At 32.2% G+C, this 59,145-nt stretch overlaps 3 protein-coding genes and 1 non-coding gene across 5 annotated transcripts; 3 read left to right on the forward strand and 1 right to left on the reverse strand.

The window, feature by feature from the left end:
- Positions 1-25,145: 25,145 nt before the first annotated feature.
- On the forward strand, positions 25,146-32,048 carry LOC103496897 (uncharacterized). The gene is made up of 9 exons (XM_008458937.3): positions 25,146-25,673; positions 25,768-25,860; positions 25,974-26,078; positions 26,620-26,763; positions 27,949-28,047; positions 28,144-28,272; positions 29,145-29,324; positions 31,051-31,167; positions 31,550-32,048. Exons 1-9 carry the CDS (start codon positions 25,368-25,370, stop codon positions 31,712-31,714), a joined length of 1,338 nt encoding a protein of 445 aa, XP_008457159.2. The 5' UTR covers positions 25,146-25,367; the 3' UTR covers positions 31,715-32,048.
- A 1,271-nt stretch (positions 32,049-33,319) lies between these two features.
- TRNAY-GUA (transfer RNA tyrosine (anticodon GUA)) lies at positions 33,320-33,408 on the forward strand. Its single transcript is given in 2 exon segments — positions 33,320-33,356; positions 33,373-33,408. It is a non-coding gene; the product is annotated as a tRNA-Tyr (tRNA).
- Positions 33,409-33,445: 37 nt separating this feature from the next.
- Positions 33,446-39,908, forward strand: LOC103496896 (actin-related protein 2/3 complex subunit 4). Of its 2 annotated transcripts, XM_051084563.1 has the most exons (10): positions 33,446-33,686; positions 34,072-34,137; positions 34,711-34,854; positions 34,997-35,049; positions 36,948-36,975; positions 37,331-37,405; positions 37,567-37,671; positions 38,465-38,554; positions 38,929-39,038; positions 39,677-39,908. In XM_051084563.1, exons 3-9 carry the CDS (start codon positions 34,837-34,839, stop codon positions 39,016-39,018), a joined length of 459 nt encoding a protein of 152 aa, XP_050940520.1. In that variant the 5' UTR covers positions 33,446-33,686; positions 34,072-34,137; positions 34,711-34,836; the 3' UTR covers positions 39,019-39,038; positions 39,677-39,908. The 2 variants fall into 2 exon arrangements, with proteins under 2 accessions (XP_050940520.1, XP_008457157.1); XM_008458935.3 differs by lacking the exon at positions 34,711-34,854 and having other exon boundaries at positions 33,451-33,686.
- Positions 39,909-41,870: 1,962 nt separating this feature from the next.
- LOC103496895 (methionine--tRNA ligase, cytoplasmic) lies at positions 41,871-49,030 on the reverse strand. Its single transcript, XM_008458934.3, has 17 exons — positions 48,644-49,030; positions 48,168-48,312; positions 47,493-47,646; positions 47,201-47,356; positions 46,120-46,350; positions 45,889-46,032; positions 45,642-45,732; positions 45,419-45,525; positions 45,219-45,333; positions 44,716-44,834; positions 44,511-44,576; positions 44,261-44,389; positions 43,753-43,896; positions 43,496-43,616; positions 42,742-42,968; positions 42,535-42,636; positions 41,871-42,384 (listed from the first exon to the last, which is right to left on the reverse strand). The coding sequence occupies exons 1-17, from the start codon at positions 48,774-48,776 to the stop codon at positions 42,154-42,156; spliced, it is 2,415 nt and encodes an 804-aa protein (XP_008457156.1). The 5' UTR covers positions 48,777-49,030; the 3' UTR covers positions 41,871-42,153.
- Between the last annotated feature and the right edge of the window lie 10,115 nt (positions 49,031-59,145).

Genomic DNA, 59,145 nt, shown 5'->3' on the forward strand with positions numbered 1-59,145 from the left:
GATCAAGAGAAAGATTACACTTGCTAGTATTTCCATAATGGTTTGACTTAGTTTCGTTTTCAATATGTTTAGCAACAACCTCGTTCTCATCAATCTTGCTCTCTGTCAATAACGACCCCATCAATACTGTCCTGCTCACCCATATCTTCCAAAATAGTTGTCTCAGACCTATCATTCTCACCTACCTTACTGTTAGTATGTGAGTCAGTTGAATTCGTCTCAGACCTGTCATTCTCACTTACTCGGTTATTATAGTGAGTTAATGGAATTAGTCATACCTTGATCTCTTATAGGTTTAGAATCCTTGGCTGAAGTCGTCTGAACAATAGAGACTCAACTCCCTTTCTGAGATTCTTTCTATTGTAGATTTTCCAAGGAACTTAATTTGTGAGTATGAATGTACTGTGAGGGCTAGGGTCAGGTAAGGTAACCACAGTAGGACAAGTAGACTCTAAGGGAAGCATATAGTTAGAATCTTCACTCATACTCTCCCCTTGAAGTTAGCTAACGGGAAAAAGGACGATCTTCAATAAAGCTAACATCCATGGTAACGAAGTACTTACACAAAGATGGGCGGAAGCATTTGTAGCCTCATTGGTGCAAAGGATACCCAGAAAACATGCAAGCTTGAGTCTTAATGAGTGAATTTAGTTTGGTTAGGACCATAGTTATGAACACAGGCAGTGCATCCGAACACCCAAAGAAGAACATTAGGGATGAGACGCATGGAGGGATAGGATTCTTTTAGGAAATCTAACAGTGTCTGGAAGTGAAGGACACGAGAGGGCATGCAGTTGATGAGATGAGCGACAGTGAGAATGGCATCACCCTAGAGATAGGAAGGGAGAGAAGTTGACAACATAAGGGAACAGGCAACTTCCAAAAGGTGACGATTTTTTCGTTAGGCAATCCCATCTTATTGAGGGGTGTAAGCATAAGAAATTTGGTGAAGAATTCCTTTAGAGGATAAGAACTCATTAAGAGAATGGTTTTGAAACTCACGACCATTATCACTCCGCAAAATTGTAATCATTGTATTGAATTGTGTTTCTATTGTGTGATAGAAGTCCCAGAATGTGGAGGTAACTTCAGATTTGTCGGAGATCAGGAAAACCCAAGTAAGACGAGTATGGTCATCAATAAAGGTCAGAAACCATAGTTTTTCGGAGGAGGTAGTGACCTTGGATGATCTCCAAACATCACTATGGATAAGAGTAAAAGGTCGGGTTGGTTTATAGGGTTGCAAGGGAAACGAGACTCAATGTTGTTTAGCTTTTATACACACATCACAAGCTAAAGGAAGAAACATCAACTTTAGTAAAAAGATGAGGAAATAGGTATTTCATATATTTAAAGTTGGCCTGACCCAAACAGAAATGCTACAGCATAAGATCTTTTTCAGAAGTGGAAAAGTAGGAAGATAAAAGGCTCATCCTAGAAATGCTACTAAATGAGGCATCATCATTAAGCAAGGAAAGACCTCTATTGTGTCGGGCAGTGACAATCATCCTTTTCGAGCTCAGGTCCTGAAAAGAAACAAAATCAGATAAGAAGTTGCTTTGCAGTTTAATTGACGAGTAATCTTGCTAATCCACAGAAGATTATATAAAATTTGTGGCACATGCAACACATTGTGTAATGAGATCTCGTTAAAAAGAGAAATCTACCATTTCCCAGCAATGGGAACTAAGAAGCCATCAACAATTCTTATCTTCTCATTCCCAGCACACGGAATGTAGGACACAAAGTGTTTAGACACAAAGTGTTTAGAGGAACCGGTTAAATGATCTATGGCACTAGAGTCCTAGATCCAATAAATCTTACCATCAATACTAATGAGACTAAAGGGCTGAGGTATACCTGACTGGACAATAGCTCCAAGTCTGATTGGACTAGCATTCACATAGGAAGAGGATAAAGTAGGGAAATAGGTTACCGAATTCTTAGAATGCTACAGTGTTGAATGTCATCCCTAGGGTAGCCTCAATTATTGTAATTTGTTGTCGAAGCCCTTTCAGTTGCTATTGAGCTATTCCCAAAGAAGAGAAAACTTGCACATTATGGTTGGAATGTGCTTAAGCTTTACCAACTTCAAATATTGAGGGAATTTGAGGGTTCCTAACATTGAGATGATAACTCAGGTCAGTGGATAGCAGGACATATGGATTTGACTGTAGAAGCGATGGTGGCCAGATGGAACTAGGTGGGAGCACATTAGCTACGAATGAAGAGAAGGGTGGCATAGGTAGGTCGGTCGGCAACGTTTGAATAGGATGGACCAGGGCGTATAGCTCCAGTGGCGGCACGTGGACTTCCAATGGTAGTACGTGGCTGGTTTTGGCAGCGCAGACGATGAGAAATTGTGTGCAATTATGATTCCTAGCATTTTTTTAAATGCGGCGGAACCATTCTTCCATTGCAGCGTTGATCCAAGCATTAACGGCGGCAGTGACGACGGTGCTAAAACGGGTGGTTGTTCTTTTTGTTTGATTTTCATCACTAGTTGTGTTGTTTAGGGTTTTTTCAATGTCCCACTATGATATCATATTGAAAGTAGAGACAAAGAAAACACAAATCTATGTGGAAACTCGAGTACTAAGAGAAAAACCACGATATTTTTCTTTTCATTATTTTTTATAAGAATACAATAGATATAAGAGGGAATAAATAGAAAAGTACAAAGAGATAAAAAAAATAAAGAATATTTAGGGCAAAACTCCTAATAGGCTAAGCTCACTTATTCTAACAACAACACGTAATATTAAGGTCAAACTCAAACCAGATCAGTTAGCCTTATTTAGGAAAAGAAAGTTCGGCAAATTTTTCGAAACCTAAATATTGTCTTTAATGAGCTACTCGTCCACTACTTATTGTTAAGGGAGGTGGAAAATGAAGGGAATGATCATATAATTTTCTTGCTAGAGGTGTTGTGTGTACTTTTGGTAGGAGGAAGTTTAACATCGTAACGAGTCTATGGGGTCCTAAAAAGGAGTCTATTCAGTTGGTTGAGAATAGTAGATTGTTGGAGAAGTTCTTCAAAGACAAATAGTTTATTTATGTAAACAACCTAGAACACATATTTTTGGAATACGAGGTAATGACGATGATATGGTCAAATTAGCTTTGGTGTACTTTATAGAGCTATCCTTGTTAGGAAAAGATAAGCGAAACAAAGTGGACCAAAATTTTTTAAAGATTGCTGATGATTGAAATACATTAGACAATTATGATTGGGACGGGATTGTTTTTGGACGTATGCTTAGTGCCTTAAAAAGAGCCTTGGACATTCAACATGCCAAGGGAAAGAAGAAGTTAACTAAGACGAAATATACTATCATGGGATTTCTGCATGCCTTACAGGTATGTTACTTCCTACTTCAAACTTATGGATACGTTTATATATCTATACATATCCTAGGGCACTTCCTAAACTTCTTTGTCAAATGTGGAATAGGTTTGGGCATATGAGTCTATATCAACCAGCATCAGATGTGTTGTAGATAAAGTAAATGATGATGCAATACCACAAATGTTGAGGTGGGTATGCCAACAATCACCAAAGTCCCAATGGTAAGTAGCAAACAATAGTAACTAACTTAAGCATCGCATGATTTTCCTTTTCCTGTTATTGAGATGACACCTGAAGAGAGGCAGTTGAGAAGTACTTCAGGTGAACTTTTTGAAAACCCCCGCCCATCTAACATTGTTCATATGAAGAATGGTGGTTCAAAAAGGGCAAGAGAAGTTAGTAATGACGAAAGTGACTTCAAAAAAAAGTATAAAACAAAAGTCGAAGTCTATGATGAAAGAGGCTATTCAGAAACTCCAAGATCGAGTAGAACTTGTTGAAAACCAACTTACAAGTATAAAATCAGATATTGAAAAATTGAAGGGCATGATGTCAACCATATTGAAACACATTGAACTTCAAAAAAAGGTTAGGAATCAAAGTCTTGTTTTTAGAAAGTGTTAATGCTCCTTTAATCTTTGTATCGAGTTTAATTGTTTGATACTTAGTAATTGCTCATATGTTAAATTATATGTTCTCGCTAATCTTAATGTTTCGTTTATATCATTATCCATATTAATGCATCTTAAGCTTCCATAGGGTGACGAAGGAGATTGCAAGGGGTTTGAAGGCTTGGTAGATCATACATTAGAAAGTGAAGAAGTGGATGTCGAGACCCAAGATGTTGACATAGTCGGTACCCCTCCTTGGTTGAGGATGCCAAAGAAGGATGACAGAAGTAATAGAGTGAAACACATCGAACTTAAAAGAAAGGTTAGAAATCAAAGTCTTGCATTTACAAACTGTTAATGCTCTTTGATCTTTGTATCGAGTTTAGTTGTTTGATACTTGATAATTACTCATACATTAGGTTCCACATTCTCGCTAATCTTGATGTTTACTTTCTATCATGATCGACATTAATGCATTTTGAGCTTCTATAGGATGACGAAGATGTTGACACCGTCCGTACCCCTCCTTGGTTGAGGATGGCAAAGGATGATGAATTATGATCACGGTCAAGAATAAAAGAGTAGAGAAAGTTAATAAAGCATTAATAAGGCAGAACTCAAACATCACTGACAATGATGAGAGTATGGGGAGTGAAAGCCATTTGTAATAAACTTAGTGCATTCAATCTAACTGTTGTCCAAATATTTTTGGAATTCCATTCAATCTAACAAAAAGTTTGAACGTTACTTAAAAGTTTAATGTTAATAACCATATGAAATAACAAACTAAAGCATGTTTTAGTCGGAAAAGACAGAACAATTTCTAGTCTTTAGATTCACACAATGGACAAAGAAATAAAGAAGAAACCAACATTGACAGAGAAATTTCTAATCTTGTATGCTCAATTTCTCGGTGTATGAAATTGGATTGGTACACATTAATCTGTTGTGACCTATTTCTTTTCATCGATCACACTTATGCAAATATGAAGCTTCCCCGACACTTGAAATCCTCTTTTTCTTCAGTCGACCAACTCTTTTGACTACTTTTAGAGGTAAGACAGTCATCTGCATGTAGTCTTCACTTGTCTTTCAATTTGACTGATTCCCAATTGGGTAGAAGACCTTCGAATATACTGCCAACAAACATTCATTAGTGTAATAATTAGCACATAAACTATAAATATTTATATTGTGATCTCGTGCTGCAGCAATGGCATGTGGGCATGGTAGTTACTCAGCTTGAAACTCCTTCCAAGTGCACTCTTGAGTGTAAAGATTTATGACCTTCTCCTTATCTAAATCTTTAACATGAAATTGGTGATAGTCAATTGGGTTGACCTTCAATGTCAAAGCTCGTTCTTGTTTCTTTTGTAGAACTAACTTTGCCTATTTAGTCAATGTAGATGTAACTTTAATGCTTCTTCTCGACGCTCCCAAAACCAACATTGTAGCAAAGCTGGAACATGTTCAAGGAATGAAGCAATAGGCAAATCTCTAGGTTCTTTCAGTATAGAATTCATGGACTCTACTATATTTAGAGTCATCATGTTATATCGTCTTCCTAGACAGTGAACACGAGACGACCATGTTATTCCAACATCGTTTAAATATTTTTCTAAACCATTAGGAAATGCAAGAATACTTCTCAACACTTCTAAAAATATTAATTCACGATATGTTCTTGATGCATTGTAAAACATAGTAGCAATTGTGTCATTCTTATATTTATCATGCAAATTTTGAGTCAATTGTTAGACACAAAGGCCGTGGAATGCGGAGGGAAAAACTGAAGAAATACCCTTGGAGAAGTATGTTTTCTCAATCTGCATGAAGCCTAGATTAGACACCTACCCTATTGTACCTTTCAAGAGGATATATCTGATTATTACCATCTAAGCAAACAAAAACTATCAACTAACCCCGATATTTGTTCTTAAGAAATGTTCCATCCATGACTATGACCGATCTAATGCAATTCAAGAATCCTCAGACACTTGGACCAACAACCATAAAAAGATATTTGAAGAAAATATCATCTTCGAGTTCCATGTGAAATATTGTTACTAGATTTGTAAGTTTGAGTGCTTCACCATATCTACACAATAGATTATATGACTCTTCAGGAGACCCTATGCATTTTCTCTATCACACCATGCTTTTTCATAACTCATATTTATGTCATAGTCTTGCCTTATGTCTTCTATGATATCACGTGGTTTGTATAGGTGATCGGGTCCCTTGAATTTAGACTTTATTAATTCTCCAACAACTCAAGATTTTGCTTACCTATGGTCACAATTCAAAAAACTCAAGAGAACACAAATGAACTTTGATATACATTTTAATCTTGAATATATATGAATCCTTCAATCTCACCAATCACGATCTCCAACCACACTTGTTGTCAATGCATCTAACAAAAAGAATCTCTTTTGTAGACTTTTTTACTACAAACTGAAAGAAAATCATTTCCAAGACACTTAGGGTGTGTTTGGTTGGGATTATGAAGTGTTTAATTTTACAAAAAAAAAAAACTATTTTCAAACAAATTGTATTGTCTGACCAATTAAAATAATGCATCTTTTACAAATTGACTTATAGAATAAATCATTTTAAAGAAATCCTTAAAAACCATCTTCTTACAATTTTAGAGTGATTGACTGGGAAATTGAATTTTTTTTCCATCTTATATGAAAATTACAAAAATACCCTCCATATTACCCCTCTCCTCTCATCTTCCTCCCCATCTTTGACTTAACTGCCGACATCTCCTCCACCTAAGCTACCGAAAACATCTTCTCCATCATTCTCCTTTTGCTATCACTTCTCACCTATTATATAATTGAAACCCACTAATTTCTCATCCATCTTGATGATTACAAATCATACTTTCTAGTTCATTTTAATTCAGTGATTTTTCTATTCGACCATGTCATTTTTTTCATGGTTCAGCATTGATTCTTGGTGGGTTACTCTCATTTTCGAGTGGAGTGAGTGAACTGCTTGAGGTTAGTGTATGCTATTTTGATTTTGTTCTCGTTTTTTTTTTTTTTTTTTTTTTTTTTTTTGCGTAGTATGATCTGCTTCGATTTTTTTATTATTGGGAAAATGGATTAGGAATTTCATTATTACCAATATTCCTTTAATTGTTCTATTTAATGTTGTTCATATGGGTTGGTTATCTTGTTTTTCCTTTTCTGCTCCGTTTTATGGGTATCGAAAACTCGGTTATGTGCAAAAAGTTTAGTGTAAGCTCAAGATGAATGTTGTTATTAGGCTTAGAATAATGCAAAACTGTGGTTTGAAAGTCTAGATAAAAATAAGATTATACTGAGGATAACACAACAAATGGATATTTCTATTTATGTTTCTTCTCTACTTTTATGTTTATATATATATTTGACGTTCTTGTTGTGATGAATAATTTGTTTCCCAACGGCTTTTTCTTCTTCACAACAATCATTAACAATCATTGTTTTTATTGGCGGAGCCACTACAAATATTTCGGGTATGTTTTTCGTTCTTAATGTAAAGATGTTATGTATTATATGTGTGGTGTATAATAAAGATTAAGAGGTTTTGTATGATCTTTACTATTTTTCATAAGATCGGTATAGGTTAGTTCCCCTTAGCACCTTATTCGTCATGTTCCTAGCTTCATTCATATAACAAGAAGTTATAGAATATGAAATCGAATACAAAAGAGGCAGAAAATAGGAAGGGAAAAGGAAGGTTACATGAAAGTATTGAGTTTTAAGGAAATCTAGATAGGACTATGGCTCCAGAAGAGAGCTTTGATCTCATACACTTGAAATCAACTAAAAATCTTTGAATTAAAATGATATGAAGTATCAAGATATTAACCATAAAATGAAATTTGGAAGTCTTGGAGTCTATATTAGCAAATAATCTTAATGATTGACATTCTATCTAAGTTTTTATAAGGGTTAAAATACCATATTTTAATCTCTATATTTTTGCTTTCATATTATTTTAGCCTATTCTCCCATTTTAGTTTATGTATTTGTCATTAAATTTCAAATTCATGTATATACTTTGTATACAACTTGAAGTATGTTTAGGTTGGACAAATTTTATGGAAGTTTAATTTATATATATAGTTTGCACGTAAGCACTATAAAGTTGGGGGAAAGGGAGAGGTCGCCATTGTCCCAGGGTTGATTCTCTCCGGTGAAAGGGAGAGAGAGAGAGAGAGTAGTAATGGTGAAAGTGAGAGAAAGAGAGAGAGTTTTTTGTTGGATAAAGTTTCTTTAATTTCCTTGATAATGGACCTCAGCAACTTGTGCTTCTATTTGTATTTGAAAATTAATAGGAATGTAACTAATGTAATGTCTAAAGTTATTTATTTATTTAGTTAAAAAATTTATGGAAGTGAGAGGATTAGAACTTTTAACATTTTGGTTTGTTAATTTATGGTCATGTTTGTTAACCGCCTTTGAATGCACATGCAAATGCACAACGTGAAGTTATATATTGTTTATTCATCTGAGTCAAACTTTGATCCATCTCTCATATCTCCTTGAGCTGAACATGTGTATATTTTTCTTCTTAATCAGAATCCTACTTTTAAAACTTGATTGACCTTTTAGGTTGTGTCTTCTCTGCTTTATTTCTATTGAAGTTCTAATAAATAGAAAAACATGTTACTTAACCACCTTTTTGTTTCAGTAGATGTCCAAAAATATAACTACAAATAGAGATGAAAAAGAAAAACAATTCAAGGAAATTTGGGATGATACTACAACCAATGCATTTATCCATGCTTGTGTTGATGAAACTTTGAAAGGGAATAGATCAAATGGACATTTAAGTAAAGAAGGATGAAAAATGTTATTAGAATATTCAGAGAGAAAACTGAAAAAAAAATTATGATTAAAGACAAATAAAAAATAAATGGATTGTATCTAAAAAAGATTGGCAAATATGAACATATTTGGTTGGAAACAATAAAGGCTTGGGTTGGGATTCACTAAGACAAACTATTGATTCACCAACTGAGTGGTGGGAAGAGAATTTAAAGGTATATCATTTATTTATTTTGTTTATTTATTATGAATGAAAATTATAATTAAATACTTCTTAAATCAATATCTTGTATGTTATGCCTGAGGTAGCAAAATTTCGACAAAGAGGTTGCAAAATGCAGACCAATTAAATATTCTTTTTAAAGATATTGCAATTACGGGAGATGAAGCATGGGTACCATCTCAAGGATTTGTACCTCAAAGTACTGAAGGTAATTCATCTAGACATGTAGGAAAAATTATGATACATTTGAGGATATGGAGCATAATGATACTAATGATACGGAATATTCAATACATGCTGCTAAGGATTACACTCAAGGGAAAGGGAAAAAAAAAAGAAAAAGAATAGGATCAAAAGGTAATGTTGCAAATAAACTTTTGTGATCAGTTGGAACATGTGTGTGGATCAATAAATAATAGGAGAAGAGATTTTCCAGGTTGCAATATTTTTAAAGTGATGAATGTCTTACGAGACATACCTGGAATTATAAAAAGTGATGAACTTTTCATGAAAGCTGCAGATATCTTTACAAAATGGGAAAATAGAGAAATGTTTGTAGCGCTACAAGAGCCTGAGATTCAAGTTGCATGGTTGAAGCAAAAGAAAGTTTGACAACTTTAGATATATAGGAAATGTTTGCTTGTAGACAATTACCATTTTGGAGTGTTATTTTTGTTATGAATGTTTTTTCATTAAAAAATTGTTAGGATATTTGATTTCTAATTGTTTTTTTAACTCCTTTATGTTTTTCAGATGTCATCTAATTATTACAATACTGATAGTAATGATAACAAGATATTATATTGTTAGGATCTTTGGTATCTAATTTTATTTTTAAATTTCTTTATATTTTTTAGATGTCATCTGATAATTATAATATTGATAGTAATTATCATTCTAATGAAAGCGTTGTTGAATATGAACTCGATCAATTAGTAAAATTGGGATGTGATGTTGTAATGCATCATTTTGTGATGCATGTTTGCAAAGAGCATTGTAGGACATCTTCTCGCACTAGTTACAAATTTGTAATGAAGATCTTGAATGGTCACGAGGATAGATGTGACCAACAATTTAGAATGGAAAAACATATATTTCAGAAATTATTAGTAGTACTTGAACAACAATATAACTTTAGTAAAGCCAAACATATGCCTTTGGAATAGGTGACAAATAACTTGCTGACATGCTTTGAAACAACTCTGCAACAACCCCAAAATCAACGTAAAAAAATTAAAATTATATTATGTTTGTACATTTAAAATTTAAATGTTCCACAAAGAGAAGAGGAAAAAAACTATATATAACACAGCACAGTTCGGTAGGAAAAAATAACAAAAAAAAATCTAAAAACTTACGAGACAGCACGAGAACTTGATGGAGCGACCAACGACACTGGAGTAGCATGATATGCACCGGAGTAGAAGCGGGGATAGTTTAGAGAAGAATGTGAATGGGTTTGGTGTTTGATTTTTGTTTTACGCGAATGAATGAGATATTACATAAATGGGTTTAGGTTTTTTTTTTTATACGTGAATGGGATTTTTTTTAGGATTTTTTTTCTTTAGGAAGGTAAAATTTAATGAAGGGTATTTTTGGCAATTCACCCTCAAATTGTCCTAAAATTCTTTTAACCCTCAATGTTTGGCCTATTTTTGGCAATTTCTCAAGATTTGGCTAATTTCAGTGAAGTTGATACTAAATTAGAGTTAGAAATTGAAGGGATAAACCTAAATGTTTTGTTTAATGAAGAGAGCTTCTCTCCAAATAAATTTCCATTGGATTTGCCTAAAGATTTGCTATCAATAGTTAGTGAGTGTGGAATTTTTCTTGCTTAATTTAAAAATGCAACCATAATTTTCTTTCTCTTAGCCATAATGAAGATTGTCTCATAGAACACTAGGAGTTTGAATGACTCCAAACATGCAGAACTAAAAAAATTCATCAAAAACTGCAGCCCAGATGTGGTCATGATTCAAGAGTTCAAGAAAGATAATTTGAATGCAGTTTTCATAAAATCACTATGAAGCTCCAAGGATAATGGCTGAGAATTTGTGGCATTTGTCAAGTCTTCTGGGGGAATTCTTACCTTATAGGACAGCAGCAAGATCTCAGTAACAGAAGTTGTTAAAAGACGTTTCTCTTTGTTTATCAAATGCCCCATCTTGTGTAAAAAGGTATGTTGGATTGCAAATGTCTATAATCCTTGTGGATATAGAGAAAGGAATTTGGTTTAGCCAGAATTGTCTTCCTTAGATGTTTGTTCGGTTGAGGCTTAACTAGTGTATAGATGGGGATTTTAATATTACTTGTTGGGCCCATGAAATATTTAACATGAAAGTTCATTGTTCAATAAGTTCATTGACTCGGTTAATCTCATGGAACTATTGCAAAATGGAAGGTTCACTTAGTCTAGAGAAGGCAATTCTCCGTCCAGATCATTATTAGACAAATTCTTCATAAATCAGGAATGGAAAATTATTGGGTTTTACCCAAAGCACGTATTTTCTCAAACCCATCTCCTTTAATGTTGGAGGCTGAAGCTTTCCTTTGGGGCCCTTCTTCTTTTCAATTTTGTAACAGTCGGTCGTTGTCCATTGAACATAATCAGATTATTGTTGAAACAGTTAATAAATGAATTAAAATGGCAGTAAAAGCATGGAATACTGAAGCACAAGCCAAGGTAAAAGAAAGAGAAAAATTCTTGTTGCTGGAACTAGAAAAATATAATTTTGTGGCTGAATTGATTTGGCTAAATGAAGAGGAATTGGGTTCTTAATCAGCTCTACGAGCTGAATTGCTTAGTATTTACTAAAGTGAAGAGTGCAACTACATCAAAAAAGTAAACTTAACTGGTTGTGTTTGGGTGATGAGAATACGGTTTTCTTCCACCGCTTTTTAAATGTAAAGAAAAGAAGGAATCTCATAATAGAACTAAAAGATGTAAATGAGGTTGTATCATCTTCGTTCTGCGACATTGAAAGGCTTGTGCTAGTTTTCTTTGAGACACTTTATACAAAAATTTCGGGGGACAGATTCATTCCTATGAACAGTGGTTGGTTTTGTGTCTCCTCAATTCAGAATGTGGCTCTTATTGCTCAATTTTCAGTGGAGGAAATTTTTAAAGCTGTAAAGGCACTTGGCAACAATAAAGCTCCGAGCTCGGATGGATTCATAGCGGAGTTCTTACTTAGACACCGGTTTGTTTTCAAGGATATTTTAAAATCCTTAATGGACGATTTTTATAGAAATGGAAGATTAAATGCTTGCATTCAAGAAAAAGTCATTTGTTTAGTGCAGAAAAAAGAGAACACGACTCTAGTCAAGGATTTTTGTCCAATTAGCCTTACTACCTTAACATACAAGGTAGTTGCAAAGGTTCTCTCCAAATGTCTGAAACAAGTTATGGATGCAATTATAAATTCTTACCAAAGTTCTTTTATTGAAGGTAGAATCTGTTGGGGTTGATGCCCTAAATCTCGTGGTCTTGTAGTTTGTAATTGTATATATTATACAAACTTTTTATTTATCTAATAAAATAAAGTGTTTTATTTTATTTGACATTTAGTTGCATTAACTCACAAAACCAATAAACTAACATCCAAGGTTATCTTCTGTAACCTAAACATGTATGTGAAGACATACAAGTGGATCATGTTTAAGTGATAACCTAAATGGTCTGTAGTAAATGGATAAGGTCGGATACCTTATCCTGGTGACACTACGAATACGGCCTGCTTTGTAATTGTTACAATTGTTCTAAAGTGCTACAAATGATTTGATCCTAATCATTCATGTCGAGACATTAGAACGAGGGTATTCTATATAAAGAGTTTGTATAAGACCGGACCATGAAATGAATAGTCTCTCTTATTAACACCGTTACTAGTTGAGACTACATTTCACCAGGATGACTATAGGTGACTTGACCTGAATCCTGAGTGAGTTGTGAACTCCTGCCTGTGAAGGCGATCATTTGATTTGTATGGGTGAGAGTGACCTATGTAGCCGACTCAATATGCCTACCATTTTGGGGATTCGTCTGATTGGGGAGCTGGGAACACAGCTACACAAGAAGGAATTCACTTCTTCTCTATAGATAGAGTAAGTAGAGAAATGCTCTCTTAAGGGTTGATTTCAGGGCTTGAACAATGTGGCGCCACACCCTCTCTTGGCCTGAGAGGAGTTCAGTTATAGTAGGACTATAATTATTGTTCATTAAAGGAATCAGTGGTACTTAAGGAGTTAGATGTAACTACAGGGGCAAAACGGTATTTTTTTTGGCCTAGTTGTACTTACGAGCAATTTGTGAAGGGTCATTGCACTGTTGATTGGTTATATCTAATGAACACAAAAATATATCTACAGTAAGAAGAGTGCAACTATTAGTCTTTAGTGGAATGACTAATAGTTAATGAATAGAGATTAATTTAATTAAAGAGTTTAATTAATTAATCTCATTTCATTGGAGCTTCAATCTGTAGGTCCATAAGGTCCCCTTGTTAGCTCAATAAGGATAAATGAGAATCAAATTTATTTTGGTTTAGTTTGAATTGTTCAAATTGATTAAAGGGAATAAATTGTATATGATACAATTAATATAATGTATTTGATACATTATAATGTAAAGTTTTTAGAAGTTAATATTTGAATATGATTCAAATAATAATAATAATATGAATAAGATTCATAAATAAACTATAGGTTAAAATTGAATTCGATTCATATTAGAACTATAAATTATATGAGAGATCTAAACCATTGGTTATATTATATATGATATAATATAAAGTTTATATTATATGAGATATAATTAAATTTATATTGATTTTATATTATATGAGATATAATATATATTAATTAAATTTATATTGCTTTTATTTTATTTAATATATATATATATATATATATATATTTAAATAGAATGAATAACTCCCTTGGGAGTTATTCTATGTGGGAAAGAAGGGGAAGTTATTTATAACTTCCCCTTCCATGGTTAAGATTTGTTTTTAGAAAGAAAAAGAAAAAATACAATCTTATGATCTCTCTGTATTTCAAAAAAAAGGAAACAAAAATTCTCTCAAAAGCTTCTTCCCTCACCAAAATTACAGAAGCCCACAACTCTCTGTGATTCTTTACTTGGAGAATAACGAGGAAGATTTTGTGGTGTCTCGAAGCTTGGAAGAAGAATTGGTTCTACAAAGGTTAGTTTATTTTCACTTTTTCCTCCATGAGAAGCATGTTTATTATTTTTCTTTGAATTTATTGGTTTCATAAATTGAATTTCACTTGCACGGCGTTCATATGCTTTCGCTTTAGGAATTTCATTCCTTCAGACACTATATTAATTGCTAACGAGGCAGTGGAAGATTATAGGATAAATCGGAAAAAAGGCTGGATTTTAACACTTGATCTTGAAAAAACCTTTGATAGGGTGGATTGGATCTTTTTAGAAAAGATATTATCTTTTAAAAGATTTAGCTCAACGTGGATTTCAAGGATATTAGGCTTAATAAGAAGTCCAAAATTTTCAATATTCATTAATGGTAAGCCAAGAGGCCGAATTCAACATCTCGAGGTATCCGCCAAGGGGACCCATTCTCCCCTTTCTTATCTCTTAGTGAGTGAGGTTCTAGGAGAAATCATAAGCAAGCTTCATAGTAACGGCAAGTTTGAAGGTTTCCTTGTTGGCAAAGACACGATCCACCTCCCTTTACTTTAATTTGTCTATCGCACTCTTCTATTTTGTAAATATAATGTAAAGATGCTTTGTAAATTTAAGTAAGCCATCAGGTCATTCGAATGGTGTTCGGGGCAGAAATTAAACTGGGAGAAATCTGCCCTTAGTGGTGTTAATGTGGGAGAGGATAATTTTATTCAAATAGTAAATATGCTAAGGTACAAGGCTGAAAAGTTACCGATCTTATATTTAGGTCTCCCTTTGGGAGGCTACCCTCAACAATAGGTCTTTTGACAACCAGTCATTGACTGAATTCACAAAAAACTAGATAGGTGAAAAAGATATAACATCTCGAGGTGGAAGACATACTTTGTGCAACTCAGTTCTAGCTAGTCTTCCCACATATTACCTATCTTTATTTTCAATACCTGAATGGGTGGCTGCCTCTTTAAAGAGAATCATGTGAAACTTCTTTTGAGAAGGTCATGCCGATAGTAAAATCAACCGCCTTGTTAATTGGAACAAGGTTTCATCTCCTCTAAAAAATGGGGTCACACATAAGCATTCGTTGGTTGTCTTTATGGCTTAGCTACCTTTTAGAGACTACTTAGGTTAGTTTTCCACTATAGTTGTTGCACTTGGGCACTCGGTTGTCATTTTGAGTCGTTAAGTTCTTTTTTTTTCTCACTTTTTGTTAGGTTATGAGTCAGGAAAGTCCACACTTAAGCATTCTTTGGTAGTTTTTACAGCTTATGCACCTTTTGGAGACAACTTAGATTTGTTTGGCACTATAGTTGTTGCACGTGGACACATGGTTGCCATTTTGGATTGTTAAGTCCTTTTTTCTCATTTTTTTGGTAGGTTATAAGTGGTAAATGCACAGAGTTAAACATTTGTTGGTTTTCTTTATAGCTAAGCCACCATTTCGACACTATTTAGGTTAGTTTTGCACTATAGTTGTTTCACTTGGACACTTGGTTTCTATTTCGAGTCATTAAGTTCTTTTTCCTCAATTTTTGTTAGGTAAGTCGAGAAGGTACACACTTAAGAACTCTTTGGTAGTTTTTACAGCTTAGGCACCTTTTGAAGACTAATTAGATTCGTTTGGCACAAAAGTTGTTGCACTTAGGCACTTGGTTGCCATTTCTAGTCGTTAAGTTTTTTTTTCGAACTTTTGTTAGGTCATGAGTCGGGAAAGCCCACTCTTAAGCACTCTTTGGTAGCTTTTACACCTTAGGCACCTTTTGAAGACTACATAGGTTTGTTTGGCACTATAGTTGTTGCACGTGGACACTTGGTTGCCATTTTGGGTTACTAAGTCCTTTTTTTTTCACTTTTTAGTAGGTTATGGGTCGGAAAAACTTACACTAGCATTCTTTAGTAGCCTTAAAATCTTAGGCATCTTTTGGACACTACTTAGGTTTATTTGGCACTATAGTTTTTGCACGTGAGTACTTGGTTGCCATTTGGGGTCTTTAAATCTTTTTTTCTCAATATTTGGTAGATTATGAGTCTGGAAAGCTCACATTTAACCATTCATTGGTTGTCTTTATAGCTTATCCACCTCTTGGACACTACTTAGGTTTTTTGACACTATAGTTGTTGCACTTGGGCATTTAGTTGCCATTTTGGGTCTTTAAGTCCTTTTTTCTTTCTTTCTGGTAGTTTATGAGTCGGGAAAGTTTACACTTGAGCATTTTTTGTTGTCTTTACAGCTTAGACACCTCTTGGACACTACCGTTTGCAGGTCGTTTAACCATCGCATACGATGGCGGACTCTGACGTGCATTAGAATGGGTGGGCCTTGGCATTGAAATTAAAGCCCAATTGATATATGAATTAGGGATGACCATAAAAATAGCAAATTTAGAGGTTTAATTTGAATAAATGGCAAAAATTAATTTAAATTGTTAATATAGCAAAATTGTAAAAAATGGAGGAAAAAAAGGCTGCTCCAAAAATATCTTAAATGCTCCTACTCTAAAAAAACTCACATCTCAAATACCCAAAATACCCATAATTGAATCCAGCTCCCCAACCTCAATTATTTCAGCTCTCCATTATTTTACCCTACCAAAACAGTCAAAACACTTTCATCAAATCCTCAATTCCTTGAAACTCGTCTGTCTTCTTCATCCCCATTGAAGTCAATTTCAAAACCTTCCTTCGTTCGTCTTCTTCATCTCCATTAACATAAATTATCTTCGAAAGAGTAGCAACCATTCACAAAAAATCCTCTCAACTAAAAGAAATACCTCCACCTTCGATCAATGCAGAAATAAAGTCTGTTTTGCTTCTTCTTTCTTTCAAATTCAGTTCCTACAACCTAGTTAAATTGATGGTTAATAAAACCTGATCAATTACCTTGATGACATCCTCAATCCTTGTCAATTGTGATAGATTGGAGGAATAAAAAAATTTACCTTGATAAATCGATGCAAACAGTCATTCACCACCATGAATTGGTTGTGACAGTATCTCGATTTTCTACCCTAAAAAATATCAACATACCTACAAAAATTTAAAATGCCAAAAAAGACATTTTTAATAAAAAAAATTTCAAAGTATTAGAAAATGAAAATATCCTCGCAATAAATAACTACATTAAGATTTGATTAAGACAATCTCAAACTTTTTTAAAAAACAACAAATTTAAATCCCAGCAACTTTAATTGAATAACAAATTAAATTATTAATAAATAAATAAATAATTTACTGATATAAATTATTAATAAATAGATAATAAATTACAATTTGATAAAAAAAATCTCAAATTTAAAAAATACAACAAATTTTAAATCATAACAACTTCAATTTAATAATTTTAAAATTTATAGGACAAATTTCAACAAATTTCAAAATCCCAATAACTTCAGAAATTAAATTATTAATAAATAAATTATAATTTCTTTATATAAATTATTATTAAATAGATAATAAATTACGATTTGATTAAGAAAAGTCTAAGTTTTAAAAAATAGAACAAATTTCATACCCCAATAATTTCAATTGATTACTAAATAATCTTAAAATTTATCGGATAATTTTTTCTAACTTTTAAAATTAGGAACTCAATGACATGAGTTTATTTTTTTCTAGAAAAAGTATGTTTTTACTTTACATTTTAAAAACACACCCAAATACTCATTTAAATAAGAAGAAAAAAGAAAAAGGACTTTCACATGTTTTTCAATATATGTAATTTTTTTAAAAAAAATTATTATATATACTAATATTTTGAATCTAATTACTCTATTTGCAACTATCCTTTTTATTTTAGATTTTTTTATCTTTATACATTTTTTATAATTTCTTTTTTATTTTCTCATCTTCACAAATTTCAAAACATGTAAAGAAAATATAGTTGAAATCGACCAGTTTGTTTTTCTATTGAAATTCCAATATATGATTCTTTTTAAAAACCAGTGATAAATTTTGTTTACTCATCAAAATATCACATGACAAATATTCTAAAAACTGAGAAGTAACTATTAGTTTAACCTTTATTTTACTACAATGAAATTATTTACAATCCAATAGATACAACTTACAATGGACTAACTCCCCCTCCAATGTTTCCAATAACCACATTCATCTTTTATCAATTTTGGCAACCAATTCCAATGATCATCGGCAACTCTTGGATTCGGCAAAAATAAGTCATTCAAGAAATTTTTGTTTCAAGCATGTTTTCTTTTAAGGAAACAGTAAATAAATAATAAAATAATACCAATTAAATTATGTACGTATTGTTGTAAAATGTTCATAGTTACTAATTTTTGCTCAAATTAAGGGTTGAGATTGTCCTTGTTGGAGTTGGTTGCTAGAGGTGATCATAAATGGATGGAACCATTAAAAACATTGAAAGAAGTAAATTGGTTATTTTAAGTTTTAACAATTTAGTTGTCTGTAACAAAATGAGTGTTAAAATAACCGGTACTTCTCATTTTTTAAATATTTATTGTTTGATATCAGAGTAAATAAATTTAGAGAAATGGTAAAAAAAATAGCAAAAGAATTATCTATTTTTCAATGAAGAAATAAATTTGTTGATTTAATCATTAACCTTGCTTCAAATCAAATTATTTTATTTACAAGCTGTGGAAATTGTATACATAATTTTATTAAAAATAAGAAATATGTATAAAAGATTAAGAAAAATCTAAAATAAAAATTTATCCAATATGAAAAAAGGAAATTAAATAATGATGGAGAAACTTAAAATTAAAAATTAATTAACTTGAAAAAAAATGCACAGCACAATTGAATAAAAAAGCAAGAAAAGTAATTGTAAAAAAGCATTTAGTCTTTTTATGGAATAAGACAAAAAAAAAAAAAAAAAAAAACCACCATGGTTTTTGCAAATTATTTTTACTAATATCCTTATCCTTATTCATATATTAAAAGCGGCTTAGGTGGGAAATTATATTTGGATTATACTACTCCTTGCCAAATATTATCCTACATATTAATAGTAATATTAAGTTATTGTTTTTAATTTATAAAAAAGATATACGTCGGAAGAAAAAAAATCAAGGAAGCTTCTTATATAGTAGTAAAGAAAAAGTTGAAATGTTACGAAAACTTTTGAACTTTTAAATCTTTAAAATTGTATTTGTTAATTCGAATTAATGTAAAATCTTTAAACTTTAATTTATTTCTAAAATGTAAATGAAATATTATGTGTCTACGGTATACATACTTTAATGTTTTTTCTTTAATTTGCATATTCCTAATGTTGAATTTCAAGAAACAGTGGAAGAGAGTGAGCCTTCTATAACTAATTATATTAAAAAAAAAAAAAAAGTAAAATTGAAAACAAATTTACCATAAAATCAAAATATGAATTGAAATACAAAACTAATCTTAAGGGTAAAATAGAGTTTTTCACGTTAAAGCTTTTGTATATACTATATATAGATATAAATATTAGACAAATCAAGAGGAAAATAGTCGTTGGTACAAGTCCATTCCCTTTGGTTTCTCTTCTTCTGTTTTCTTTCTTTCTGTTTTTTCCCTTTTTTTTGGAAGTTTCTCTTCAATTTGACGTTCTTTCACTTTCCTTTTGCACTCAAAAAGTGAGCCAGCTTTTTTTTTTTTTTTTTCAATGAAGGCTGAATAAAGGATTGAATGTCAATGATTTTTAATTTTCCAATCTTTTGTTATGTTTCAAATAAATTAGCAAAGGAAAAAAAACATGAATCAAACATGATTGTACAAGTCTTGTCTATATCACAACTCACGAGAGATCTTAAATTATTAGTAACCTTCCCCTCCACCTTCAAAGTAGCCCCTAACTTTTGCTTTGGGAGAAATGTAATTATTGGACTCACATGGACTAAATATTTTGAATTTATCTATTATTTGTTTATTTTTAGTTAGATATTTTCATATGTAGTTATTCAAAAAGTAAGTAAATTTCTTATAAAAATAGGAAGGAAAAAAAGTACACTTTATGAATGTAAGTTAGTTAACTAATGCTTAAAAGTGAATTATTATGGGTTAGGTTACAAAAATGTAATCTATAATTAACTATCCATCTAATTGAAGGTAAGTCAGAAATCTTATGATTTGTGTCTATGTAATCTCTCAACTTCAAATGCTGTATAAATATATTTTTAAACCTTAAATTTTGTATCTTGGAAAGACAAATAAAACTTAGTTTAATTTGTTATCTCCTTTAAAAAACTTCTATGTTTTATTTCTTTCTAATAATTAGTTCACTTTTTGACAAAGCTAAATTACTTTAAATTTTTATATCTTATCTTACAGTCAAATATTGATCTTTTTTTTTTTTTTTTCAGAATTCAATCAAAATTATTTTAGAGAGATACCTGAGAAATCAAAAAAAAAAAAAAAAAAATTAAACCAAGTTGGAATAAGATCTTCAAAACAAACACGAGCCTACATTTCTTAACTCAATCCAAAACCTAATTGACATAGAAGAGGCCGAGGTAATGCTTCAAAACCATAATTAAAAAAAAAAAAATCTAAGAAAAAAAAAAGAAATGAGATATCCTATGTCACTTTCATAAATAATAACTCCATTCTAAAATAAGTTAGATTATAATTGTCTCCTATAGGTTGCTACATCTAATCTTAATTTCTTGTAATTAAAATTGTTTATGAATAGTATATAAGAAAAGTTTTCAAAAGTTGTTTAAGGGTGTGTTTTGAAATGATCTTGCACCTAATGATTCTAGAAGAAGAGATCTAGGGTTTAGTTTAAATTCTATTATCATTCCTTAACTTTTGATTTGTTTTATTTTGGTACTTAAACCTTTTAACTTTTAAAAATGTATGTTTTAGTCTCGAGCTTTTGAAAAGAGCATATATGTCGTTAGGATCTCGTTAACTCTTTAATAGAATGATGAGATGATATCTATATCTAGATGACTAGGTAGTCAAATGAGACAAAACACTATTAAAAATCCAAGATTTTAATTTTTTTTAAAAGAAAAAAGATACACATCGCGGGTCAATAAGTGCACCAATCAAAGTTTTAATTTTGAATTAAAAAGTAAATGATAATTTGATGTTTTATTGAAGAACTCAAAAAGACACTTTCCCTTCAAGATTTAGATTGTCATCATTTTTGCGTATTGACCTTCTACTTCACATTCTAACTCATATGCTAGATACAATTTCACCCACATGCAATTCTTTTAGTGTCTTAATGTGAGGACTAGATATGGGAAAGTGAGTTCTGTTAAAGAGGAAAGGCGCCGCGAAGTGAGGTGATCCTTCCAAATTGAAAGGAATGACCATTCTAAGGATAAAAATTTGAAGGGAAGAAAGTTGCACTGAGAGAAGGCGATGGAGGAAAAGTTGGTGCGACAAAGGAGTCCTATCGCAAGAAGAGTTAGGTGATTGAGGGAAGTAATACGAAGAGAAGTTAGAAAAATAGTAGGTGGATTATAGCCTGTCACGAGGAAGGAAGAGACGGGAAAAAGGGGTTTAGCTTCCCGAGATGATAAGTTTTTGTCTGAAGGGAATGTCAAATTGAGAGACTGACTGTTGGCTTACGTGTCAAGCTTCGTTTGACTGCATAATGTGGTAGGTGAAGTGATGTGTGGAAAGTTGTAGTTTTGAACTAGCGGGTAAATAAAGTAACAGATCCAAAGGGGTAGTATAAATAGGAGCAAAGATCTAAGAGAGAGTCGTTATTTGAAAGTTCTGTTGAGAGGATGTAAAGAATTGAGTTGTTGCTGAGAAAATCCTAGGCGAGGAGTAAGTGCTCGGGGAAGGAAAGGACCAAAAGCTTTCATGAGTGACTTTCTTAAACTGAACATTCCTGCGTGGGTGATCTTTCTTAACACACCTACAAGGTGATTTGTAAAGCTAATGTTTCATAAATGTTTTCATAATTGATTCTTCTGAGTTTGAGTATGCATAATGCATTCTATATCTATGTGCTATTATTATTTGTTGTTGTTGTTTGAAAAGAGAAAATAATTGCTTTCCCTGTGATGATTGCGGTGAATGCATGCAAGCCATTAGCCTTATTCCTATTAGGTGGTGCTTATGCGATGTGCATATAATGTGAATGGCATTGTGTGGACAGTCAATGCAACAAGAAAGAATTGAATCGAGAAACTTCCTAAAGGCTGTGGATGGAGTGAACATCACAGTAGCTTAATTTCAAGATATTGGCGAGAGTGAATCGTAGTAGGCAGCTTGGTGATGGGAAGGATTCATGTTCTTAGTGGAAAGGAATAAGATGAGCTAATGTAAGATTTATGTGATTTACGAAATGAGGCGTTAGAAGACGCAATTGAGAAAAGAGAATGTTTTGTGCTTGACTTGTACTCCAAAAAATGTTTTCTTTCTAAAATCCTCATTCATTAAGTATTTGACTTACGTGTTTAAGTTTTCCCTCCTCAAGTCATCAGACGTTGATACCAAGTAAAAAGAGGTAAGATGAGTTGTGACACGAAAAAACTGATTAAGTTATCCGACTTTGGATGATTTGGAGTTATTGTGTCCAAGGGACGCAGTAGTACAATTTTGTGCGTAGGTTGAGTCTTGTCTTGGAGATGGATTGCTATGCAAGCAAAGAGAAGGATAAAAAAGAGGAATCCGTGGAAATAGAAAATATAAGAATAGAAATTGTCAAAATAGCAAACTGTTATTTTTATTTATTTATTTATGGCAAAACTAACTGCCGGTAATAATTTTCAACTTTTTTGGACCAAAAATGCCCCTCAATGGATGAGAACTGTCCATAATTAAATACATTATATTTAAGGAACCCAGGAAATCAAACAAAACATCACATAGTCGATTACAGTGTATCTGTAAACATACCCACTTATGATAATTATTAACCAAATCAAATAATTATTATATTATTTCAAAGATCTCTAACCATATTCAATTGATTTCAATATCCCCTAATTATTCCCATTTTTTCCCTTCAATAATTATATATTCAAACTTTAGCTACCGATTTTTTCCTTCAATAGCTTACGCAATGAATAGGTTCTAAAATTTTATTGCAATGAATTCTTCCTTCCTAAAATAATGATAAACATGATGCAATAATTAACCATATACAAAAACATTAAAAAAAAGTAACGGAAAAGCATTTAAAACATTCAAAATTCAAATTTAAATTCCAACAATTCCCTAAGATTATGGCAAATATAATGGGAATACTTAAGTTTAGATTCAAATCCCAACTATCCCTAAAATCATGCCAAATAAATTGTGATCTATCTTTAATGTTGCCAACAAACCGGAATTAATGGAAACCAAAACACAAGATACACCGAAAGACAATCTCAAATTTGAATATATTAGGAAAATACAAAATTTACCGGAACGTTCATGGCCATTAAAACATAAATTTCAACGAAGAACGGAGCAAAGCATATTCTTTTTGAAATTTTAACATCTTTATATTCTAAACTACTTTAAAAAAATAACTAATATTGCCTTCCCAACATTATATTCATAAGATTATGCTATATACATTATATTTCTTTGCCCTTGTCTACCATATTTTTGTAATATCTGACCATTACATCAAATTAAAACGTGATCCCTACAAATGAAACAGGTATCTGTATAATATATGAAACAATAATTTAATTTAATATTCATCCCTCCTATATACAATCTACCAGTGAATACTTTATTCGATAAACGTGTTCCTTTTGAATTTTTTCCATGGTTTTACAACGAGTGAAGACTGTATTCGATGGTCGACATTGAGTCCTGCCGATATATTGACTATCGCAACCTTGATGTATATGTTCCAGTTTCATCCTCGTTTCAAGAATTTACAAATGGGCGGTGCAAACCGATTAAAAAATGAAGGGTGTGCAGACGGTGGAAAAACGGCGGAGGAAAAGTGACGGTGGAAGACAAATCGACTATGGAAAAACTAAAGAGGAAGCTATGGTCGAAAAACGAAGGGCGTGCAGATGGTGAAAAAGCGACGGTGGAAAACCGACGGTGGAAGCAAAGCGACTGTGGAAGACAAACGAAGGAGGAAGCTACGGTTGAAAAACGGGAGAGGATGCGAGGGTGGAAATGCGCCGGGAAGCCTTTAAAAAACGGAAGTTCCTGGAAAAGCTTTTAAGAAGTAAAAGGGAAGGAAAAACTAGGATTTTATTTGAGATGTGGAGTGGATTAATGTGATGAATATAAAGTTTAATCATCTAAATATAGAAGTCACGTAGAAGGCTTCGAAGGTTAGACTTTTTTCTTAAGAAAACGTAGAAGAAGCCTTATCTCTTGACCCTCCTCTATCTTTTTTTCTTCCTTAAGTTTCTTTTAGTAGGGTACTTCAACAACCACTGCAATGAAGACTTCGTTAACAAGAAAAGTGAGGTGATGAAGATTGGAATACTCACTTTGAGTTTTCTCTCCTTGATGAATACTAGAAAGCACTATTGAGCACACTGATAAAGAGAGATCAAGTTTTTTCTACCTAGATAGTTTGAACCGTGTATTTGAACCTTCTTCTTCTCCAATACATAGACCAAGGTCTTGCACGCTGACGTTCTCACATATTCTTCTTTTAAGTAGGTTTAAAAGGAGCATTTGGTGGCCGGAGGCTTATTATCTGACTTTGTGTTAAATAATTAACAGAATCTTAGCTATAAAAATTTAAATAAGCTTTTTAAAAAAGTTTGAGAACTAAAACAAACGTCTACAAAAGTTTATGATCAAAATAGAACCAGAAGTAAAGTAGAGAGGAAACAAAATATTATTATTATTATTAATTATTATATTATTATTATTTTGTTATTGGGAGTTATTTTATGGAAGGAAGTTGAAATCTGTAATTAAATGCATTTCTAAGCCTCATTGATGAATTTTCCATTGAGAAAAGGGATACTAATTATGATAATCTCCACAAATTTCGCCAGAATGACGTGTCGGTTTACTACTTGTTGGTCACAAACTTTCTTGCAATACCACGGTTACCCAAGATTTTCCAACCTTCTCCCACTTTCGTCCACAGAGTCTCCTTTTCAGAGAGGCAACGGCAAACTCAAGAAAAGATGTTTAACGAATAATTAAATCGAAAAAAAACTCAGCTCGGAACCCTAGCAATCGAAGCCAGAGGTTGAAGACATTCTTAATAGCTCAATTTCAAATTCATCTCAAATTGTTGCAGTAATTTTGTTCTGAATTCGTTCGCAATCGCTTCGGAGGAAAAAAAATGGTGAAGAAACGTGTGCCGGATTGGCTCAATAGCTCTCTTTGGTCCTCCACTCCCTCTGTCGACGACGATCGCCTCCACCGCTACACTTCCGAGCCGGCAGCCACCACTTCGTCGCCGGAACCCGTCGTTCAACCTCCTGTTCCGGTTCCCCCTCCGTCTGCGACCACCGCCATTAGAACGGAATCTCCTAAGTTTGATACTAGAGACTCCAGGGGTAATAACAATGTCACCAACGACGATAATGGCACTTCCTCAGGCCCTTCTGCTGAGGATGTATCTCGCCAAGCCCAGCTTCTCGTTGAGGTTTGTTTTTTAGTGTGATCTCCTGCATGTCTTAGATTGTTCATTCTTCTCATTCTTTTAGTTGTTGATTGTTTCGTTTATTCTGGATTCGCAGTTGTCGAAGAAGATCATAAATCTGCGTGAATTGCGTAAAATTGCGTCTCAAGGCATACCGGATGGTCCAGGAATTCGTTCAACCGTCTGGAAAGTATGCCTTTTAAGTTTTTATTGTGCGTCAAAATAGTCTGATGGAGAAAATTAGCTAGATTTGTCGTGACGCATCCAAAATAAATTGTGATTGAGTCATTTGATTGATCACAGCTACTATTGGGTTATCTGCCACCAGATCGTGGGCTGTGGACGTCTGAGTTAGCTAAAAAGAGGTCTCAATACAAACATTTTAAAGACGAGCTTTTGATGAATCCTGTAAGTCATATTGTGGAACTTTCACTCTACATTTTGGTCTCTAAAATTTTGTAGAAGGATTCAATTAGTTGTCTGTGGTCTAGTCGCTCCTCTTTTGCCGTTCTTTTTACAATCCAGCCAACATGGGGTGAAATTGTACCTTATGGGGTTAATCACTAAGCTCTGAGAACAGAAAGGTCTTCTTTAGCAATTTGAAACACTTATGAGAGAATTGCAACCAATTTTTTTTATCTCCTTTCCCAAAATTGGATTTCTAATATGAAAGTGACAATTTTTTGGTGGAGAATGTAATTCCCGTTGTTTTATCTACTTTATTATCCCTCACCAAATTAGACTGTATTTTGATTTTATATTGTAGTACATTACATTATAGTAATTTCTCTTACCCTTACCCAAAATACATACATTTTCAGTTGTTTTAATCCTACTCTAGTTAATCAATACGATTCTTCTTCAAATTTGTTACCATGTGGTAAACAAAGCAAAGCAGTCTGTTTGTATGTACAAACATGGTTTTCTTAATGTTTTTGTGGCTAGTCAGTCCGAAATTTCAAGGAGGTTGGAGAAGGCCAAAAGTTTCGAGCATGATGAAACGAACAAGGGTCCACTCTCAAGATCAGAAATAAGTCAAGAGGAACATCCTTTGAGTCTTGGGAAAACCAGCATTTGGAATCAGTACTTCCAGGTATCCCCTGTCTAATCTTATGAAATCCGTTAGAATTAATGTATCCCACAGGATACTACTGGCCTCTCTGTCTTGAGCTCTTAATGTAAATAGTTCTGTTACTTTTAACCGTTTGTTAATAAAAACTTTAAAACTTCATTTAATTTTTATTCAACTGTTTGATGAATTTTGGATTTAAGTAGTTATGTCTAAAGAATTAAACCGTTTTTTGTTCTCATGGATAAGGGCACCTATTAACTTCTTTGTTCAAGGTTAAGGTTCAATCACTGACACCTACATTGTTTCTTGTATAGAGAAATCAGGATAATAATAATAATAATAGCCCTAATAAAACATCATTGATTTTAGAATAATTGTGCCAAAATTATAAGTTCTTGATTTTCTAATTTTCGGATGCCAATTTTTTTTGTGGTTAGCTGGGGGATGGGCGATTTTGTGGGATATTTGGAGTGGGAGGAATGATAGAATCTTTAGAGGAAGAGGACGGCATCCTAGTGACGTTTGGTCCTTGGTTAGATTTCATGGTTCTCTTTGGGCTTCAATTTCGAAGCAGTTCTGTAACTGTACGATAAATCATATTTTGCTTAATTGGATCACTTTCATAATCTGAGGGTCATTTTTATGGCGCTACTTTGCCTTTGTACCTTTCATTTTATCTCAATGAAAGTTGTTGTTTTATAAAAAAATAAATAAATAAATTCTTGATTTTATAGATGAACTCGAGTATTTCAGTTATGTGATTGTCCTCTATGAGTTCTCTTCGACCTTATGCATGGGTCAACTGTTTATGCAACTGGACCCTTAAGGGTGTACATGGCATAGAAGAGGAAATCAAGATCAGGAAACTCAAGTTGATGAAGAGTTTACCGCACTTCAAAATTTATAATTGATAGATATTCACTTAAAAATTTCCCTTCTCTAAGTCATGTGATGACCTGCTTTTTCAGAACCTTGACTGTGGTGGAAGTCATCAAATATTTTCTTGTTATGGAAAGATATGCTGATATTTGATCTTGGCGAGTTTGTGTTCTTACAAGTTTTTTATTATTTACTTCAGTAATTTGTCAGTCATATCCAATCTCTGTGTTTCATATGTATCTTTTCTGTTTGTGCTTGTACAGTTTTAGAACAAAATGATCACATACTATAACATCATTTTATTCTAATTTATCACCTTTGTGTTAGGACTCTGAGATTATAGAACAGATTGACCGAGATGTGAAGCGTACTCATCCAGATATGCACTTCTTCTCTGGGGACTCATCACTTGCAAAATCTAATCAGGTTAATCTTTGAGTATGCATAAATAACTGGCACGTGTAATATTATTTTGTAGAGGTTTGGACAATTATCTTATGTTATTTGTGCTTGTACTTTCAGGAGGCTCTGAGAAACATCTTAATTGTATTTGCAAAGTTGAATCCAGGAATTAGATATGTTCAAGGGATGAATGAAATCTTAGCTCCTCTATTCTATGTATTTAGAAGTGATCCAGATGAGGACAATGCGGTAACTTTCTTTACACCCTCCATCCCCCATCCCCACCCCCCCATCCCCACCCCCCTAATGGTTATATGAATATTGATCATGTTAGCTCTTTAGTGCCGCAAATACATTCCTAAAGAAGTTGGGCTTTAAACTTTTTGTCTAATAGCTTTTGGGACACCTTTTGATAGCTAAAAATCTAAGTATCACTTGATTGATGAGGAATTATAACCTCGATCAAGAGGTTTGAGGTTTAAATCCTCTATTTTGAATTTTATTTTTTTAAAAAAGGAAAAACTTGCTTGAGTGTCTGTGGCAATTTTTTTGATAATGAGAAATCTAGTTTCTGACTCTAAAAAAAGGCAGAAAAGAAATTTTGGTTGACTGTTGAGTTTGGATTGTTCAATTATTCTGCATTGGAACCTTTAGGCAAACATTTTCTAGCTATGGAAATCAATGTGTGTATCCTATGGCTATGAGAGTAATAATTTAAGTTATTTTAAAGAAATTCATTCGAGTTAATTTCAATTGTAAAAACCTTAGTGGATGAAATTCTATAGAGACGCCAATATCTCTCCCTGGTTATCTTTTGCATAAATCACGAATAGAAAGCTTGAGAGATAGTTGTGCAATGATAGTGTTGTTATCTGATTATCAGACGTAAAATGAGAATTTTTTATAGAAGAACAATGAAGAATCAATGTGACTACCATGAAGTTCTTTTCCAAACCAGATTATTGTTCCTTCTAAAGGAACAATTCTTATGGTCACTTATTAACATTTAACTGTTAAATACTATTTTGTCTCAACTACGTAGATATTTATTTTATGTTAATCCACTTCTAACTGCATGGACTTTCTGTGACGTTTCTTGACTTTTACTATTCAAATTTCAGGCATCTGCTGAAGCAGACACGTTCTTTTGTTTTGTTGAGTTGTTGAGTGGATTTAGGGATCATTTCTGCCAGCAATTGGATAATAGTGTTGTGGGAATTCGTGCCACAATCTCAAAGTTGTCTCAACTTCTGAAGGAGCATGATGAAGAGCTCTGGCGTCACCTTGAGATCACAACCAAAGTAGGGTTTTATTTTTATTCACAGTTTTGAGCCTTTAGTTATCTATAAGTTTTAGTTTTATATGCGCTTATTTGTTTTCTTGATGAGTCCTATAAATCTCCACTATTTTCCGTATTTTGATTATGGCAACCACTCCTAGGGGTTCCCTGTTTTCTCATCTTACTATACAGGAGAGTGCATTCAAATTTGAAATGATAAAACTCAAAGCACCATAATTTTCATAATGTTCAAAATTGTAGAGAAAAGGTCTTCTAATCATTTACCTCAGCTTTGGAATATTCTTTGCTCTTTTTCTTGATTTTTGATCATTTGAGTCCTTGTAATTTTTATTTTTATGCCCATTTACTCAAACGCTCTTTGTTAATGATATATAATTAAATTTTTCTTTACTCATCGACTTAAGCTTTTGGGTTAATTGGTGATTTAAGACGGTGTTAAAGATACCTTGACCTGAAACTCAGAAAAATCCCAACCAACAATAATAAGAAGGAATACAGAGACAGTACTCTGCTCAAAATATAAATTTTGCAATATTAACCGATCCACAATATAGCATTAGAAAAGAGTTAGAAAAGAAAATAAGGTAAGCAAACAAACAGTGCTCTCCTCCTTTGAGAAGCTTGGAATCCTCTCTCTAAAAAGCCTTTAGCAGCTTTTACTTAAAATGAGACCTAGGGCAACATTCCTTATTTGTACCAACAGTCAAGTGGGACCCACAGCCTTTTCTTCCTCAATTTGTTTCCTTAAGTATATTTTCTATCTTGCCCCTTTTTTTATAAGTATGCAGAATGGGGGTTTAACAGATATCAGAGCAGGTAGTTCAAGGAGGTTCTGTGTTCAAACCCTTACAATGTTATTTCCTTCCCAATTAATATACATTTCCACATGTTTGGCTCTTCTTCATATTTCAAGCTCGCAAAGGAGGGGGAATATTAGATATTATATTAAATTTACTCTTACCCCTAGCTTAAGCTTTTGGGTTGAGTTGATGAGTTAAGATGGTATCAAACTAGGTGGTCTACGGAGGTTCTGTGTTCAAATCCCTCCAATGTTGTTTCTTTCTCAAATAAAGTTGATTTTCACTCGTTGGGCATTTCAAAATATTTCAAGCCCACAGATGAGTAGTAGTACTGTGATATATAATTAAATGTCTTTACCCATTAGCTTAAGCTTTCGGGTTACTTGGCGATTTAAGCTCAAGGTTTAATCGGCGATTTAAACCGTTTCTTCAAAGTTAACAATTTGGTCTTTATATTTTCTATTGTTATGACGTACTTCATGTTTTGAACATTCTGATTGAAAATATTTCTTATGGTTGCTAAGGTATCAGCCCCAATGTGAACTGAACCAAATCCTTGAAAATATACAAAGAAATAATACCAACACAGTGTTTACATCTCAAACACTGAAGTAATCTGAGGCCTTATGGTGCCTGAGTTTTTCTATTTCTTTGTGTATTTGTTTCTGAAGGTTGAATCTATTTTCCCACTTTCTTCATCCATAAAAACAAAACAAAAATCTATTCTCCTACTTTAAGAAACTTTTAATCTCTCAACACCTTCAGTTAGGCTTAACTTGTAATTTAAGCTCATTTTATTTTGCACATCAGTTTAATAGAATTTAATTTTCATGTGTACTAAAGTCCTAAGTAGGCATCTGTAATAGAACATACTTCTATTTAATACCCTTATTTATCATTGCATTTCTTTGTGTTGTCTAATTACAGGTAAACCCCCAGTTTTATGCATTTAGGTGGATCACTCTGCTCTTGACCCAAGAGTTCAATTTTGCAGACAGCCTTCACATATGGGATACTATTTTGAGTGATCCTGAGGGTCCTCTGGTAATATTTTCTTCTTTTAGGTTCAAGTTATCCCTCCAGAGTTTAACTTCCCTTCCCTCTTATACATCCATGGTCCAATGCATAAAATTTGAACCATTTAGTAACGAGGATATAAAAAAGACGTGACATATCAAAACAGGACAAGGAATTTTGGAACCTTGAACTATCTATCCGCTTTGGAGAGCTATTTGCCATAGATAAGCCTCATTTTGTTGATGAAATCCCTTACGGTAGTGATCATGCTTGTGCATATATCCTGTAAGAGAGGTTGCATCCATAATAAATGCATGACTGTGTTATGAAAACGTTCTTGACTTGTCCCAGGGTGATTCTTCATGGATTTTGTATCAAATCTAGACCTGATATTCAATCAATTTGGCAGGAAACACTCCTCCGAATATGCTGCTCGATGTTGATTCTCATTAGACGACGCCTACTTGCAGGTGATTTTACGGCTAATCTCAAACTGCTCCAACACTATCCCCCAGCAAACATCAGTCATTTGCTCTACGTGGCAAACAAGTTGCGGAAACAACCTTCAATCTGATCTCCTTTTCAAGGCCGTAGTTCCTCGTGCACTTGGTTTACCTGTTTGATTTTCCTTTCTTTTTCTTTGAAATATTATAGTGTGGTTAATTACTGGATGTAAATGTTGGTTGAAAGAATGACAGTCATAGGAGCGCAGATATATAAGGATTGTTCATTAGATGTTGACTTGGGTAGTAATTCTCTTTCTTTATGTTTTTCGTCAATACTTAATGTGTATCTTTCCTGAGAGATTAGTAGCGAGTGATATTTATCAACAATTTCTGATCCCTATTGTAGTTTACACAATTTTGACTCATTGTTTATTCAAATTTCCTCCTTTGAATTTCTCTTCATGTTTTTGTTCTTTAATTTTCCCCTTCTTTGGCTTCCATGATTTTGAAGATCCATTTTATTTATAAATCATAAGGAAAAAATCGAACCTTGAACTCGTGGGTCAAGGACTTATGCTTTAACCGGTCGGGATTTCGTTCATAAACATTTTATTTTTAATCTTTTTTTTTTTTTTTTTAAATTCTAATAGGAAATACAACAATAAAGTTTTGTTTTTTCTTTTCATTTCTGAAATTGAGTTTAAAAATATTTGTATGGTCATTCATCTTGTGCATTTCATCATCGTTTGAATTAGTAAGTTTTGAATTTTTTTTTTTGTTTTCTTAAAGATAAATAAAATTACTGGAGGTTATAAACCACAAACACATGTTTAAGTTTAGGGTTCAATTGGATGGAATTGAAAGTTCAATCAAAATATGAGTAACAATTTAGCCTTTTATAACACAGCTGGATGGAACAATTTAATCTACCTAGTTTAGTGTATTACAATTCAATCTCTTATACCGTCTATAAGATTTATAATAATTTAGTGTTTATCAAAATTGAATATCGATGCTTAATATCACGGAGATGGAGAGATTCAATTAAAAGTTATATTGATTGTTAAAATATATTTCATGTTCATGTTAATTAGTAAATTCACTTTGCAATATTTATCTAATTGTAAAAAGAAATGATCTAATTTTAACAATAATTCACGATAAGGCTAAATATATATGTAGGTTTTTTCTTTTAATACAATGAAGAAGGAACTAATGAGGTATCAATCATTAACCACAACAATATTGATAAATGGGGATGATACTCAAGCTAGAAAATAGAGCTTTTTTTTTTATTTTATTATTTTTTTATTTGTTAGTTGTGCCTAGTACTAGATGCCAAAACGTTGGTATAATTAAATTTATGGACAAAAGTAAAAGTTCATAACAATGTCTCATCAGTGAAATGCTGGAATATCAATTAATAAATATTTGGATCTTGTTGTTGAGATGGTCCTGACTTTTAAATAAGTTCCAAACAATTATTGAATCAATTTCAATTCATAAAAGATAAATTCATGTTTCTTCTGTTTTAATAATTTCGTCTAGCGTTCAGTTATTAGAATTTGAAAAGTTTGAATTGATTTTCTAACTTCTTTTTTTTTTTAAAAAAAAAAGGTGCTTCTAAGTAACCAAAAAAAAAAGAAAAAGAAAAAGAAAGCTTTGAATGTTCAAAAAGTCGAGGTAAATACTCATAATATATATATTTTGATCCTTGTATTCTTCTCAACGAACCGACCTTAGCTCAGTTGGTAGAGCGGAGGACTGTAGTCGTAAGCACAGATAAATCCTTAGGTCGCTGGTTCGAATCCGGCAGGTCGGATTTCTTCTTTTTCCCTTTTTATCCTTTTGATCCCTTCTTCTTATAACTCATAATCTCATAATTAATTTTCACTTTTAATTAAGTTCTTCGAGTCTTTCTTTCCTCTAATTTCCTTTGCTTTCTCCGGCGTCGGAGTTTTGGAGTTTCGGCGGCACTGTGCCAACAATTTCCTACTCTCACCAGTTCACTGCACGATCCCCCCTGTTTTCTCCATCCAAGTTCTCACTTCAGGGCGCCAATCTTTATCTCCCAAAACTACTCTCTCCAATTCAGAAATGGTCGGTAACGAACAATTCTTATCATCCTTGATCTTTGATTCCTTTGAAGTTGTCTATTTGGACCGCTTGAATTATGACAAGATCGTTGCGAATGAAGTTTATCTGTTTTACTTGACAATGCCCGATTTAACTCGCTTTCTTAGTGAAATTGTTGATGCTGATGTACTCGGACGCTTTTGGATTCGATTTTTTTTTTCTTTTTTGCCGATTTTCTTCTTCATTTTGAGATGGCTTGTGGAGGAAGCAAGCTTCACCTTGATGAACTCCTGATTTTGAGATGTCATTTGTTTAAATACTTAATTTCAGAATGAGATTGGTCGTTTGTTTTTATTTTGTTTCTTTCTTCATTTTCTACCTAATTTTCCGTCTCTATGTGTAAACTCAGGCAACTTCTTTACGCTTGTATTTGACGTGCATACGGAACACACTTGAGGCCGCCATGTGCCTTCAGGTATTTGTGTCGTTGTTTTGTAGTTGTTTTTTCAATTTATTTTCGTTTGAGTGGTGATTTTTTGCAGTCTGATTTAATATTTCTGTAACCAGAGTTATTAGGTTCGGTTAAACTTTTCATCCTACGAATTATTTGCCTTACGAACTTCAGGAATGCGATGTTGAACTCAACGCATTGCTTGTAATTGTTTCTTGAAGACTTAAGTTAATGTAATTTCATTGTAAGTGTGAGTGAAAATACTTCTGCAAGCATGTAATTTCCGTTCTGTCCAAAATGCTTTTTGTGAAAATATTCACTAACTTTTTGGTATATGATAATACATATAGAGAGTGGGGGCTTTTGGTAAGTAACGTTCATAGACATAGTGAATTCTAAATATTCACTAAGTAACGTTCTGTTCAAAATGCTCTTTGTGAGAAAATATTCACACTAAGTAACTTTTTGGTATATGATAATACATATAGAGAGTGGGGGCTTTTGGTAATGTTACATCTCTAAATTTTCTACTTATTATTGAAGGATAAATTGAACTACGATGTTGTTTTCTTTTACCGGCTTACCTCTTTCCTCTAGGAGAAACTTCATAGACATCCGGAATATCCTCCAAGTCACCAGTCTGAATGTTAAGGGAGAGAGTGAATTCTAAGTATCTTTTGGTATTTACCTTCACTTGGGAGTGAATGAACTATTCAGCTGTACATGACCAGTTACGTTTGTGTACGGTGTTCCTCCCTGCTACTTCTTGAAATTTTTTGTTTCACTTTTGATATTTGCTTTCTTTCTAATACAAATCTGTCCTTGTTTTCTCATGTATATGATGTTTGATCTATAAAACATTTTTTTCTCCATATGATTACAGAATTTTCCTTGTCAAGAAGTTGAAAGACACAACAAGCCGGAAGTTGAACTAAAGTATGGATCTTCTAGTAATCTTAAAACCTCTTACTGTATTTATTATAGATTTGCTTGCGAGTCAGTGGAGACCAGAATTGTAGTGAATAAGTTTATAAATGAGCTCCCTTGTGAGCATTCTAGGGATCACTTATGGAGGTTTTTACTCTTAAGGATATTGAATAGCATTTTTCTTATCAATATTTGCATAGTTATAACATTGTGATTATCATTCTAGTACGAAAAATAGATAGTAGAATGATTTTTTTTTCTTTTTAAGAAATAACAGCTTTCGTTGAGAAAAAATGAAAGAATACAAAGACATACAAAAAACCAGCCCACCAAAACACTTCATCTAAAAGAAAGGGGACCAACTAAGTAAAATGTTACCAATGCAATAGTTACAAAAGGACCAAACCCTCGCTGTGGTCCCTTTCCTTGCCAGAGAAGACCCGGTCATTCCTCTCCCTCCAAATGTTCCAAATAACAGCACACACTTCGAAAAGCCATAAAAAAACCCCTTTCTATCTGAAAAAAAAAGGTGATTAAGGTCTTCTTCCGCCTTCCGACAGAGCAAGCAACAAACAGGCCCAACAAGTGAAGTCCTCTTAACAAGTCTGTCAACAGTGTTACCCAGTCAAACAAAACTTGCTAGATAAAAAACCTTTCTTTGGAACTGTAGTCCTTCAGACCACGTTGAAAATAAACTCCTTGGGTGGGGAGGGATCCAACAACAAACTAAACAAAGATTTACACATATATCCCTGACTCGGGTTAGGACTCCAAACTCGAGCATCCCTCCTTCCCTCCCTAAAGTTAGATCCCTCAACCAAAGGAAGAAGGGAGGCGACCTTCATCATTTCCCCATTCGTCAAACCCAATCAAAATATCCGACGTCATGCAGTTTTTGGAGGAGGATAAATGATAAAGATGTGGAAATAAAGAGCAAAGGGAACTCTCCCCCACCCAATGATCCTCCCAAAAATACATATCCTTACCATCCCTCACAAAGCAACAAGTAAACTGAGAGAAGGCAGGAACTCAAAAGAGATATCCTTCCAAGGATTGCAATGTGTGCCTTTAACCTCTTTCTCCGTCCATTCAAAAGGATGGGTACCATGCTTACTCACGATAATAGAATAATTATGATAGACCCCCTATCATACACCAATATAGTAGAAGAGGAAAGAAAGAGAAGAATAGCTGAGGGGTAAATGAGTCTTTTAGTATGTTTTAGTGAGGGTAAATGAATCTTTTAGTATGTTTTAGTGAGGGTAAATGAATCTTTAGTATGCTTTTAGTTCGAGTAAGGGTAAATAGGTCATTCGTACTGCTAGTATAAATAATGTTTGAGTTGGGAGGGAAAGTCCGTTATGATCTGTAGCTTTTCTGTTTTGACCTTGCAAGATAGGTTAGCAGAGAGAGTACTGTTTGTGATCGAATTGATGTAATTCAATTCGATTCTATCATTCCTAAATTCTTGTAATTAGTTTCCACTTACATCAATAAACTACATTACTTGAATATACGTTCGGGTCCCATCATATTATCATACTTTTGTAGCTTTACCTCTCTTTTCCAATTGGAAAGGTCTTTTGTAACTACTCTTGGGGTTCTTCCCCTTATTTTGTAATTTCATACCATCAATGAAATTGTTTTCTTCCAAAAGAAAGATTATCATTCTATTGTGTAGGTCATATTTGGTTGCTGCATAGTTCTGTGTCACTTGTCTTACTTAAATTGCATGTTCTGGTTAGTTGAACTCGTGTTGGTAGTTGGTTAATAGCTATCTGTCTTGTGTCTGCTCTCGTAGTGTAATGTTAGTTTTTTTGCTTACAGCATAGTAATTGAATTTTTACATGGATTGCACCCATGAATGTTGTGTTTGCTCTTATTTTCTTGTTCGTTACCCTTTCCAGGACCAGCTCAGAACTTCTTCTCAATCCTGTAAGTTCAAATGAACATTCCACCTTGACAATTTAGCTGGTTTATCATTTTGTGCTTTTTATTTTCTGGGGGGGGGGGGGGGGGGGGGGGGTGGAAGGGGGAACATCAAGCACTTATTTTCTTCGATTTGCAGATTAGAATCCATTGGAACACATTTTATCTACTGTGGCATGTTAGCGCCTATGCATAATTTTCTAGTGATCCTTTTTTTTCTTCCCTCTTTTTATTTTCTTCAATTGGAAAATCATGTTCATGCAAAAAGAGCTTCCTTGGGCGTTAGGAGTAGTTGGGGAATGATTTTTATATATGTATTTAAGGACACATGTGATCTTGCTACGTTATATTGTTCTTGCAGATCTTAATATGTAGAAATGAGTCAGAGAAGTGTTTGATTGAGACATCTATAAACTCTCTCCGCATCAGTCTCAAGGTAATTTTATTCCCTTTGTTCTAGTTTGATGCATTAGAGGCATATGTTCCATAAATTCTTTTCTGTCCATTCCTTTGATCTACTTACCTGATGAAACACCGCCGAATGTTTATCAGCAACTTGTTCAAAATAATTTTATTTGAATTTTTTCTTGTGCTCAGGTTAAGCAGACAGACGAACTAGAGAATATCCTAACTAAAAAGTTCCTTCGATTTCTGTCAATGAGGGCAGAAGCTTTCCAGGTGTTGAGAAGAAAACCTGTACAGGTACCGCAATAATGTCTAATCATGACGTTAGCTTTGTGCTTTAGTTCAAGATGATATATTACAGCGACTGTGAACTATTCTTCTAAACACATAAGTTACTTTCAACAATTGGAGATTATTTAATCACTTGAAAATACTTGGAACTATACTACTAGGATGATTGTGTCTTCTGAATCCTCAAGTTTCCACGAAGTCATATTTTATTTCTCTTATTGCCAGAGTGATCAGTAAAAAAACTGAATCTATGGGCTATAATATTGAGATGCTATTTAGCGACAACTGTTTGTGTCTGCATAGCTAGTTGCCTTGGTTTTGGGATGACCTAAAAATAATCTGATATATATATATATATATCTTAACCGGCAATATATTATTCAAATGCAAGAAATTGAAAACTTTAACTAAGAAATGGTGTTAAAAAAAATAATGTTGTATGTGAAAATGCTGTGTCCAAATATATGTTGTGGTATTAAACCTTTATAACCATGCCATGGCTTGTCTTGAACAGTCAACGATTCTGGATTAATTATCTCCTGTTTTTTCCTCTCTTCTCTTCCATATAACTAAAAATAATTATTATAAGCAATAAGCCTCTAATATTAATCCATCCTGGTCAATTGTTTTTCTATAAAGAAACTATGTTTTCTTTTCCCATATGAACTACTTCCTCCGTAATTGTTTATATTCTTTACCTGTATTCTAGATGATATTCCAGATTTGCGATTTTGTTTGCAAAATGTATGTAGTGTTCTTCAGAATTCATCTCTTATTTCTTTTTGGCTTCATTTTACAGGGATACGACATTAGCTTTCTCATAACGAACTATCATTGTGAGGACATGCAGAAGCAAAAACTCATTGATTTTATTGTACAGTTTATGGAGGCAAGATAACACCACCTCAATAAATTTGTAGTTATTTACTTGATTTCATTCTCTTCTGCTTAATAGTATCTCTTTGATTTTCTTTTCTCATCAAATGAATTTTCTGTATGCATTAAAATATTATTAAGCCCATCAATGAACATACACTATTTCAAAAACTTTCTTGAACTTGTCTTGGAGTTCATAATTGTATATTTCTTTTACGTAAAAATCCTTCTGTCAATTGACTTTCACAACTTCAAACTGTTCTGCACAAATTTAAGAGCTAACGTTTCCAATTCCCTTTTTTGGAATTGTTTATATAATGATTGAGGAGAAATTTATCGAATCGGGAGCTTGTTGAATAATCCTTTTATTTCCCCTCATTTGTGTAGGATATTGATAAAGAGATTAGTGAACTTAAAATGTCCGTCAACACTCGAGGAAGGCTTGTAGCAACCGAGTTTCTAAAGCAATTCATATGATGTCTCTTTCTCCATCTAAGGTAAACTCCCCTTTCCCCAAATTTTTCTTCGAGATTATTCTATTGCTGCTTGTTAATTTTGTGTGTATATATATATATATATATATTTTAATTTTATGCTACCTAATATTGGGTTTAGGATTTGATCCAAAAATACATCGGTCGGTAACATCTTTGGTTTAAACTTGACCACAGATTTCTCATGAAAAACTTGTGCCTTCCCCAATTTCCGGTCCTTTTTAAATCAAGATTTGATCTTAACCTCTGTTTTGTGCTATTAATTATGATCACCAACCTTTGTTTTAAACTTCATTTGTACGTAAGTGCCATTTTTATCCATCCGGGGTTGAGGAGGATTCAAGAGCTATACTACTTGGGTCTGGCGTTGTAAATCCAATGTCCAAAAAGATATGTAGAAGAGGTTTTCGAATGATAAATGGATTCGAATACGAGAGAACTAAAAACAGATAAAGCATAGGACACCTTGTCCGGATAACCTCCAATCAAGAAAGCTTTTGACCTCTAAACTCATCTAAGAAAATGTTGTAGGAAACCAATCAAGAAAATAAATCCCAACTATCCTAAGTTAAGGATTTTAATGAACCCCATAAGAGCTTATTAAGCACACTCTAAATGAGATTGTCTTTGATGCTTCTCAGGCCTTCAAAGATTTTCAAACCTTTCGCGAGGAGCTTTGACGAGCGAGTGGGAGACCGACGAGAGTCTCGGTCAATCCACCCTATTATTGTGAATTTATTAGAGATTTTAGACTTTTCTGGTCGTCTAGAATTAAGATGTGTGTCCATTGGATAGGTTTATTAATTATTTTGATCATTTTTTTGCTGTAAGTATTTGCAACCTCTGGACTTTAAATCTCTTTTGCTTCCTTAATCGCTTTTTGTATTCTTAAAATTCTTTCTTCATTGCATTTCATTCTTATTCTCCCTAGCCCTAATTTAATCGTTAGGGCTTTCTACATTACTAGCAAACCCTCCCCATTGTATATAATAAATATTAAAAGAAAATATTTAAATATAAATATTCAAAAAGAAGATTACAAATATAACACAGTATATATTTTGATTAGAAAAGGTTAATTTTTATATATGGAAAAAAAATATACTATAGAAAACAGTTAAATATGAGAAATATACTATAAAAAAAAAAAACTAATTACATACGAAATGCCTTATGGAAATAGAATAAAGATAAGTAAACAAGAAATATATTTAACCAATAAAAATCTATAAGATGAAGGATAAATACATATAAATTTAAATATTAAGATAATACACATTAACTAATAACCATAAATGTTAATATATATCATATTAATTGCAAAATGATATTTGATAATATTTAAAAATATATTTTCGGTTGAATAATTAAATGGTAAAAATCTAAGTAACTTTATCAGGGGAGAGAATCACTATCAACTACCCTATAACTCTAATTCTTTCTCAATCATATTTAAAGATGTCTTTACTTCTTACTAATAAAAAATCCAAAATTCTAATGGATAGATATCTTTTTTTTTTTTTCTAAAAACTCCAAAACTCACATATCATCCTACAATTTCTTTACCATTACCATGATTTTTATTTTTCTAACTAAAAGTTTAGCCGAAATTATAAATATATATATATATATATATATATATATATATTTAGAACTGGTTTTTTCCCCTCCTTTTTCTTCAATTTGGTCTATGCTTGAAGATGTTTCACTCTTAAAAAAATTTAAAGATTATTTTAAATGACAATTTTTAAACATATTTATAAATGTAGCAAGACATTACAATCTATCAACGATGATAAAATCATAAGATCATCAGCAAAAATAAGGTTACTCAAACAAACCTTCTCACAACAACGATGGAATTGAAAGTAAGAAGGAGTTTGATTAAGCGTGTGGAATAAAACCTTCATCACCATAATAGAAAAGAATGGAGATAAAAGGCCACCTTATCTACCCCTTCCTTCAAGGAAAATACCCCTCTAAAGAACTAGGGAAAATAGGGGAAGTAACACAAAATCACAAAACGAGGGGGAATGCCAATGGTAAGCAACACACCAAACAGAAATCTTAGTGAGCACAATCATACGCTTTCCCTTTATTTAGATGATAACCACCGATTGGCTCCTAGTAAAGAAGGATACTATTAGTATAGTAATACTCCTACCAAGAGGAAACTTCCAGAATGTAAAATATAAAAACTTAACCTTTCGAAAACCAGACTTTAATGTAATAATTGAATTGTCTTTTTTTATCACGTTTACTCACATTTTACTGTTATCATTAGTGTGATTTGTTTGGGCCTGATAATTACCGTTAAATGTAACATAAATGTGACAGATTACTATAACAGTAACAAATTTGACGCAATTTTCAGATTGAGCACCATACATTTTCAATTAGATTGCATGATTAGATAACAATTTTGAAGTCCGACCAACAAATTACAATTACATAGTGCATGTGAGCTGAGAAAAGTAATTAATTAAAATCTACCTTCTACCATTGATAGATTATGTTTAATGTGGGCAAGTGTTGTCTATGTCTAAAATTTGAAGATAAGCTCAGAACAAGAATACCAATTCTTTTGACCACAAAATTAATTACCAACATTTAGCCCCTTCCAAATAAAACAATAAAAATAATAATCATTTATTGTTTTTATTTTTAAATATAACAAAATAAACCAAAATATTTACAAAATATAATAAAAACATGACTAAATATACTTCTAGAATTTTGTCATTTAAAATAATTTTTCATTATAAAATACCATCAAATCTCGTACAAGAAAAAAAGAGATACAGAGAGAGTATGTCATTCCATTCAGTGGTGTGGTTAGTCGTGTGAAATTTTGCGATACATAATACTAACAAAAGTTATTATTTTTCCAAACATAACATTAACATAAAATAAAATGGAATACAACTTGGTGTAAACTGGGATGGGAAAATTGATTCGTCAATCATCATCCCACAAAATAAAGCATAACTAACGGTATTGCAAATTAAAGAAAAAAGAAAAAAGAAAAAAGAAAAGAAAGTAAAAATGAAGACCTGGAAAATGAAATCTTCCTATTTATCAATCAATGTAGTTTGTTCTTTCTTTGGTGGTCTTTCTTTTACCTGATGGAACCACAAGAAATGGAAGAAACTTTGCAAACACCGGCAGTTGTGGTAAAGGGTATGTCTTTAAAACACGCGACAAGGTCTCCGTTAGTGCTCAGATCTACCTGCAGCGTCTCCCAGACCTTCTTTTTTGGGTTTAATACATCGTCCGCCTCCCCTTCAAATCCTGCGAATTTTATTCTTTCTCCAACCAAAGCCTCTTTCGGTGGCTCCACCAACTCCACCTATTATTATTATAATAATGAATAATAATACACCATCACAACATCATAATCTCATCCTAACATCATTTGAAAACAAAACCTCTTTTTATACATATATATATATATATATATATATAAAGATGGAGGGAGCATGGTATAAAAATTGGTAACCTTGGTATGGTCACTATTGGAAGCAGCAAGAACCATCGCTTGAGATTTAATGCCCCTCATGGACGCCGGCTTCAAGTTGCAAAGAACACACACCTTCCGGTTCTACAGCACAAAATTTCTTACATTATGAGTTTTGAAAACACTAACATTTACATTCTAAAGTGAAAACAAAAAAGGGAAGGGCCTTTATTTTCTCTAAACAAAAACCTGCATCTCTTCAATTGGTATGTACTTCACTAATCCGCTCACAACAGTTCGAGGTTGGGATTCTCCCACATCAATTTCTTCGACATACAAGGAATCAGCATCAGGATGCTTCTGAGCTTTTGTAATTAACCCAACACGTATATCCAGTCTCGTTATTGTAATTTCTTGTTCCACAGCAGCTTTCGGTTTCCCACCTGTAGATTTTGCCTGTTGCTTTTTTCCACCGCCTTCATCAAGAAACAATGGAAGAATGTAACTATTTGGAAAAACATTCATGAAAGGAATGCCATCTTATGAATTTAGTAACTTTGTGTATTAAAAAGATTTAAATTCTATTTTGGCATGTCTACTTTCATCCACATTAATATTTTGCCCATTCCATGTTTGTCTTAATCAATCCATATGGCTTTGGCTCCAATATATGTCTACATCGACATACAATAATAAACATATTTGAAGTCACCTAATTAAATATTAGACAATTAGCAGCAAAATAATGACAAGGACTAAAGTGGTTACTTTTCAAAGGTTCAATGGCTAAAATAAATATTTGAAAATTCTGGTAATCAAAATAGAATTAAAAACTATTATTTGGAAGTTCTAAAACCAAAGTGAGACTTAAACTTTATGTTAAAGTTTTCAAAGGGCTATGGTTTGTAAAAACTGAACAACATAATGTTTTTTTCGAACTCCAAAAGTTTAACATCACGTCATATTCATGAAGTAAAAGAAAAATGGGAAAAATTTAACAAACCTGAGACGTTAGTTTTCTTAAGCTGAGCAGCTAGCTTTTCTGCTTCAGCTTCTGCTCTGACAATGCGTTGAGCCTGACTTCCAGCAAACTTGTCTCTGTATAGTTCTACTTCTTCGTCTTTCTGGAGAAAGTGAGTTAAATGTCACCAAAGTTGTTTCACATTCAGCATAATCAACCCACAATATCATGATCATGGAATTCCAATTTATATATTAAAAAAACTTATGTGAACACAATGAAGCACGGATGAGGCATACCAATTCTTTGAACAATGGCTCCGGTGTGCCAATCTTATGACCAGAAGGCAGGATCTTCCAAGGTTGTTTTACTGTCTCGATGTCTCCCTTTTCTTCACAAAGGGAAATATGTCGTTCCAGAGGTAAATCCAGCTGCCTAAACACCTTCAAATAAATGGGTAAAGGTTAAAAAGCATAATTTTCTGAAACTATATACTCAAACTACCAAGAAAAAGAACGAAAACTATATTAATTGCCAAATACCAACATTTGGTTATTTATTTTACCTAATTAGTGTCATATATTCATTTGCTATACTGTCGAGAAAAATGTAAGATGTGATGTACAAATATTTAAATAAAACTTGCCTTCCAGAAGGTAATAGTCTAGTTTGAGATTCTTTTACCCTAAAATAGTTATTTGTATTAGAACATAGGACTTATAATGAACACCATAATCAACCAACTGCTAACGCTCTACAGCTAATAGAAATGTGGAAAATCTGTAGTTTTGTAGTAAAAATATTTACCTCCAGTGAGAAAGAAGGCATGAATGGTTCTAACAAACATGCTAGAAGATATACTAGTCCAGCTGACGTTCTCATAACGATATTGCAGGAAGGTTTGTCCGCCTTGTAAAGATTCCAGAACTGTGCTGTCTGCATGGAAAGGACGGTATTCATAAATAGTCAGTGGCAAGTATTGCAAAGAGATTTTAGAATTAGAAAAAGATGTACGCAATAAAAAATAAGACCCAAATGAGTCAATTACTATGCGTACTTGCAAATATATATTTCCCTCACTTGAAATAGCCATTGCAGCTTTCAGACCTTGTTTTAGTTTAACCTGTAAATATTCCATAGAACAATTTCATTTCAAATAATCAATATAATGAAAAAGGAAACTGGCAATAATTTAATATAATAAACTTCCTGTTCCTATAAAAAAATGGTTACAGAATATGAAGTTCAATTTATTTAAATACCTTCTCCATTGATTCCACATATTGATCTACGTATTTACCAACTTTGTCAGCCAAACTCAATGTTAACTCATGAGATACCACGTCAGAAGCATCAGGAATAATGGAACCATAACCCTGCCCTGTAAATAGAGAATCCAAATATGTTTAACTGTAGGAAACTGCAGCAATTGTAGGATACGGAAACATAGAGCTTTGGGAAATTTTATTGCCTTTTTATTGAATATAGTGCTTGGAAATATTTCATTGATCTTAAATAAAACATGGAGCCCACTTGAAATTATCGTTTTTCAGAATAAGAAGCACAACCACTTGATTTGGCAACTTATATGACCTTACTATTAACTAGTTATTAAACATCCATAACAGATTTACAAAATTCATTTCCACCTTGCAGTTGCAGCTATATAAATGCCTACTAGTTCCACCTGAAAAAAATTAAGTTCTGAAAGCAGAAGTAATTACAAAGTCCCAAGAAAGTTATAAGAAGAAACAAAAGTACCAACCTAAAGGTTTGGCAATGAAGCTCAAAACTCGATGAATGAAGTTGCCCAAATTGTTCAGCAACTCGCCATTAAGTTTTGCTTGTAAATCAGCCCATGTAAATAATGTATCTGAAACCTAATTATACAAAATTTTGAAATTTAAAAATATGTGTGAGCTATGAACAGAGTGGAGAACAGAATCGATCAAGTGAAAAATTTACCTCAGGCCTATTAGCTAGCAAGTAGTATCTCCACACTTCTACAGGAATATTTGTATCTTTTGCATCATTACCAAAAACCCCTACCCCCTTACTTTTAGAAAATTTTCCTGTACAGAATAAATGGTTACAGTAAGATGGTTCCAAACGCTGTATACAAGTAATCCATCCTTACAGATGAACTATAGATAAAAAGATGTGAGCTGACTAAATCATTCACTGTTACCTGCTTCATAGTTTAAATATTCAGTAACACTAATGGTTTTCATCAAGGTCCAGTCTTCTCCAGTTCCAAGAAGAGTGGAAGGAAACATAACCTGAATCAGTATTCCAGAGAAGTTAACAAACACATACAAGTTCCAGTTTATGAGTGAGATTTCTTGCAATGGTCAAAGTGATATTTGTTAATTCATTGAAGAGAAGAAACAAAACAGATCTTTAGTCAAAAAGGGAAGTTGAATAGTGAGGCCTACCGTGTGGAAAGGCACATTATCCTTTCCCATAAATTGATAAAGCTCCACATTTTCTGGATTCTTCCACCATTTCTCCCATTCATTTGTGTAGCATGATGTAATGGAGACATATCCTATAGGTGCATCAAACCAGACATAGAAAACCTAACAAATTGAAATCAAGATTAACAAATTTATATCATAGAAAATTGTCTGGCTATTATAATGAAGAAAATTGAAAATAATACTAACCTTGTCCTTGAACCTTTCAAGTGGAACGGGAACCCCCCACTTAAGATCTCTTGTAATACACCGAGGTTTCAGCCCTTCCTTAAGCCAAGCATGTGTTGCTTGAATAGCATTTTGGCTCCAAGATCCAGCGACAGACATCTTGTTGATATATTCTTCCAGTTTCTCTCTCAGCAAAGGAAGTTCAAGAAACATGTGGTTTGTGTCACGGATACGTGGGGTTGTTTGACAGACCTATTTTCAAACATTAACACTAAGTTGACATCTTGGGGAAAATGAAAACTTATAACTTTTTGTTTCTTAATAAGAAACCTGGAAAAAAAAAGTATCTGAAAAAATTAAGTGCATGAAATACTGTTACATTTGTTATTTAATTATCGATACCCATACAAGACTTATTATCTAGAGCTTTCATTTGGGAACTGTTGAATGAATGAAATAATAGGATCATTCCATCAAGATCCTCAGAAGGAGTGCTGGATTCCAATTGTTCTACCCTTTAGCAACTATAGTTTAAATCCACTCTGAGAAGTTTTTTGTAATATCTTTGAATGGCTCGACTCCAATTTGTATAATTTCATTTCAAAAACAATGAAATTTAACTGCCTATCCTATCCAATAAAAATATAAGTTTGTTTTCCATCTATATGAACGTGGCTTCATAGGTTCTTTTGTCCACATTTGTTGGTTCCTTTTCTATTCTTTTTTTTTTTTCTTTTTTTTTTTGTTCTTTAAGAGGAAGGTGCCAACAATTATTCTTATAAATTTTTAAAAAGCAAGGAAGCAAACAGTCAAATCAATTTTGTTCAAAGAAACAATCTCTAACTTTTATCGAGAATTAAAAGGCAAATTGGTGTTGTTTGATTCAAAAGGAAAAGAAGAGTCTTTCAAGGTGGGATTTAGAAGAAACCAGAGAGGCTGCCCCAAAGACACACACACACATATCAAAAAGGAGGGGAAACCCTATTTGAAATATGTTTTCATAATTTCCTAAGAAGTTCTATACAGTTCATTGCACTTAATGAAAGATTGTGCAATACCCAAAAAACAAAAGTTTCCCAGTTGCAGCAAATCAATGAAGTACCTTGCACCTAGGGTCTTGCAATTCAGTTGGATTGAGAAGTTTCCCGCACTTCTCACACTGATCACCACGTGCGGAGTCATACTCACAACCTGGGGTAGGACATATGCCTTCAACGAGCCGATCGGCTAAAAATCTCTCACAAGTATCACAGTACAGCTGAAGAATGGGTAAAAAAAATCTAAATAAATATCATGTCCGAAATCAGTAAACAGACTTAGAAGAACTCAAACACCATGCAACCATAACTAACCAGGAGATGAATATAATACTCAAGTGATAAATAACTACGTACCTGTTGCATCGTGTTCTCAGAAAGCCAATTGTTCTCCAATAGTTTGCCAAATATTGCTTGACAAACTTCAGTTTGCTGTGGTGATGATGTGCGCCCAAACTCATCAAAACTAATACCAAACCAATTATAAACTTCTTTGTGAATTGCGTGATACCTGACAGTGAAAAAATCGTTAAATAAAGGTAAAAAAAAAATTCCCCAGTTATAATCGACGTCTAAGCAGGTAGCGTGAACTGAGATTCAAAAGAAGAAGAAAGAGATTGCAATGCGGGGCGCTAAAATATAAATTCAATCTGAACAGCCAATTAATGTATATAAAATTCGGCCAAATTAAACCATTACGGAAGTAAGGAAGAGATTATCTTAAAATATGGTCCACGAAATTGCATGCATGCGAAAATTAGAACCGTTCAACTACAATTTGAATATGAAAAAAATATGTCCAAGAAGTGAATATGACAATATACGAGTCCAGAAGACAGTACTAGAAGTAGAACCATGAGAACTAGATCACCAAAGTATGGTCGTGGAAGATAGAAGAGAATTTGAAATTGTAACATTACGTGAGTAGAGATTATATACAAAACGAGCTATAGAAAGCTGAGCGAACTATTTTCCAGAATCACCGATGGAGACAGTAACCACGAGGAACAGAATCCGGAGAAGAAACCTTACTTGTCACAAATATCTTTAGGAGAGCATTTCTCTTCCATTGCTTTTGTCTCCGTCGCCGTTCCATACTCATCGGTTCCGCATATGTAAATAGCGTTATAACCTCTAAGACGACAGTATCTAGCAAAAACATCGGCACTCAACACACCTGCATACACAAAAATTTAAGGAAAAAAAATCAATGCAGCCGCATGGTGAAAGTGTAACAGGATTTCGAAATCAAATATAAACAGAACATTTAATTCCGCCTTTAATAATCATAACAACAATCCGCGTCACAGGGATGAGGCACATTAGAAGTAAAATTGAGAAGGCGGAAAAATTCCTCAAATCTCCACTATTCAATTCTCAGTAACCGAACATCGAACAATTCAAAGAAAAACACACAGAAATGAGAAGAAACAAAAGAATCACCAATCAATCAATCAATCAAACAGAGTGAAACATAAATACACACAAGTGAGAAAGAACGTTCTTACAGCCAATGATATTTCCGAGGTGAGGAACGTTATTGACGTATGGAAGAGCGCTAGTGATGAGAATATTCCTCTTTCCTGGAATCGGAAGCTTTGTAGCCTTGGTTCCGGCGGCCTTGCCTGAATCGTCGCCCATATCTATCAATCTTAATCCGCCGGAGAATCAAAGGCTACTCCGAAGAAGAACGAATTACTGGTGGTTGAGGTAGGTTATAGCGGAGAGAATGGAGACGATGAAGGGAAAGAAAATGGAGAAATTTGGAGGAGTGGGAGTTGGAAACAACGACGGCGTTGTAAGTCTCAGTAGGAGCTTGAGAAAGTAGGGTTAAACTGGTCAGCGACGCACTTCTTTCTTTTGCGTTTTTTCTTTTCCTTTTTTTTTTTTGAATGGGATTTTACGATTGGTTAAAACGTACTTTTCCGGGAACCATCCTTTATTACAATACCTTTACCATCCTTACTTTGTTTAACTTAATTTTTTTCCTTTTTTTCTCGGCGTACACTCTCTCACAAATACCATCCTTATTACTGTTTAGTCCATGAAATTTTATTTTAAGGATAATAATCCAACGTTGGGATAACATTTTTAAGAAATTGTAAATCCTTCATGTTTATATATTTTTTGGTAGACCATATATATAGCGATTTTAATTTTACTATATTTAAAAAAAATTTAAAATATTGTTTTATGTATTAACTTTAATATATTTGTAATCATCCCTTTGATTCATTTTAATAAAAATTAACATTATAATATTAAATTAATATTTATTAAAAGTATTAAGCACTAATATTGAAACTAAAATACAACAAATTTCTAATATATTTAAATATTTTTATTTATGATTCTTATTCTTATTATCAACCATACCTCCTGAGATTTGGAAATCAAACATATAACTTCAAAGTAAATAATAGAAGTTTTGTATGTCATTTGAGTTATATTATTCTTATTTTCGTGTTTATACTAATAGGTTCCATTTTATTTTAATTTTATACTTTCATTTTATAAAACATTGTCTATGTGATTTGGTTAACTATTATTTCATTAGTGTTATTTTTTAAGTTTCTATTAATATTTTTAAGTTACGACTATACCTTAATTGAAGAAACTAATTTTAAGATTTGTTGAACGTGTGAACTGTGGACTATAATTGAATGTTGGAAATCACACGATTACAAATTAAACAAAAATCAAAACTTATAAATCAAACAGGATATCTTATCTTATTATAATTATGAATATAAATTACGAGTCTAATATATAATACATCGTATATAATATTTTGACACTTTTAAATTATAATTTTCATCTCGTTGTTTAGTTACTAACTTATTCTTAATATTACAAAATATAGTTAATGAATAAAGCGAAGAACATGATGAATATATTTTATTTATATTGTTTTATAGTGATGAATATATTTCTTTAATTAATTTGGAAACATTTTTTTTATATTAATTTGGTGATTAAAACGTGATCATGTTTGTTGTATTAATTGATGAGTAGGATAAGCAAACATAATTTATCGATTTTTTTTTTATTTATTTAGTTGAGATTTCTTTAGTGCAATTTAGTGGAGATAACGTGATATAATATAATTAAAATATATTTAGTTTAAACAATCACATTCTTTACTATTTTTATCCATCGCCTATTAAAAGTACCCCATATGATTTTCATTTATAACATATAATTAAATATCTTACGATTTAAATTTGAAAGAGAAATTATTAAAAATAAAATATTTATCCTCCATGCAAACAATGATCAATTGAAAATAAATGTTAAATATTCTTTTATTTACAATTTTTAATTGATTGATATAATTATTTGATGATATGAATAGTATACTAATCTACATTGTAATGTCAAAATGAATTTAATTTAATGGTAATTGACATGATTTTCCATCTTAGAGATATGGTAAATGTCATGCCCTGTTTCGCACGCATCCTTAAACTTGTCTTGTGAAACGAAACACAATTTGAGCAATCTTGATACCTCTGAACAAAATGTCAGAACGCTTGTGTAGGTCCTTTAACACCACTAAACAATAAAGAGCACAACCAAAATGCGGCGGAAAACAAAACCAACAACCTTTATTAACTAAAATTTGTGTCATCTACAATCACAATAATACAATCATTCTTAATACAAGAACTTAAAAAACGAAATGCTAACTGTCTTCACAGATTTCAGCCCTAAACGATCAATTAGCTCCTTAAAACTTGGGGAAGAGAAACTTAAAATGTGAGTTTATGACTTAGTGAGTGATATTTTTTAAAACCTTTTGGGAATACAATTTATAAATCATTTTCATTTCATAACATAGACTCAACGCCTCATTTCAATAAATATAAATCATAAAAACACACATTAGTCTCATATATTCCTTTCCACCAAGAACATAAACCATTCCTGTACATAGACGACCGTGATGTCCTTTTCTTCAATAGCGTCCCTGAGAATTTCTTGGTTCATTTCTTGTTGTTCAAGCCGCTAAGCTCAACACGCTCCTTTTATGCATTGGCCAATTTCACTCTACCATTCAATCTTTTTCTACATGGATGTCTTTACTCCTTATTTGCACATAATAATTAGCTATTTGATAGGAATATAACTAATGGTTTACTCTCAATCAAGCATACAATACAATATAAGTAAACATAAAACTTTTGTTTTAATTTGAAAACATAACATTAAAACAAAAGTTTTCTCTCAAATCATGCTTTTCTATAAACATAAACTTGCATTACATAACATATGAAACATGAGACTTGGAAAGAAAAGCTTTAGAAATTTGAGTTCATTTTGAAAATCACTCACTGTATTAAGTTCCCCTTTTTGCTCAGAACTTTTAATAGTCTTCGATCTTCTTCTCACTTAACGATCTCTAGCCTTTCTCTCTGTAAAATATCATAATAATAATCATTTCCTTTTGTCCTCTTCTCTTATTTATACTAATCCCAAGTTGGATTAGTCACCCGTTAAACTCTTATAATCTTGTCAGTTCCTTAAATAAATTCTCAATCTTCGCATGTTTTGACACTTGGAATCTACTTCACTAATCTAATAATTATAATGCTTATAATCCTGAGGACTTCTTTAAACCTCCTACACGATCATTTAGCCTCTTATATGAACGTTCCATCATCTTACGCGATCGTTTATCCTTTTAAATGATCATTTTCTTCTTATACGATCGTCTAACTTTTTTACACGATCGTTTACTTTACTATATGATCGTTTTAACTTTTCTATACTATTCAACAAAATACTTCTTCAAAACTTCTGTTTACCAAAACAGTCCTTCTACTTAGGTGCGGGTCTAACAGAAAACTAGTGGTTACCCAACATGATTTGAGATATTTGTTATGTTAGATTGCATATTCGATTTTCACACGTCACACCTATATTTATTAAATAAAGTAAAGTAAAAGTAATGATGATAAGATCATTATTAAAAGGAAAAAAAAGCCCACTATATTTCAATTGTTCTTTAAGCCAGTTGATTTAGAATTAAATACTATTCCCATTTCAAGAATCCTCAAAATCAGACTTATGTTGAGTCTAATACACAATATTCCCCCATTAATTAGGTATTGCAACTTGAGATGCTTAAGAATACATTCCTCCATGTCAACATAAAATTAAAAAAGAAAAAAAAAAGGGTAATGCATCGTTAATTAGTTCCATATATTTAGGAGGTATTAATACACAATCTCTTGAACTCAAAGGATGTTAAAGAATATTCTTCCCCTTTTATATTGAATAGGATAAGAAAAAAAAATTGCCACAATTTTGTTAGTTGTATCAATTTTTATCACTGAATTTCAAATTCAGCAAAGTGTGCAACTAAATCTTACATAAGCATGGAAACTTTTACCATTTCATCATGTTTTATACATATTGAAAGTTAGTTAATTGAAAAGATTAATTCCCGATCAACTTCAAATTTATGTCTTAAAAAATTCATAAATCTTAAGAGTATCGGAATAAGTTTTTGAAATCCTTAAATCTCCAATTTTGTATCCTAATAGATCTTTACTTGTTCAAAATATATAATAAATCTAGAAACATTTATTTGTCTGTCTACCTTAACTAACATATTTAATTTTTTATTAACAATTATTTTATCTATTTGATAAATAAAATTAAATTCGTGTATATAACATTTTCCTAAACTTATAATTTTGTATCTAAAAAATCTATTAATTTTAAAAGAACTAGTGACAGCATGTACATCAAAGGTCAAGGTTTTATTAAAATTTTAAAATATACTATTTCTAAAAAAAAATATAATTTTCTTTTAATATTTATAATCTACTTTTATTTTATAAACTTGTTCAGAGTTAAAAAATATCATAGAAATTGTGTTAATAAATTATTTGTTTAATAGACATATTGGGTATTGTAATATACACAATAAATTTAATAATTTTTAATGATATTTTCAAATATATATATATATATATATATATATATATATATATATATATAATATTTTTTTCATTAGGTTCTTATTAAAGTATATTTTTTCATAAAATATTTTTTATCTAGTACAAGTGCAAAGTAAAGTAAATTATTATAACAATAAATTTTTAAATGAAAAAAATGTTTTATCGGAAGTATGTGTGTGGGTTTTTCTTTTACATATTGTTAATAATCTTTTTTATACTAATAACCATAAGTTATTAGTTATCTATTTTTTTTTAAAGACAACCTACGATTAAGAAATACAATAAAAATAAATTCTAGAATCACCTATTCATCTTCACGTGATAAAACAAGTGGATCAATTATTATTTTTTTCCTTTTAATCTTTGAGATTTGACATTAAAAAATAAGTTAATTTTAGGGTCTTTTAAAAAGGTCGCAAAATATTTAAACTATATAAACAATTTCGAAAATGGAAAACGACCACATATCCACAATGAAAAATACAAAAAATATTCTGTTAACAACGCGTGATATATTAAGTAGACAATCGTTTAGGTTTATCTATTGTTTGGTATACTATCGTTTACATTTGGTCATTTAGATTTGGATAGTCAAATTTATTTTTTCAATTCTATCGTTTAATTTGCTTAAACGATTGTTTATATTTGGCTGATTTGGGAAGCCAAATCTAAACAATTTTTTTTTTCAAAATTTGTTACACGTTTAGATTTGGCTAAACGAAAATTTTCAAGATTTTTTTGAAACACGATCGTTTAGATTTATTTATACAATCGTTTATTTTTTCACGTTTCTTTAGTACACAGTCGTTTATTTTTTTTACACGATCGTTTAAATTTGACTACTTCAATCTAAACAATTTTTTTTCAAGATTCTTTAAATTCAAAATTCTTTATACATGATTCACTAAATTTGGTTATTTTTTTGTACATGATTGTTTAGATTTGGTTACCAAAATCTAAATAACTTACGACGTAAAAGAAGAAGAGGAAAAGAAGAAAGACGATGAAAAGAAATCACAACGAAAAAAAATAAAAAATGAAAGACGATAAAAAGAAATCAACGAAGAGGAGAAAGAAAGACAGAAGTACAAACTTGAAATATTTAGAAAATGATTAAGTTTGTGAGTTTTGTTACACGTAAATATATATTTATAAAAATTTTCTTAATTGTTGGTAGTTAATTTTCTTCCACTTTTTCAGTTACTTTGGATTATAATTTAATAAAAAAAATCTCATAAAATAAAATAAAAGTAGCCCCTGTTAAAAAAGGAAAAAGAAAAAGAATTTTAGCTGGTTCAGGTATGAACCGGATAGACGGGTAGGTGTTCACAGTCTGAACAACATGAACCAGGTAGTAGATGGGGTGAATAATGCATGCACACCACACGCCACATGGTCCAACTATAGCCGACTAGATGGCGTTGATTATTCACCCGATCCGGGTATGCACCAGGTAGAAGGATGGGGTTTTAGCCGGTCTGAGTATGGACTGGGTAGAAGGAGAAAATACTTTTTTGGTCTCCCTATGGATTGGGTTTCTTTCCTAAATTCTTCTCTTTTTTTTTTATTATTAATCTTAAATCTTTCTAATTCTTATATTATAAGATGTTTTTTATTTTCCGATTAAACACAAAATAAAAAAAAACATCAATATAATTTATATATAGAAGAAAAGGTTAGAATTTACTATTAATTTAGGAAGAAAAAGTTAGAATTTACTATTAATTTAGGAATAAATTAGATTTAGAAGATTATTTTCAAATATAACAAATAAAATAAAACTATTTATAACATATAACTAAGTCTATTTAATTCTCTATAATCCATTTAAGTTTTTTTTTCTATATTTTGTAAATAATTTCAAATTTTGACTATTCGCAGAATTTTATAGCAAAGAAATTGAAACTATTTACGAATTACAGCAAAATTATCAAAATTATCAAAATTCTCCTAGCTCATTTGATTTTTTTTTGTTATTTTTGTAAATAATTTATTATTTAGAATAATTCCTCCTGGATTTAGATTTTAATTTTTTTTAATATTTTTTTAATATGAATTTAGTGTTTTTTTGGAAAGGGGTTATAATTAAATGTCTCCTGTGTTCAAGCTTATGTGAGCTGAATTTAGTGTTTAATTGGTAAGAAAAGACAATGAGAAAATGTTATGTGATAATATTTTCAAATCAACTAATTATTTAATTTACTAAACAAAATAGAAACCTCTTTTTTCTCTAGTATATACTAAAAACGGAAAATAATTTCTTAACCTGAAGTGAATATCTAATTTTAAGAATAATGTTCAATTAAATATTAAAAATATGATTTTGGAAAATTGAAAATACAAAAATAGAAAAATGACTATTGAAGTAAAAACATAATAATATTTATGGGTTAGGTGTGGGTTGTAAAACAATTAATTATATTTTACGTTTTAGAAAATGAAAAAAAAAAAAAAAGAAAAAAAGTTGGAAAAGAGGGGAATAATACATTGAGCTGAAGAATACACCTTTTCTTATAAAATTAGTAGTTAGTATAGATCTATTTTGCACATATATCGACTTGGTTAAAACACAAAGTTGAGTTAAAAATAATACATTAAAACACAAAGTCACTCAAAACAACGAGAGGAATATAATTCCCCTAAGAACACCGCCTTCCAAAGCTAAGTTATAATAAGATGTAGAGCATCTACAGAATTGGACATTCCCCTGTTTCTCTCAATAACCTAACACTAAATGCCACAATTTCAATTTTAGAGAGGTCAACGTCAAACTCACACACATAATCTATTAGGGGCCATTTGGAAGAAGAGTTGAATTATGGAGGGTTAATGTCATGAAAAAACCAGTGTTATGATAAACCTAGTTTTATGATAGGATGTGTTTGGAGAAATGATTATGTGGGTAGGTTTATAATAGTGTTAAGATAAAATGTGTTTGGAGGAAGAGTTACGCAAATAGTGTTATGAAATTTATTTATTTATACGTTTTTAAAAAAATTCGTATTCTAAATCTAATACACAAGTTTCGTTTTAATTTACCAAATTGTCCTATTTTTGTAAAATAATTTTGAGTAGTTTCTTTAAATGTAATGTCGATTTTCAATATTTTTTATAAGATTGTTACGTGCGAATAAATTATTAATTTTTTAAAAATTTGTATTCTAAATCCAATACAAAAATTTCATATATTTAATTTTCCAAAATGTCTTATTTTCATAAAACAATTTCCAATAATTTCTTTAAATATCACGTCCATTTTCAACCTTTTTTACATAATTGTTACATGCGAATAAATTATTAATTTTTTTAAATTCTTATTTTAACTCCAACACACAAATTTTGTATATTTAATTTACAAAATCATCATAGTTTTCATAAAACAATTTGCCAAATCGTTTTTAAGTAATTGTTACCTGGAAATAATTTTTTTTTAAAATTCATATTATAAATCTAGCACACGAATTTCATATATTTAATTTAACAAATCGTCTTAGTTTTCGTAAAATAATTTGCCTTAATTTCTTTAAATACAACTTGAAATTTTCAACTTTTTTTTTAAGTAATCGTTACGTTGAATAAATTAATATTTTTTCTTTTAAAATAAAATTATAATGAATTAATGAAGATATAAAAATAAGGAAGGAGAAAGAGAAAAGACTACTGTTTACCCGAGATTTTCGAAGAAATTTGATTAGAGTTGAACTTGTATTGATGTTGTATTTATGTTGATTTGATTCGAGATGGTTCGATCTCTAGAATTTGATCCTCTGATTCTCTCTTGGCTAGATGGTTACGCTTGATTTGAGGAAGCGGAGTATGTGATGTTCTTGAAGTTGGAGTCTTGGAGTCTGATTCTTTTTAGATCTTCTGGAGTAAAAAATCTCTCTCCCACAAATGAAGAGAACTTCTCTATTTATAAACTTGGGCCTAGTTGGTCCATGGACCAGGCCCATAGGCTCAATCACATGGATTTGAGTCCTATTTAACTTTGGGCTAAATTAAGCTTATTTTTGCGCTCAATTGAATTTTAGCCCAAGTAAATAATATTTAATTGAACCAAAATAATTAATTTGATCCAATTGTCATAATAAAGACGTGTGATATCATTATAATTTTTAATTTGTGTCTTTAAATTTAATTTAGGACACATGTCAATTTTTAGTTAATCCCAAATACAATTATTTTAGTACATGACGTGGCAATTTGTGTTTGGTTCCAAAATTATTCAACAAATGCCCCCTTTCAAGATTTATGCACGTGTATGGGTGGGTGAATCTCGAAAAGATAAATTTGAAATCCAAATATGAACATTTTTTTTTGCTCAATTTGACATATCAAATTAATCAAACTATGAATTTAGTACGTAAGTTTTATTTAAATTTGAAATAAAGGTTGGAATATGACCAATCTTTAATTTGAGAAAAATTTAAGGTTTTATCCTCAGCTTACTTTAATTTGAGTATAAAAATTTAAATTTTATTGTTCTTTTTTATAAAATTTGGAACCATATTATAATTTGAGATAAAGATGAGGTTTGTTTTTCTTTTTTTTTTTTTTCTTTTCTGTTTTTTTCTTAACTTTTAACTTAATTCTTTTTTTTTTTCAGGTTTAGTAGCTGTTAATTTGTTGCACCAACTTGAAGCTCTATCAAAGGTTAATGCTTTTTTTTTTCTTTTTTTTTTTTTGCAAGCCTTTGAAGGTCCCATGCAAGTATATATGAGGTTATAGTCTCCTCGACATCCTGCTTCTTTGACTGTTATCTTCTAGGGTCTGTTCATGATAGACGATGCAACTCTATCATGACGCCCTACTACTTCATTGGTGTATGGGATTTGTTCATGATAGACGATGCAACTCTACCATGACGTCCTATTGCTTCTTGGGGTTTGTTCATGATAGACGATGCACTCTATCATGCCGCTTTGCTGCTTCTTAGGGTTTGTTCGTGATAGATGATGCAACTCTATCATGACACCCTACTTTTTGTAGATGTCTGGGGTTTGTTCATGATAGACGATGCAACTCTATCATGATGCCCTTCTTCGTCCACTTTGCTTTCATATATTCTTTGTTCCAAGACCATGTCGTCAGCACTAACTTGCTTCTAGTGATCTTATTTTACAAAATGATGATTTACTTCACAGAACGATTCTTGTTTGGCGTTTGACACCTCGTAGTACTTTCTGATAAAAATCAACCAAGAGAAGGTGGACTTAGTCTCCTTGTGGAAAAGCCATGGGCTGGCTCTTTTGCAGATCATTGGCCACGCTTAGACAACAACTCAATTCTTTCCAGATTATCTGTAGAGATACCTTTATCTGAGGGAAAAACCGCATGGGTCCTACAGTTTTCTATCTATAACGAGGCTCCTAATTCTGACAGAGCTCTCACTCTCGGACAATGTTTAATTAAAGGCCAAACACGTTGAGGTGTTGTGTCCAAGGTTTTTGGAGAGTTCTGCTTTACTGACTGCTATTGGGAGTGACTAGAGCTTGTAGTTAGTCGAAGTGCGCGACTTCTTTACAGTGCTCGTTTATATGGTGCAATAACAACTTCTTTGTACACTTATGATTGTAATAGTGATGTTGTTCGATCATTTTGTGAAGCATGGTGTCCTTCGACTAATACTTTTCATACTATGGCGAGCGAGTTATCCATTTCTTTGTGGGACCTATGGTCCTTTGAGGGTCTTCCCATTAAAGGAGATCTCTATGAGGAAAGGATCATTTTTTTTAAGGAATTAACCTTCTCGCAAGATCTTCTGACGATCTGTCAATATCTTTTCCTGGTGTATTATTCAATAGTTTGTACAGAGAGGAATGATTGCGCGACATCCTCTAAGAATGACTCCAAAGTGACTATTAGCTCATGGATTTCGTTTTGGTACCTTGGGTCTGGAAGCTATGATAAGCCAACCACATGGAAACAAAAGAAATGTGTCGCGCTCCAAATCTACTCAGAACCCTGATGGTTCGAAGATCCAGGCTCGTGAATGGTCCTCTAGGGAGAATATGTTATTTGTAGAACTTGGAATCAGGGAC

Source organism: Cucumis melo, chromosome 5 (assembly GCF_025177605.1).
Source record: "Cucumis melo cultivar AY chromosome 5, USDA_Cmelo_AY_1.0, whole genome shotgun sequence".
NCBI classification, from domain to species: Eukaryota; Viridiplantae; Streptophyta; class Magnoliopsida; order Cucurbitales; family Cucurbitaceae; genus Cucumis; species Cucumis melo.

What these genes read in the sequence shown, in the direction of transcription:
- LOC103496897 (XM_008458937.3), top strand. Translation starts at nt 25,368, where the DNA reads ATGGTGAAGAAACGTGTGCCGGATTGGCTCAATAGCTCTCTTTGGTCC. An exon ending in CACTTGCAAAATCTAATCAG is followed by an intron (nt 28,048 to 28,143) that starts GTTAATCTTTGA and finishes TTGTACTTTCAG; the next exon opens with GAGGCTCTGAGAAACATCTT. An exon ending in ATCCAGATGAGGACAATGCG is followed by an intron (nt 28,273 to 29,144) that starts GTAACTTTCTTT and finishes TTCAAATTTCAG; the next exon opens with GCATCTGCTGAAGCAGACAC.
- LOC103496896 (XM_008458935.3), top strand. An exon ending in AGGCCGCCATGTGCCTTCAG is followed by an intron (nt 34,138 to 34,996) that starts GTATTTGTGTCG and finishes ATATGATTACAG; the next exon opens with AATTTTCCTTGTCAAGAAGT. An exon ending in CTCTCCGCATCAGTCTCAAG is followed by an intron (nt 37,406 to 37,566) that starts GTAATTTTATTC and finishes TCTTGTGCTCAG; the next exon opens with GTTAAGCAGACAGACGAACT.
- LOC103496895 (XM_008458934.3), bottom strand. Translation starts at nt 48,776, where the DNA reads ATGGGCGACGATTCAGGCAAGGCCGCCGGAACCAAGGCTACAAAGCTT. An exon ending in TGCAAGACCCTAGGTGCAAG is followed by an intron (nt 46,351 to 47,200) that starts GTACTTCATTGA and finishes GTTTGAAAATAG; the next exon opens with GTCTGTCAAACAACCCCACG. An exon ending in ATATTTAAACTATGAAGCAG is followed by an intron (nt 45,526 to 45,641) that starts GTAACAGTGAAT and finishes TATTCTGTACAG; the next exon opens with GAAAATTTTCTAAAAGTAAG.